Source organism: Phascolarctos cinereus, unplaced genomic scaffold (genome assembly GCF_003287225.1).
Source record: "Phascolarctos cinereus isolate Bilbo 61053 unplaced genomic scaffold, phaCin_HiC Scaffold_726;HRSCAF=1367, whole genome shotgun sequence".
Taxonomy (NCBI): domain Eukaryota; kingdom Metazoa; phylum Chordata; class Mammalia; order Diprotodontia; family Phascolarctidae; genus Phascolarctos; species Phascolarctos cinereus.
In genome coordinates this window covers 380,884,284-380,955,931 of record NW_027556098.1, presented here as the reverse complement: position 1 = coordinate 380,955,931, position 71,648 = coordinate 380,884,284, and the positions used below count along the sequence as shown (strand labels likewise).

General features: G+C 42.1%; 2 protein-coding genes and 1 pseudogene across 5 annotated transcripts in view; 1 reads left to right on the top strand and 2 right to left on the bottom strand.

Annotated features, from left to right (window-relative positions):
* The window catches only part of OTUD3 (OTU deubiquitinase 3), a 20,511-nt gene extending 17,398 nt beyond the window's left edge, over nucleotides 1–3,113 (top strand). For all 4 annotated transcript variants that reach the window (XM_020973161.2, XM_020973158.2, XM_020973160.2 and 1 more), the window contains exon 8: nucleotides 1–3,113. This exon is cut by the window's left edge and continues 2,397 nt beyond it. The gene's annotated coding sequence lies outside the window, so the exon portion shown is untranslated.
* A 15,857-nt stretch (nucleotides 3,114–18,970) lies between these two features.
* LOC110198744 (NADH dehydrogenase [ubiquinone] 1 alpha subcomplex subunit 5 pseudogene) lies at nucleotides 18,971–34,442 on the bottom strand (annotated as a pseudogene).
* A 1,347-nt stretch (nucleotides 34,443–35,789) lies between these two features.
* On the bottom strand, nucleotides 35,790–38,831 carry LOC110198734 (group IIE secretory phospholipase A2-like). The gene is made up of 4 exons (XM_020973194.2): nucleotides 38,010–38,831; nucleotides 36,620–36,761; nucleotides 36,292–36,398; nucleotides 35,790–36,119 (listed from the first exon to the last, which is right to left on the bottom strand). The coding sequence occupies exons 1-4, from the start codon at nucleotides 38,047–38,049 to the stop codon at nucleotides 35,977–35,979; spliced, it is 432 nt and encodes a 143-aa protein (XP_020828853.1). The 5' UTR covers nucleotides 38,050–38,831; the 3' UTR covers nucleotides 35,790–35,976.
* Between the last annotated feature and the right edge of the window lie 32,817 nt (nucleotides 38,832–71,648).

Sequence of the window (71,648 nt, the reverse complement as noted above, 5' to 3'; positions counted from 1 at the left end):
ACATTTATTTTGTCATATCTTCTTGTTTCTGGGATTGGGTAATTTATAATCCATAAAATTTCTGGGATTAAATGACAGTGGCTCAGTTCATCAACTAGCTGCTTCAGTGATTTGTTTTATTGTTTTCTCTCACTTCTTCAGTTGTAAATTGGTACTGTTTAAGTGCTAATTTTTAGGAATTGGGAATATGGATTTTTATCTTAGGCATCTTTTAGCTTAAGATTTGATTTAAGAATTTATTGCCTGAGTTTCCCATAAAGCAGGATAAATGGAATCTATGTATGTCTCTTGATAGGACCTTGACATTAGTATGCAGCCTCAATTTGGAAAGCTCTATATTTTGAATATCTGCTAAGACCACTTATTGGTGGCTGCCAGCCTAGCCAGGGTCACCCATTTGAATCATGATTAGAGATTGAATCTGTGCTTAACTTTCATGTCACTGGGAGATATTTAGTGTTCAGTGGAATTATCCCTGAATGCTCTTACTGCAGAGAAAAGAAGGGAGCCCTCAGAAGCTCTGTGGTAGTTTAGTTAGTAGCACTACATTTGTAAAAGTTTTAAAAGAATTTTTCATATTAGGGTGGGAGGGGAAAAATCCTCATTGGTGGCAGCTGAACCAGAGAGAAATGTGTGAGTCAGAGCAATTATATTTAGTACTCATAGAAGCTACCAGAATGGATTGTGGAATTCTATTTTCTCTCTGTGTGTGTGTGTGTGTGTGTGTGTGTGTGTGTGTAAGCATAATACTCTTTTGACACATTGAATCTATGCTTTCAGGTATGATCTCTGGGTGAGGAAGTTGTGGCAAAAATAAAACTCAAAACTGCTAGTTGAGGACCATCTAGAGTTTCTTCCATAAGCACAGAAAACATTTCCATAGCTCTCTTGGCATCAAAGGTTTGCATTGTGGGACCTCTCTTGTGGAGCAGCTAGACCTGGGCTCAGGAGAAGCCGGAATGTAGGTAATTTCTAATGCTCTGCTAATGATACTGTAGGGAAGGCTTTGCCTGTGAAAGTGCAATTGAACCTTTTGTGAATGAGTTAAATGGGCTGTGTTGGGCATTCAGCAAGCTCCCATTGTAAATATGCCCTGACATCCCTTTTCAACTAATCGTAGATCTTGATTCCACTGCTGCAGTTTTTCTAGTTTAGGGGAACCCTCCCTAGGCCTTGCCTGAGTTTTATTGGGTTGACAACAGTGATCTCAGTTTACTGTTCCTGAAATGCTCAATTCTAATGAAACTTTTGATCATTTTCAAAGCAGGAAGTAAAGAAATTCAGATGTGTGTTCTGGGGCAGAAACAACCTCAGAAAAGCATGCTTGCCAGCTAGATCCTTCTAGAGACAAATAGTGCAGTTCATTGCATATATAGTCTTAGTCTGTCCTCGTTTTGTGGAGTAGAAGTACAGGTATGCACATTTTGGCCTCAGGGCACTAGTCATTTCAAAGCTTTTAACTACAGAAACTATACAATTTGCCTGTATATTGTTGGTCTTAGTTATTTCCTAGTGTTATTCATCTCAGACTTCGGAGTAGATATTCAAAATCAGAGAGGTTCATACAGTTATGTTTATATGGATGGCATCATTGATTAATAGACATCACTTTTTATAGGGAGATGTCTTCCTACAAAGTTGAAAATACATTTTTTAAGTTGACTATTCTAAAATTTTAAGTTTTGTCCCCAAGTTGTGATGATAATAACTCACATTTACGTAATACTGTAACAAAGTAGTTTTCCCAAAGCAACCCTGTGAGATTGGTAGTGCAAGTGTTACCCCCATTTTATAGATGTGGAACCTGAGGCTTAGAAAAGGGAAGTGGCTTGCTCATGGTCACATAGCTGATAATTGTCAGAGGCAGGATTTGAACCCAGGTCTGTTGACTTCCAAACCAGCACTCTTTCTATAGCACCATGCTGCCTAATGCTGAAAATGATCAGAATCCCTTTAAAATCATGTTCAAATGAAAGATGGCAATTTTCTGAGAACATCATAATATTGACAGTAAGTCACAAAGTGTAAATACTGTTCTCTATCTCAAAATGTATATCTTGAGGAGAGAGCCATATGAGAGATGTATGCCGTGTCTGTTTCCTGGATGTTTCTGTTTAGATATTTAGTAGTGTGGGTACTAATTTTTGAAACTTATTTCCAAAAGCATAAATTTCTATACAGTAAATTTCTTTTAAGCCAGATACACCAGTGATGCAGAACCCCCCCCCCCCACCCCTTGCCCCCATTACCTGACTCTCATCAGGGTTGGTAGGAGTGCAAGGTAAGTTACCACTTAATGATGATTCTGTGGTCCACATGAAGTGGATTGGCAGGTGTGATGCCAGTCCTCGTTAGGGAATATGCGAAAGATTACTTGTCGGATTTCCTTACAATGATTTGAACTTGGACATGGAGACCGAACTACTGTTTGTTCCTCTGGCTGCTCTCTTTGTTAGAGCTTCTGACATGGAAGTGTTTGGGTATGACCCTTATGTTGTTCTGCCTTTACTTCCCCTTTTTCTGTGGATTAAAGGGCATCTGGTTTCCCTGGCTATCAATCTGGTATACTTCAACAGCCATATATTCACATAAAAGAAAGAAAGGAGAGAGGTGAATTGTCATGTCAAGCCTGCCTGCCCTTGAGTCTGCAGCTGCGGTGCTGGTATACTACCATGCCTTTTATGAAGGGTGTGAATGTGTGTCAATGTACGAGGGGCCTTCTCTTTTGTCAGATTGCACTACACTTGTTCTAGCTTCAGTTTGGAGATATTTAAGACCTCCATGGGGTCATGATCCATAGACTTAGCAAGTCTTGCCTTATCTATGGAAATTGATGATGAGAAATGTGTCCTAGAGTCTAATGTCTGTAGTTTATACCCCAAAGTGTTGTTTTTTTAAAAATTCTGTCAATATAAGTCTTTTTAATTTTTGATTTACCAAAGTACTGTACTTGGCTATTTGCAGTGTTTTCAAACCAAATGTTTCTGTTTTGTGTTCTTAATTTTAAATTCTTGGTGCAATAGAAGCTGCAAAGATGTGCCGCTTTATCTATGAAAATGGAGTTTTGTATTCTGATGAAATCTAGATTAAAAACCAACTTTAAAGTTGTTTTACCAATGTGTGACCACATTTTGTGAGTGAGTGAGACTGAGGATGGCTGGTGTGTGGCTGTTGGCACTCTTGGCTTTCTTTTCTTTTTTAAAAATACATTTTAATCACCTACACTTCCCAATATGCAAATAAAAAAACAAAAACAAAAGCAGTGCAGCAAAACCAACCAGTGTATGCAAAAAGTGTATGATCTTATATGTAGTATTCTGTACCACCCCATCGCTGTAAAGAATAGGGCCACAATGTTTGACTTTATTTTCACCAAACCAAAATCATATGTGAAAAATGGGTGCATATGCCATACTACTTTTGGGGTCCAACTCTGTATCCATTTGGAGAATGAACTTGAGACAACTTTTAACCTGGGCTAAAATAAATGGTTGTGGCAGTCAAATGACCTTCTTTCCTCCCTCCAAATAATCCTTAAGTTACTCAGAGTAGTGCTGCCAGTAAGTATGCAGATGTCCTTTTATGGTCAAGAACACAGAATTTATCACCTCTAGGTCTGAGATAATGCTTGTTCTGGGTGAGTAATTTGTGATGCTGCCAAAGATTAATATTCAAATGGAAAAAAGATGGAGTGCTTATATATCTCTCTCTTTCTAAGTTGCTAATGATTACCTTGGGAAAAAAAAAGGTGAAAATTCGAGTGTGAAGTCACTTCACAGAGTAATACAACCAGCACTCTTAGCCTTTCTTTCACTCCTAATGTAGGAGTTCCATGGTAAATTCTTATACATATAAAAACAATTTTGGCATTTTGGGGAATCTGCGGTTATACTTTGGTGTGGCTATTTCTTCCACTGATGCATGACTTCTTCAGTGTCTTTTTATTCTGCGCTGTTCTAGTCTGTATTACCTTTAAATCATACGTAAAGGGTTTATTGAACGTACCAGAGATTTTCCTTTTGTTCTCTTAAAATTTTGTGGAATTAGTGTACTGTTTTGGCTGTCCATCTGTTGTTTCATTCTTGTTATTGTGAACATCCTTAACCTTCTTTTCTGGTCATGTATGTCCTTTATAATATCTTTTTATACTTCTCACAATCATTAGTAACATGCTAGTTGCTTAATAATCATCATTAATCTTTCCATTGCCTTTTGGGTTGCCATTTTAATTCTTCTCAGTTCGTGGTGTTCCATGATTTGTAGCTGTGTGATACCATTGAAGGCCACTGGGAACAAGTACCAGAGGGGCTTTTTGCACCAGCAGGTAGTTTGGGATCATTGAAAGCAATGCACAGTTTCCTAGATACTATCGAATCCCGTCTCCTCCTACCTCCTCCTCCCTGATTCTGGGTCCAGCTCACTGTGCATCTGTAACACCTATCTAAGATGCATACGTTGAAGGATTCATTCAGTGGGTTGCCTGTCAAGCTGCATGTCACAGCTTTGACAATTTGTTTTTTTTGGTGTTGATTAAGTTGACCTCTTTAATGTTGCTGTGGACTTTTAAGCACTGATCAGGCTTGAATTAATTAAAATAGTGTAATCTGAAAATAGCATTTGGATTAACATCTCTATCAATTGGAAATTATTTTGTTTGAATTTTATGCAGATCCTGACACTGATGGACATCTATGTTGAGCGTATTTCCTGGTTAATACCTTTCTTAGTTTTAGCTCTTTTAGGAAGGTTGTCTTGTGGCAGGTCCACAAGAAGGTGCTGGAGATGCTCTTATTTGCCACTGATATTGTTCTGATTTCATCAAACCCCCAAAAGATTACAGGGCCATCTAGGGAATCCCGTAATTATCCACAGACATTGCTAGGAAGGATCACAGCTCTGGAGCTGAGAGGGACCTCACAGACCATTTTGTTCACAGCCTTCATTTTACATATGAAGAAACTGAGTCCCAGGGAGGTTAAGTGGTTTGCTAAAGATTGTATAGATGATGTGGCATTGGAACCCAGGTATTCCCACTCCAGAGCCAGCACTTTTCCACTGTGCCCTGCTACTCCCCCGAGAGCTCAGCTTACCACCAGTCAGGAAAAGGCAACTGGATGAAAAATTCCTATTGATCAGACTATGACATGGAGTTGGATGGCCAATCCATTGAGTTAATACATCGATTCCTATATCTTTGGGATACAGGCTGCAAATAGACAACGAGTCAGGCCTAGAATTGAATAGAAGGGATAATGCTGATGGTGGTTTGCATTTGGCATTAAGTGCATTAGAAGTCTCTTAATTTTCCCCAGTGGCTTAAGATGATACAAAACCCCATCTTTTTCAACACAAATGTTGTCCTGGTGATGCTCTATAGCTGAGCACCGTGGTACTACTGTCTCTAAGGAATCAGATTCTCAATCCAGTGCTCTTCTCAGTGTCACACTGTCTCTCATGTAGACAAATAAGGAAATACAAAACACAAAGGAAATGCAAAGTAAAAAGAAAATTTTTTAGTCGGGGGTGGGGAGCAGGGAAATGTTCCTCAGGACTTTTCTTGATATAAAAGTCTCATGTTGGAAGTGGCACTTAATTTGTGCTCTGAAGGGATCTAGTGGTTTCAAGAGTCAGAAGTGAGATGGGAAAGCATTCCAGGTATGGGGATCAGCCTAAGCAGAGACTCAGAGGAAGGAACAGTGAGTAGGCCATTTTGAATGGAATGCAGCATGTGTGAACGGTCTGGAAAGGTGGGTTGGGGTTCCAAATGGAGGAGGTTACATGTCATCCTTAGAGACAGTAGAGTGATTTGTGTTTAAAAAATGTTGAGTAGAACAGGACCAGGAGCACAATCCTGGCGTGGCAGTCTACTAAAGATGTGCGCAATGAATAACAGGTACCTGATCAAACGCTTTTTCATCTGGATTTAATGTGAAAAGTTAAAAAAAAAATTACAGGGCAGTCTATAGTAGGTGTCCTTAAGGAGCTCAAATATAGGAATCAGAAGAAGGAGGGTTAGGTGCTTTGTATGTTATCAGTCATGCCTGTCAGAAGAAACAGACGACATTCTATACTCTGCAGAATAACTCTGCAGCATTCAGTCGGGTTAGGGAGTCTCTACTGGCATAATGGAAACCACCACAAAGTTGACTCTGTCTCTGCCCCGTTAATCTGCCACTTCTCATCCCTCTCTAAACACTAATCCTGGATCTCTCTCGCGGTCTGCCTTCATGCTTGCTCGGTTGTTGCTGAATGCTCTTGGGGGGAATCGCACAGCTTATATTAACTGGGCTTTGCGACAGATGTGTTGTCCGTGTTTAACTGGGCTTTCCCTGCTTCACGACAATCCTCTCACCCTTCCCTGCTTGATCCTCGTACTACGCTTCCTCCTCATCAAAACTATGGTTTCGGGTGTCTCTTCTTAAACTGTCTGTAGCGGCCTCTCCTCTTTGTCTCTCAGCAAGATCACCTCGCCTCATACTTCACTGGGGCTGACCAACAGCCGATATCATATATTGTAATAAGCTCAGAATGGATGATACGGCCTGAATATGAAAGCTCATGCCACAAAAAAGAGATCAGGCACATTCACAGATGTGGTAGGGGTAGATTAACCCAACAAGGATTAGATAGAAAGGAAAAGTACGGGAATTGAATACCTTTAATGCAGCGAGGATAAGAAATGTTTGAATACAAAAAAAATTTGTATCAAATATCTCTGATAAGGGCCTCATCCAAGTTATATGAGCAGCTAACAAAGGATAGGAACAAAGTATCCTCAAAAGAATTGAAAAAAATTAACAAGCATATGAAATAATGCCCCGGATAATTATTAAGAGACACAAATCAACAATTCTAGACCTTTACCTCATATCCAACAAACTGACTTTAGATAGAAATGGTCAACGTATTAATGCACAGATAGTGGATCTGTGAATTGATTCAATCATACTGGAAAGCAGTTTGGAATATGTGAAGAAAATGACAAAAACATCCACCTCTTTGACCCAGAGAAACTATTGCCAAACATACTCCAAGAAGGTCAGTGACAAAGAGAAAGGGCCCCATTTACACCACAATATTTATAGCAGTACTTTTTGTAGTAGAAAAGAATGGGAAACAAAGTTGGTATCCCTCATTTGGGGAATGGCTAAACAAATAATGATGTATGAATGTAGTAGACTATTACTGTGCTGTAAAGCACAATATGAATGTAGAGAAGCATAGGAAGAGTTAAACATGAACTGATGCAAAGTGAAGTAAGCAAAACCAGAAAAATTGACACAATGACTTCAGCCACGTAAATGGAACAACCACCACTAAACAATTGAGATATGAGAGGCACCAGCCTAACCCCCATCTTTGTGGAGGGGGTACTGTTGCTATGGAACACTGCATATAATGTTAGACTTTTTTTTTTGATATATTGGCTAGTTCTATTGAACTGGTTTTCTCTCTCTCTCTCTCTCTCTCTCTCTCTCTTTTTTTTTTCCATTCTGTTAAGGAATGGCTCTAGAGAGGAAGAGGGGAGGAATATATTAAGAAATGTAGGTAATACAAAAGCAAAGGATCAATAAACATTTATTTTAAAAGTAAGTAAAAAATGAGGCTATTGTAAGCTTCCCTCATCCCCAGTTCCCCACCTCAAATTATCTCAGCATCATTCCCTATCCTATTCTTTACTTTTGAAGGATGAGTTGGCCCTTCTTCCCAACCTATCTACTTGTTCCTTCCATCCCGTCCTCTCCTTTCGCTTTTAGAGACTTGCCACTTAGATTGTCTCTCCGTCTCCCTTCTGATTTTCAACACCTCTTTATCTTTTGGCTCTTTGCCTGCTGCCTACAAACATGCTCAGATCTCCCTTATCTTTAAAAAGCCATCTCTTCAATCCGTCATTCTAGTTCTCTCTTCCTATTCATAGCCAAACTCCTAGAAAATGCTACTTACCATTCCTTATCTCTACCTCTCACTTTCTACTTACTTCTCAAACCCTTGCAGTCCAGCTTCTGTCCCCAATATTTGACTGAAATTCCTCTCTTCAAGATCACCAGTAGTCTTTTTATTGCTACGTCTAATTGTCTTTTCTCATTTCTGGTCTCGACCTTTCCTCAGTATTTTACACTGTTGATCCCTCCTTGATACTGTCTTGAGTTTTCATGACAGTGATCTTCATGGTTCTCTTTCTGCCTGTTGGACGGATTCTTCTTGGTCGTCTTTGTAGGTTCGTCATCCATGTCTTGCCTCCTAGGCGTTGGTGTACCTAGGGCTCCGTCCTGGGCCACCTTCTCTGTCTTTATATATTCTTTGTGATTTCATCAACTTGTATGGATTCAGCTATCACCTCTATGTAGATGACTCCCCAAGTTTCATGTCTAGCCCTCTTCTTTCTCCTGAATTCTGCTCCTGTGTCTCTTATCTATCTGCTCAAAAATGTTCAGCTTAAAGAACAGATGTCATCTTAGCCCCTAAACTCTCTCATTTCCTAACTTCCCCATTACTTTTGAGGCTGCCACCAATACTCGCAGTCGCTTAGGCTTGAAGCCTCGTGATTACTTTTGAGTCGGCACTCAATCATCCCCCTCCCCTCCCAAATCCAATTACTTGCCAAGTCTTGTTGATGTCATTTCTCAGTATCTCCTATTTGTCCCTTTCTCTCCATTCACCACAACCCTGTTATGTTAGCCCCTTCTCCCTTCTCACCTAGACTATTTCTGTAGCCTCCTAATTGGTCTCCCAGCATTCCAGTCTTTACCCTTTCTAATCCATCCTTCCTAGCTGCCAAATTGATATTCTTTTTTTTTAAAATTTTTTTCCAAATTGATGTTCTTAAAGCACAGTTCTGACCATGTCATTCCACTCTTCAAGAAGATTCAGTGGTTCCTCATTGCGTTTAGGATAAAAGATAGACACAAATGTATTTTAAAGCCTCTCACAGCCTAACTACAGCTTACCTTTCTAGACTCATTGCACACTACTTCCTCTCATGTCCTCTCCCCCTCAGTGTCAAACCTATGCCTCTCAAAACCTGTTTGATACTCAGTTTGGTTTGATGCTCAGTTCAAGTGGTACTTCCTTCCTTCAAGAGGCCTTTTCTGATTCTCAGAGTTGTTATTCCTTCTTGCCAAGTCATTGTGTATTTATTTAGTATATATCCTATATTTACTTCTCTGTGAATGCATATCTGTCTAGGAGAATGTAAACTGTTTGAGGGCAAGCACTCTCCCATTTTTGTACAGCTATGTCCATTTAGTGCATGTAATGAATTCCCCTAAATCACATTGCCTATTTCCATTGGACTAAAACCAATAACCCTATTTTACATAATTATAACTTTAATGTGATTTCACTTCAAGGGATTCCTTCTTCACACTACCTGGTGCCTAATTATATTTGTATCTCTAGTGCCTAGAACCTGACCTATAGTAGTAGGCTCTTGTTGACCGATTCCCTGGTTATCAAATCCATTGCCATGTCATGGATGAGAATTTTGTATGGAGCCATCCAGACAATCCTACTATTCTCTGCCCTTTTTAGCCTACGTCGAGAGTATCGCGGCTAGCTCTGGCTGCTGTGGTTTAGGAAAGATATTGGCAAACTGCTGGAGCATGTTGGAAAGAAGATGAACAGAGTGAGAGAATTGTAATTCACGGCACTTGAAGATCAGTTGAGGGCCTTCGAATGAGAACGTTTAGTCTGAAGATGAGAAGAGTCAAGGTGTGGGGTGGTAGACAAAGCAGAGTGATAGGATTTAGAGCTTACAGGGACCTTGTCCAATTCCTTCATTGGGAAATGGAAACCTGTGGAAATTGAGGTCCAGAGAGATCCGTCAGCAACCATTTACTCTGCTGGGCAGAGGGGATGTAGAGATAAAGTAAAATAATCTTTGCTCTCAAGGAACTCAAAAGGAAGGATTAGCCCAAGGTCACACAGCAAATGGCAGAGATGGACTTTGAATCTCAGTATTCTGACCTTCAAATCAAATGTTCTTTTCACCAGCAGAGGATTTCGGATTCATCTGAGGCAGCTAGGTGGCGCAATGGAGGGAGTGCTGGTCCGGGAGTAAGGAAGACTCATCTTCCTAAGTTCAAATTTGGCCTCAGTCACTTCACCTTGTTTGCCTCAGTTTCCTCATCTGTAAAATGAGCTGGAGAAGGAAATGGCAAACCACTCGAGGATCTTTGCCAAGAAAACTCCATGGATAGTACAGTTCTCAGGGACAACCACTAGGTGGTTCCATTGGCTCACTGTATTTTGGTTGCTGCCTGAAGCAGTTGTAGGGTGGCTGGGAGATAGATGGAGACAGTGTGTAGACCTTGTCCAAACTTAACGACCAACTGTCTATAATAAAGTGCCAGGACAGGAAAATCTAGTCATTTCCCTTGAAGGGTTGTTGAGGGCTTGGAATTCTGAGCCATAATATAGTTTGGGTTTCATTCAGTTAGCAATTAGGAACCCTTGTGAGTTCTTGAGCAAGGTAGTGACATGATGAAAGTGTTACGGCAGATAAAACAGAGAGGAGTCACAAATATACCTGCGTGGCGTTTCTGCTCTGCGTCCTCTCCCCTCCCTCCAAGAAGTGGTCCTTGCTTCTAGATGTAAGCATACGCAAACTCGCCTGGCTTGGTTTTTATACAGGAAGCTTCTGTAGGACCCTGGAGGGAGCATCAGGATTAACGTTCTCAAATGTTACATCTGCTCTTTGCCTTTGGCGTTAAATATCCAGTAGGAAAGGACCTTTGGAGTTATCTTAGCCAACCCTTTTATTTTACAGATGATGACATTGAGAACCAAAGAAATGATTGGTTCAAGGTGGCAGAACTAACTAGTATCAGAACCAACATGTTCTTTTAGTTGGGGATGTGGCTGAAGACCTGAATCAGTTAGAAGAACAAAAGTTAAATTTCTGAACATTTTATTCCATCACCAGTTGTTTATGGGAAGGACACAGCTTTTCTTTTTGTCATAAACCTTTTTAGTAGTCTGGTGAAGCCTTTTTAAAACAATTTCTTAAAATAATTGAAGGCGGTGCTAAATTTCAGTTAGAAGTTAGTGAAGATAAAGATGTAATTTTTTCCCCCCATCTAAGTTCGTGGACCCTCATAATCTAGGCACAGACCTCGAGGAGTACATGAATCCTGGCTTAAGAATCTCAGTTTTTAGGGGTGGTGACGGGCTGATGGGATCTTTTGTGGGAAGGAGTGGTTTGAATTGGGTAGTGAAGGGTACACTGATTGGGTGAAGCTTGACTTTCGGGGAATGCTGTTGTGAGCCCTTTTCACTCTCTGTTCTGATTGACAGCTACCTTCCCCTGAGAGTGAACTGAGCAAGTCTGGAGCAGGTATGAAGAATGCCTAGGTTAATAAGGGTCTGATGGAATGTGGTCATGTAAGAAAGGTGTGGAGGGATGCCCTTAGCAAGGAACTGTTTTAAAGCAAGGGCAGAGGGGTGGTTTGTAGGAAAAGGCAAGTAGGATTTTTGTCAGCATTAACTAGGGTGGTATCTTTGTGAGGAGGGGCCTAGCAGTATCATCAGCTGCCCTTCTTAGATGCTAGTGCCTACTTCACTGTTCTGGATAGTTGACCTGGGAATGAGTAGTAAAATCATTTAAACCAAGATAGTGGCAGATATGGTTCTGGCTCAACTCTCTTCCAAGCATTGTGAGGACAGTGGGATTGATGTGACTAGGAATGACAGAGGTGGAAGTGTTAGGATCTGCCGGGTATGTTAAATTGCTGTGATGAGAGGGTCGTAGGGAGGAGGCATCTCCAAGGTAACGAGCAGGTAAACTCAGGAGTGTGCATAGCGTGAGACCTCGAACGTAACAATGGCTTGATAAATGTTAATTGTCTGATTGGTTGGTCTGTGATTCGGCCGCCGTGGGTGTGCCTCCTGTGGACGTCAATCTCAATCCTGTTCGACTTTCAGTGGATTATTTTCATCATCCTCAGGCGAGCATGAACAATTCCACCTTTACATTTTCCTACTTTGCTTGGTGAGTTCATTCCTGAACCTCTATTTGAGGAAACGCTTGTGCCAGCTTTGCTTACTCCAGACCTGGTTCAGCCCTCACGTTCAGACACTCAGGCCTCCTAACCCTCCTCCCCAGTGGCCATCTTCATGCTAGTACCACTCCTACCTCTGCAGTCTCCTCCTCTGATTGGTGAGTTCATCTTCGAATCTCTCTGAGGAACAACTCACACCATCTGTGCTTACTCTGAACCTGGTCCAGCCCATGACTCCTCAGACTCCTTCTGAAACTTGCCCCTGTATGAATACCTCCTTCTACTCTGCCTCCCAGCCTTCATGCTTTTCAGCTCCTTTTGTGTGTTGTCTTTCCCCATTAGAATATAAGCTTCTTGAGGGCAGGAAATGTCTTGCTTTATACTCCTGGAGAATATGATGTCTTGAGGAAAGGGAATGTCTTGCTTGTATTTATACTCTTAGCATGTAGCCTGGCATGTAGTAAGTATTTAATAATACATGCTCTATCTGTCAATCTAGGATCATGGGCCTCTCTATTTAGCGCCGGAAGGGAACTTAGAGGTAATTTAGTCCATTCCTTTGGAAAATGAGTTCCAAAGCAGTTAAGCTCACAGTCACCCAAGTTGTAAGAGAGCCAGGATTTGTATTTATTTGTTCTCTTTTAAGTCAGGTTCTCTTGCTATTACTTAGGGAGGCTGGTCCTCACATGATGGACATAGAAGCCTTATTCAAAGCCTTTCTAGCCTGATAGAACCAGCCAGGGATTGTATTCGGCTGCATGGCCTTCATGCTGTGTTGGGACATTGGAGGAAGACTTTAGCAGAGGCTTACTAGCAAATGTAATATTTGTTTTCTGGGGTATTGTAATTTTTTTTTCATTGAGCTGAGGGCTTAGATGGGGATGGGGCATAGCATAGCCCACATTCCTCTGTAGTGTACAGAGCCCAAGAATCACCGACTAGCGATGATGTTTGAAGCATGAAGATGAGGTGCGTGGAGATGAGGTTCTCCGTTCCACAGAGGCAATTGCTGAAACTTCATCCTCTTCCTAGTGGGGCCAGAGCCAAAACTGGAGGTAGAACTGATGGGACTGAAGCGAGTCTCTCTCAGATTCTCCTTTGGGCAATTTATGGTGGATGCCCTGTTTCTTTTTCTTTTTTTTTTTAATTCATTTTGAAATGTGAAATGTGAAATAATTCATATTTCAGTACCAGTTGAAGGTTTTCAAAGTGCTTTCCTCAGTACTCTTTGAGGTATGTAGGGCAAATCTTATCATTATCATTCTTAATTTACACATGAGGAAACCTGGCCTCTGAAACATTAAATAACTTGTCTGTGTTCATAAAGCTAGTAAGTATCTGAGGCAGGATTTGAGCCCACGCTCCTGAATCCAAGTCCAGCATTTGATCCACTATACCACACTCCCTCTTAATTTTTATCTTACTTTACGCCTTCTAAAACATCCAGTGCCTACTGTATGAAATATAAACTCCTGACCCTGACCCATTGTAATTGAGCTCTAACCTAACTGTCCAGCCTTATCTAATATTGCTCTTTTCCGAGTAACTCAGTATTCCAATCTATCTCCTGTCTTTGTGTAGTAGCTTGTAATATCCACCATGCCTGGAATGGAGTCTTATCTCTCCTGTCCCCCATCTCCCTTCCTTCAGGGTCCAGTGCGGATGCCACTTTCTGCATTAAGCCTTCTCTGACACAAATACGCTGATTTAGATAGGTCACATTTTATCCTGTTATCATCACACCCCTAGCCCCAAAGCACACTGGCATGGGAGGCTCCTCTAGTTGGTAGAAGTCACTGCCCACATCTGAGTTAGTGAGGGTGGGAGAGAAGAGAGGTGTGGTCTCTGCGATCTTTTCAGGTTCATCTGGCTTCCATCATTGAGAGAGAAGAGTGGGATTCCAGCCTCTCTTCTGGGCTGTGAGGGGAGAAAGACTAGGAAGAAGGCAACCAGTAGAACTTGGATCATGTCCTTATTCCTTTGGGTGAGGTCTGGGATGCTCCCAGTGGGAGAGCTCCTTCACTCTGTATTGCCTGTGTATACCTTCTCACATGTCTGTTTGGCTATTGACTTGGATAAGTGGGCTTCTTTGCTACCTGCTATGTATGTTCGTTGTAAAACTGGCATTTAGTGGGAAGGGGGTCAAGCCTAGGATATAGAGCTTGGGGACCCCCTTTACTCTATTAAAGAATAGCGAGCAGAAGTTTAGCTTTAATTTTAAAGTTACTTCCCTTAGCCTGACAGTACTTAAGGGAGCAGAGATACTCCCTTTCTCTGAGGAAAGCAGAGGGGCCCCCCTCTGGCCCCAGTCTCCTGCTTTCCCCATTGGCAGGACTTAAAGTCTCCTTTGGAGAAGGTTGTAGAGAGGAGTCTGTAGACATGTATCTGTTCCTGCCTCCGTGTGAGCCGTGTGTGGCACCCCACATGTTACGTTTTGCTAATTTTTTTCCATATCATTCTTCCCTCGTTAGATTGTAAGCCTCACAAGGCCAGAAACTCTTACTTTTCATCTTTGTGTAATACATAGAAACAGCTAGGTGGTGCAGGGGCTACAGTACTCAACCTGGAGGCAGGAAGATCTGAGTTCAAATGTTACCTCAGATGCTAACTAGCTATGTAACCCTGGGCAAATCACCCAGAACCTCAGTTTTGCTCAATGGTAATATGGGGATAATAATAGCACCTTACTTCCAGGATTGTTGTGAGGTTAAAATGAGATAATATTTGTAAAGTACTTTGCAAATGTTAAAGTGCTAGTTGTTATAATTACCATTGTTACTGTTACCGTTATCATTATTATTGTCTTGCACATGGTAAGCACTTAATAAATGTTTGTTGAATTCTTCATAACCACCAGATATGCAGACACAAAGAAAACAATTCTGGTGAGGAAAAATGAGATTTATCTGAAGAGACTGATGATATACAGAGAAGTCACTAACCACCTTGCATTAAAAAAAAAAAAGAACAAAATTTGGAAGCAAGAAAAAGAAATGGAGAATGAATTCAAATACATGGTATCTTTTTTCAAGAAGAATGTCAGAAGATGAGGGGGTTAATGTTGAAGGGCTTGTGGGACAGGCACACTTACAGACTATTGGTGTGGCTGTGAATTGGTTCAGCCATTTTGAAAAGCAGTTTGGAATTATGCTATGAAAATGACTGGCACGCCCATACCCTTTGACTCTACCAGAGACCCTACTGCTAACCATCTGTTTTAAGGAGGTCCAAGATAGAAAGAAAGGTCCCATATACATATAATAATATTTTAGAATATTTATAGCAATTTTTTTGGTAATAGCGAAAAACTGTAAATAAAGTAGATGTCAGTTAATCGGGAATGGTTAAAACAAATTGTGATATGTGAATGTAATGGAATATCTTGAATATGAAGAATTCAGAGAAGCATGGGAAAGTTTCTTGAACTGATTGATGCAAAGTGAAGTAAGCAGAACCAAGAAAACAATGTACGTAATGACTACAGCCATGTAAATGCAAAGAACAAAAACCTCTAACTGAACACTGTAGTTCAGCCCCAGGGAGGAGAGGAGAAAATGTACCTGTCTTCCTTCTTCTTGGAGGTGGGAAATCTTCAATGCACTACCAGACTCAGCTGATGTGTTGATTAGTTTTGCTGAAACTGCTTTTTTCATTTTTTGTTTCCAGGTCTGGCTTTTGGAGTAGGGGAGAGAGATATTTGGAAGTAAAGGTGATGTAAAAACAGAAGATATAAATAAATAAAATCTTTTAAAATGAACAACATGTACATGCACGTATAGTCAAAACAATGATTGGAAAGCCAGACCTCAGAATGAATTTAGGTGAGCAAGGAAAGCCAAGGACAGAAGATTTAAAAAGTTTTTTTAAAGCTATACCGGGGCAAGGGAGGATTGAAGAAGGCATAGAACTGCTGTATGTGGATGGGACAGTGATAAATGACAACAGGGAGAGGGTATATATGCTAAATTCTTATTTTGTTTCTGTTCTCCCTGCAAAGGAAAGTGACCTTTGGATTGGAAGGGATTGTAAAGAACATCACAAAAATAATTAATAGGGAATTGATATCAAAAGTGAATACAGAGATGGTAAGAGAGCAGGCACTTGCCTCAATGAATGCTAGTCACCTGGCTCAGATCTATATATATGAGTATGTGTATATTTTTAATCTATATCCGCATATCCATATCTGTATATCTTTGAGTATTAAGTGAATTGGCAAATGTAATTGCTAAATCAATGTGAGTGATATTTGAAAGATCATAGAGAATTGGAGAAGTAGCACAGGATTGGAGAAAGGCAAATGTCCTACTTTTCAGAAAAGGGAAAAGAGCAGACTGTGCAAGCTATAGACTGCGAGCTTGACTTTGATTTCTGGCAAGATTTTAGAACAGATTACCAACAGAGTTGGTTAGTGACCATCTAGAAAAGGAAGACAATAATTACAGAGAACCAAGGCCTCCCCGAGGTACTGATCTGCACTGGTAGAGAAAATTCATCATTGGGAACTCCCTATACCAATGAAATCACAGGTCTGGTAGGAATAACAGAACCCCTACACTGATGGGTCACGGTCATGATAGAGAGCTTATTTATATTTTAACAAAGTTTGACAGAGTTTCTCTTACTGTTCTTGTAGAGAAGATGGAGAAAAGGGTACTAGATGATAATACAGTTAGGTGAATTCAGAGTTGTTTGAATAGCTGCACCCAAAGGGCAGTCAGTAAAGTTTTCATGTCAACTTGTAAGCAGGTCTCCAGTGGAATGCCTCATGGATAAAACTTTGTCCTGTGGCGTTTAATATTTTTATCAGCTATTTGGATAGATGGCATGTTTTTCTGATTTGCAGATGACACGTGGGATGATCGAGCCAGCATCTAAAAAGATCTTGATGGCCTAGAACGTTGGACTGTATTTAATAGATGAACTTTAATAGTGATAAATGTGATCTTAAACTCGACTTTAAAAAATCAGCGAGTGCTGGATGGGAGAGGCATGGTTAGATAGCAGTTTATACGAAAAAGATCTAGGGGTTTTGTTGGAATGCACTCTCAGTAGAAGTCGATAGAATACCCAAATACCAAAATGTATTTAATCTGGAGAAATGCAGATTGCAGCCTGTCCGTGCCTGCCCATCCACATTATGTTCTTAAGGCTTTCTTTTGTGTGTGTGTGAGGCCATGAGGGTTAAGTGACTTTCCCAGGGTCACACAGCTAGTAAGTGTCAGGTGTCTGAGGCTGGATTGGAGCTCTGATCCTCCTCACTCAGGACTGGTGCTCTATCTACTGTGCCACCTAGCTGTCCTCTTGAGGCTTTCTTAACACCAGTGGAGTATTTAAGTATTTTTCTAAATACCAGTGGAACACTTAAGCTTTCCGCCTTCAATGTCACCACTAAACCTCATCCCATCATCTCTTCCTGTCACACATTTCTGTGATGGTTGCTGTTCTTTAAAGTTCCTCATTACTTATATGTAGCAGCTTGTTCAGATGACCATGTGCTTCTTCATTGTCCTGTATAATACTCATTTTCACGTGAATAGTGGTGTTCTTTGTCTTATAGCCATTCAACAACTGTGGTAGAACACTGATATTTAAAGGACTGGCCTTTGTTTCTGGGAGAAGTTTGAGATCATCAAAGGTTATTTGAAATTTCCTGAAGGCAATTCAGCCTACTTTCCTTCTGTTTAATTCTGAGCCTGACTTGTCTAATTGGGGTTTTTAAAATTGCTTTTCTTGTTTTCTTAATTGCCTGCCCAGTTGTTTGATCTGCTGTTTATCCCTTTTGTTGATATAAGCATTTAGAGATATAAAATTTCCCCTAAGTACTGCTTTGGCAACATCCCACAAATTTTTGTCATTATCTTTAATGAAATTACTGATTGTTTCTATGATTTGTTCTTTGACTCACTCATTCTTTAGGATTAGGTTATTTAGTTTCCAATTAATTTCTAATCTATGCTTCCAAGACCCTTTATTGAATTTAATTTTTTTGCATTGTCCAAAAAAGGAACATTTTATATTTCTACTTTCCTGCATTTGTTTGTGAGGTTTTTATGTCTTAATGCATGGTTTGTTTTTGTGAAGGTGCCATACACAGCTGAGAAGTAGGTATACACCTTTTTGTTATCATTCAGTATTCCCCAGGGATCTGTCATATCTGACTTTTCTAAAATTATATTCATCTCCTTAACTTTCTTGTTTATTTTATGGTTAGATTTATTGAGGCCTGTAAGGGGCAAATTAAGGCCCCTACTATTATGGTCTTACTGTCTCTTTCCTCCTATAACTCATTTAACGTTTCCTTCACGGATTTGGATGCTATGCCATTTGTTGCATATATGTTCAGAATTGATGTTTTTTTTTTTTCCAGTAAACATTTCTGTTTAATAAGAACAAAATTGCACATACTAAATTTAGATTTTTCTTCATTAAATAATAAGTTTTAGAATCTTGGCTAATCAAATGCTTTCCATACAACAGTTCAACATTTTAAAAGTGTTCAATTAAAACTCAAGCATACCACCTTATTCAGTTCTTTCCTAGAAATTAACTCAGCACCAACTTTTAAACTAAATGTTGAAAAATACTAAAGGAAGTCTTCCATAAACTCTCTCCAGACTATACTTCAGTTTCTGATTGTTTCTCATGCCTTATATTATTAGTCTCTGTTGCTTTCTTTGTTCTTGGATTGAAGATTTTAAAAATAAGTTTCTGATTAGATTTTCCAAATTACAGTGCAGTCACTTCTTTAAGGGATTTTAAAATAATCTATTTAATGAATAAATGCTTTTCAGATTAAGATGACTGTGGTCCATCCCTATCATATATTAATCCTTCACTAATTTTTTGTCCCTAACTTCCTTGTTTCAGTTTTCCTGTTAATAAAGTTCCAATAATTTAAAAATGTTTTAAGAGTATTTAAACATGTTTAATGATTTAAAAAATTATACATCATAGATATTTGGCATTGATCATAATGGCTATTTCCACTGGTTGGCTGACGTTTCTTCCACTAAAGGCTCCCACGGTTTCTGTGGCAATATTTTTCTTGCCAATGATAATTCATTTTCAACCTCTTCCAGCTGGCCAACCTGAAGCTTATCCTCTAGTTTCTGAAGATCTGTTTTCTCTTTTACCATATTCAGCCTTTTCTTTGTAATCTGTTCTGTGTACTTTTTATATGCCGCATTTGAGGGCATAATAAACTCAAGAGCATCAAGAATCTTTGAATAAAATAATCTTAGCTCCTCCCATGAAATCTCACACACTGCTAGTCCAATGAGACCTGTGGTCTTCTTCAGCACCCTGGCCGTGACAACAAAGCCCAGAATTGATATTAATTCATTGTCTATGCTACTTTTTAGCAAAATGTAGTTTCCCTGATTATCTCTTCATTAGGTCTACTTTTGCTTTTGCTTTCTCTGAAATCATGATTCTTATATCTGCCTTTTTTTTTTAAAACTTCAACCGAAGCATAAGATTCTGCTCTAGCACCTTATTTTTAACTCTGTTGTATCTTTGTGTTTCAGATGTGTTTTTTTTTCAAGTGTATTTTTTGTGAGCCACATTTGTTAGATTCTGGTTTCTAATCCATTCTTCTATCCTCTGTTTTATGGGAGAGTTCGTCCTATTCATATTCACCATTATGGTTGCTAACTTTTTATTTCCCTCCATTTTGTTCTCTTCTATTTATTCTTCTCTTTTTTAACCCTGTCCTCTTCTCAGGAGTCTGTTTTGCTTTTAATCACTGCTTCCCTTACTCTATCCTTCTTTTTATCTCCTTCCTCACACCCTTTGTTAGGGCAGCTAGGTGGCAAAGTGGATAGAATGCTGGTCCTGGAGTCAGGAATACCTGAGTTCAAATCTGGCCTCAGGCATTTACTAGCTGTGTGACCCTGGGCAAGTCACTCAACTCTGTTTTCCTCAGTTTCTTCATTTGTGAAATGAGCTAGAGAAGGACATGGCAAACTACCCCAGTCTCTTTGCCGAGAAAACCCCAAATGGGGTCACAAAGAATCGGACGTGACTGAACAACAATGCCCTCTCCTGCCACCACTTTCTCTTAGTTCCTTTGCCTGCCACTTCCCTTTTGGGTAAGATGAACCACACTACATTTGTATGTATAGTCTTCCTTCCTTCAACCAGTTCATATGAGAGTGAAGTTCAAGTGTTGCTCACTCCCTATTCACTGTGCTCTGCCTTCCATTGTATAAAATGTTCTTCCTTGTGCACCTCATTTATGTGAGATAATTTGTGCTGTTCTTGCCTTTCTTTCCCCTTTTCCTGTGGCATACCTCTTTCCTACCCTTCCATTCTACTTTTGAGATCATCTCAACCTAATAGACTCACACCCATGCACTCTAAGTATGCCCCCTCTGACTGCTCTAGTAATGATAAAGTTCGTGATGATTACATGAGTTATTTTCCCATATAGGAAAGTAAACCGTTTAACTTGTTTAGACTCTTATGATTTCTCACTCATGTTTATTTTTTATACTTCCATTGAGTCTTGTGTTTGAATGTTGTATTTTCTGTTCATCTCTGGTATTTTCATCAGGAATGCTTGAAGGTCCTTTATTTCATTAAATATACATTTCCCCCCATAGAATTAACTCTGTTTTTCTGGGTAGGTTATTTTTGCTTGTAATCCTAGCTCCTTTGCCTTCTGGAATATCACGTTCCAGGCCTTCCACTACTTTGTACTGGTACTACTAAATCTTGCGTGATCCTGACTGTGGCTCTATAGTATTTCATTCTTTCTTGCTGTTTATAATAGTTTTTCCTTGACCTAGGAGCTCTGTATTTTGTTTTAAATATTCCTGGGAGTTTACATTTTGTGATTTCTTTCTGGAAGTGGCTAGTGGATTCTTTTACTTTCTACTTTGCCCTCTGGTTCTAAGATATCTGGGCAATTTTCCTTTGTGATTTCTTGAAATACAATGTCTAGGCTATTTTTTTATTCATAACTTTCAGGTAATCCAATATTCTTAAATTATCTCTCCTTTATCTATTTTCCAGGTCAGTTTTTTTCCTAGGAGAGATTTCACATTTTCTTCTGTTTCAGACTTTTGGTTTGTTTTATTGTTTCTTGATGTCTCATGGAATCATTTGCTTCCATTTGACCAATTCTTATTTTTAAAGAGTTCTTTTTCTTCAGTTCTTTTACCAAACTCTTAATTCTTTTTTTATAATTTTCTTGCAAATCTCTCATCCCCCCCCCCAAGTTTTTCCTCTGTAGCTCTTATTTGGTTTTTAAAATAACCCTTTTGCTTTTTTTAAAAAAAATTCTTTCTTTAGCTCTTCCAAGAGTTCTTGTTGGGTTTATGTCCACTCTGCATTTCTCTTTGAGGTGTTGCTTGTATGTTTTTTCAAGTCGTTGTCTTTTTCTTGAGCTCTCTTGAGTGTTTGTCTTGAACTTCCATATCACCATAGTAGCTCATTGTGGCTGGGTTCTTATTTTGTTTGCTCCTTCTTCTGGCCTATTTCTTGACTTTTCACTTTATGATAATGTTGGGCTCTACTCACACCTCGGTGTGGCGGGGGGGGGGTTTCCTTGTGCTGCTTTCACAGTTCAGTCTGGGGACCTGTAAATATATGGTGCTTCCCAAGTGGTTCAATCTAGGGAGAAGTCTAGTCATTGCCCTTCTGGTCTGTACTCTGGTTTATCAAGGTATGGTCCCTGCTTCCTCGTGACCACAGCCATTTCTCTCTGCCTTGGAACTGTAACCTGGACCTGGGTAATGGGAGGCAGAACTGCCAGATGGGACCTGTTCTTGCTCCCAGTGTTAGTACAAAGGTCCTGTGAGAACTCTTTCTGCCCATGTGTTCAGTCTCCTTACTGACCCTGGCTGCTGGGCTGCTCCTTGCCACTGCTACAGCTTCAACTGCTGTGTTCCTGGACAGCCCCCAACCCTGTGTCTTCTCTGTTTTCCTAAACTCCCCTAGGTTGGAAAAATGGCCTATTGTGATTTTTTTTGTTGGCTTTTCCACTAAGATGTCATTGTGGAAGTAGTTTTGGTGAAGCTGAAATGAAATTGTTGACCTCTCACTCTGCCATTTTGGCTCTGACCCACAACTTGTCCATTTGTACTATTTCTCAAGTTGTAAGGTTATAATCTGGGAAGTAATAGGCAGTCTTCCTCCACTTGGTCTTTCTTGTGTGGGTGATGAGGCCAAACTCTTGAGCAGTTACAGATGTTTTCTAAGGGGCTTTATGCAACCAGCGCAATGTCATCAATGTTTAGGAATACTTGGAGGACCTCTCCATCCACAGGGCATATCTTCAACTCCATCAACTATCAGTTGATTATACAGTCTCATATGTATACACACACACACACACACACACACACACACACACACACACACACACAATATAGTCAGATCACCAACATGTCAGAGCCAAGATAACAAATAGTAAAAGGTTAGAAAAACAATTTATTTTTATTGTACCTATGATTTTATCAGTATCAGGAGCATCCACTGAGGAACAATGCAGATGGGCACCTTCTCTATGTAGGCTGAGAAAGCTGCTTAGGGCAATGAGAGGTCCCTGGCAGCTATGATGAGCAGAGGTGGGGCTGGAACCCAGATCTTCTTGATTTCTGTCACTTTTTAAAGTTTTAATGATAGTTTTGTTTTTACATTGCAGACATTTATGGATTACTTCCATCCTGTGAAAAGTCTTTTGTAATAAAGTAAGACGATTAAGCAAAAACTAAAAATACAGTGATAATATCTGAAAGTTAAATAATGAGATAAAATTTTACTCCACTTACCTTTAACTTTTGTTCATTTAAAAATTTTTATGTTCTGTATTTTTCCTCATCTTCATTATTTATCTTTCCCTCCTGTCTATTTTAGACTTTCATTTTTTTAACTGGTGGCTTTATACCAATTTAATCCTTCTTTAGTCTCTTCCTCATGGAATTAAAGCTTCTAAGGTACCGATTTTGGGATCCTTCTTCTAAACAGTTTCCATGTTATTGTTCTGTGGATGTTGTCCCCTGGACTCTTTTTTTCTGTTGTGCCTCACTCTTAGGAAAAAACCAAACAATTCATGAAGGTGACAGAGAGGATATTGTCCCATGATAGGAATTTTCCTTAGTTGTGTAGTACATTATTAATTTTTGCCTTCCTCCTGGTCATTTTTTCCCATTTGCCTTGAAATTTCCTTTCTGGGTCCATATCCTCCCATTCTTTTGGGTGTCATTTAATCCCAGTTGCTCTGGTTTCCTTTTTCCTGAGTGGTTTCTCTGAGCACCAAATACTTGCAGATTGTAACATTCCCATATCCTTTATAGAATATCTCTTTTCTCCCCAGGGAGCATTGCTCAGTGGTACCCCCTCCCACCTCTGAATTAAGATTTTCCTCTTTCTTTCCCCCTTTCAGTCTCTCCCTTTGCATCTTTCTCCAGTATCCTGTAGGTTTTCTGTTTCCTGAGAGACTACAGGAGTTAATTTTTCCTTCATTGGTAACCTTTAACTTGGTTAGGATACATCATTTATTCCCCTCTGTCTTCTTCCTTCTCTCTTTCCTTTTATGTACCTTTCCACTTGGTAATTTAGTCCTGTAAAAAACATTCATTCACCTGTAGGTGAGGTTTAGTCCATGATGTTTCAGGCTTGTTTCTCAGCTATCACTTCTGTTTGACTTCTGCTTTTACAAAAGCTTGTCACCTCGTGTGTATTTAGAAAGAAATTTCTTAATGGTCTCTCTATTGTTACTTGGTTGCTGTTTTTCTTGGTTGCTGTATTTGTTTACCCTTCTTATGTTTCTGTTGTCTGAGTTGTTCGAGAAGAAAACAGTTTCTTCAGGTCTGCTTTTCTTTCTAGGAATGTTTTGAATGTCTCCTTTTTATTGAATGTCTTTTTTCCCCCGACCATTAATGTTGAGACGTAGATTTGCATGGTAAATCACCTTGGGTTTTATTTTAATCTCCTTTGCTTTTAGTAACACAGTCCATTCTCTCCTAGAATATGTGGTGGGTGCAGAATAATCTTGGATTATTCAGATTTCTTTTATTTTTGAAGGCTTTTCTCCTGGTCACTTGGAGAACTTGTTTTTCAGTAAAATTGTTAAATTTAGTCATTGTCTTGGAGTTTGCAAGTTGGGATTTCTTTTCTGTAGATGATTTATATATTCATTTGTTTTCTGTGTTTAGAAGTTATGGGTAGTCTTCTTGTATTATTTTTTACATTATGGTGTTCAGATTTTTTTGATTTGTCATGTTCTTTTTTGTTTTTTTCAACCAAAGGCAGAGTTTATTAGAATATCTGCCATATAGGCCAGACTCTTAAGGAATTTGAACGTTAGCGAGCTGTTGGCTAGATTAGAAGAATCTGAGCAGTGGCTAGATTTTAAGAATCTGAGTACTTTAATGGAGAGAAGATTTGGGGTGACTAGAGGAGAGGTCACAGGAAGATCTGGATGGGAGTGGCTGGTAAGCTGAGGCGAACAGAACGCCTGGGACCTGGACCATGTGGCCAAGGGAGAATGGAGTCTAGATAGGATTAAGGATGGGAAGTGGCTGGGGAGGGGGAAGGGGTACATCTGGAGGTAATAGACGATGGAGGGCTAGATAACAGAATTGGGAGATTGGGCATAGGTGATAATGAAAGGCCATTTGATAGGATTATAGCCTCAGGCAAATGCCAGAGATTTGGTCTTGTGGGAAAGTCCAGGGTTTTTCCTTTTTGGGGTCCAGAGCCCATCCTCATCATTGTCCCCTTAGACAAATGAGACCCAAATTCTTTTGGGGTAAGAGACAAAGGTCTTGACTTCTGAAACCGCTTCCTGCTGGCAAGGGGTGTAGAGCTGTCCCTGCCTCAAGGGGGTCCCAAAGAGGAGGTTGACTGGAACTGAGCACAGGCTGCATCCAAGAAATGATGGGGGGACATTGGCTGGTGCCTGCTGTTTGCTACCAACTGTAGGTGAATGGGTTGTAGTCTGAAAGGCACAAATCTGACAGGAAAGACTGTAGGGCCCAGATGTGACAGGATAAAACATCCTTAGCTCTGTTTGGATTCGGATAATTCAGTTTTCCAACCATGTAGTATCACATCTACCCCATAGCCAGGCTCAGGAATAGCCAGGATGGGTAATATTCCTTTTCAAAGGAAATTGGGGAAACTGAGCCAGGAGGATCCCATCTTAGACTGAGACTAAGATTATCCTCTCAGCTTTTCCTGATGCTGACTTCCCATCAGCCTCCCATTCTCTGAGTAGCTTGTGGCATTTCTCTCAGATGGTAGATTACTGATTATCAATGGATTATGATCCATCAGACAGCTCAAAATAAAATCCTAGGAGGTTTTACCTCAAACAGCAAGTTTCACTAATCACAGCTTAGGAGAAACTTTTTCAGGATTTATGCCTCAAATTTAAATTCGTCCTGGTGTAAAAAGCCAATTGTTAGAGATTATTTCTATACACTTGGAAATTCTCAGCACTACAAATCCCAAACAAGCTTTTTGGCAAGCTTACACATTAAAACAATAACCAACAATAATTATGAAAGGTTGCTTGACATAACTGATACAAAATGTTCACCAGTTTGAAACTTGAAACAAACCCATTACCCACCAGGCCGCTTCAGTTTTGTTAAATGCATTTCCAAATCACTTTACACGGAGATTCAACATCTCATCACTAACAGTTAAAACCACAACTTTAAAAGAGCGTGCTTACCCAAGTTCGGAGGCCAGCTTTTTTACCTTGAGCAGGATGTGTGGAGCCTGGGTGATGCTTCCAGGCAAAGGTTGCCCCAGGGCCCAAGGCCATTGCCAATGGGACCCAGGCTGTAGAAGGCGAATTCAGAAGTGCAGGGAGGAGGGAGTATGAAACTCTCTTCTATGAGAAGGATTAACAGATACCTTCTTGACTCAAGGGAAGGGAGTGGAAGAAGGGAAGTGACTAGGGTTGTAAGGAGGTGTTTTCAAAACTCCTTAATGACTGTCGATCACAAAACTTCCAGAATCTGCTAAGATATTTTTAGCTATTCTAACTTTTCCCTGTAACCTCCATGGAGGAGAATTCAGGGGTGTAGAGGGAAGGGAGTAAGTAAGCCTAAGGGACCAAAAAGTACCTGTAGTTTTCCCAATTCCCTAGCGCTGAGAGAATTGACAGAATTGGACATTCACTTCTGGATAGGGTGTCTGTCCTTGTCTTCTATGCTGCGGAAGGTGTACCCGGCCCATGCTCTTGAACCAAACCAGTGGACCGAGATCCTGAGAGCATCAGGTTGAGAGTGAGACAGTCTCATAACTGTCTGCTCGAAAAGTACCTCCAAGCCTTCCTAGGTGCTTGGAGAGTGACCCCCAATTGCAGGGCAGGAAAGAAGGGGGGGCTTACATACCTTCCAGTCTTGGCTGGAGAAGAACTTGAGGTTAGGCAGCTTCCCTGTATGGGCCACCAAAATATTGAGGTTTAGGGGTGCTGAGACCCCAAAATCATGACACATGGGTCCTGTCCGAATGAATTCGACCAAAGACAAGGTTGATTAGAACAACTGCCATATTGCCTAGACTCTTAAGGAATCGGAACATTACTGAGCTGTTGGCTAGATTATAAGAATCTGAGCCTGTCGTGTTCTTTTGGGAAACTTATATTCCTTAAATTGTCTCTGCACATCCTGTCTTCAAGGATATTTTACTTGTATAGGGATAATACTTTCTTTTAATGTTAGCTGCTTTTTCATTCTCTTTTTCCATATTGTCCTTCACTTTTGTGTATTTATATCTTCACTTAGTTATTTTCTCTTTTGTTGCTTTGGTGAGACTTGTGAATGTGGACATAAGTGTTTCTATTCTCCCAATTACTTCTGCTGTGTGGGCCACAAATTGTGCTTTTACAATTTTCATTCCTTGTTTAAAGCATTGAGGAACATCCTGCTATGATCCTCTTCTCTCTTCGGGAGTCCTCTCGCTCCTCTCCCTTGTTGCTAGCTGTTACAGTTGTGTCCAACTCTTTGTGACCCCATTTGGGGTTTTCTTGGCAAAGATACTGAAGAGAGTTGTCATTTCCTTCTTCAACTTGTTTTACAGATGAGAAACTGAGGCGAGTAGGGTTAAGTGACTTGCCTAGAATTACAAAACAAATGAGGCAAGTAGGGTTAAGTGATTTGCCCAGGGTTACCAAACTGCTTAGTGTCTGAGGCTGGATTTGAACTCAGGAAGATGAGTCTTCTGACTCCAGGCCTAGTGCTGTATGTACTGCAGCACACAGCTGCCCTCTCCGCTACCTTATGAAGTGTTGATTCTTACAATATTGGTTTGTAGGTGTTTGAACTTTTTACCTGATCCTTAGCCCATATTCCTTTCTGTTATTAATATTTTCCTTGTTGGCTTATCTGCTTATACTCAAGGTCTTTAATTGAATTTTCTCATTCCTAAGATTTTTGGTAATTTTAGTAATTTGGTAATTTTTTTTTCCTTATAGACTCCTCTTGCTCACTTATTCCCCTCTGAGTGTGCTTTTCCTAGGGATTAGACCTCAAGGCTATCTTGGCCTCCTCTCATGCCAGACAATTCACAGTTCACTGGCCTCGATTTCTGCCCCAAGTAACTTCTAGAGGGACAGAATTGGCTTTAGTTGCATGCTGGTCTCTTTCCTTCAGGCTTAGTGGAGTGCCACACCTGAGTTTTGCCCTAGTTCCTCTGCTCCTTAATTCCTTGACTGAGCTCTCGTATGATACTGGATTCTGTGATGCTGTTGTCCCAGTTGGAACAGGCTTCTTCTGCCTTTTGATTTTCTGAGGCTGGATGGAGAGAGTGAGAGGATAGAATTGGTCAGCTTGTGCAGCTCTGCTGCCAGGGCATGGTGGGCCATGGTGGGAGAGGGTGCTAAGTGAGCGCGTTGGGGGATTGTGATTAGCCTTCTCTGCTGTGGGTTTGTTGACTTGTGAGCTCTCTTGGTTTCTTGGTGTGCTAGGCAGTGGAGGCAGCTGAAATTGCTTTAACTGTTGTGCAGAAATCCTATTTTGGGGAGGTTTGGGAGGTCTTGAAGATCAGAAAAAATTTCTAGTCCCATTGCCCTGAAATGAAAGTGTATGCAACACTTGACATCTGTAGCATGACCCCCATTAAAAAATGATTCTTTTTTTAATGAACAGAAATCTGTTTTCTCTGCCTCCTATACCCTAGCCCGTTGAAAAATAAAATGAAAGTAATTCCTTGTAATAAATATTCATAGTCAAGAAAAACATTTTCCCTCATGTGAAAATATATTTGTCTCCTTTTGCCCCCTAAATCTGTCACTGCTCTGTAGATGGAGAGTATGTTTCATCATCAGTCTTTTGAAAACTTGGATAACTATCGTATCGATTAGAGTTGTTACAGCTTTCAAAGCTGCTTGTCTGTACAATGTTATTGCTAATGGTTCTTCTGGTTCTGCTCATTTCATTGTTCAGCAATTATAAAAGTCTTCAGAAATATTTGTTTTATAATGTTGATGTTATAGTAAAATTGTTCTGGTTCTGCTTACTTTACTCTTCATCAGTTCATATATGTCTTTCCGTATCTCATTGAAATTATCTATTTCTTCATTTCTGATAGCGCATCAACAGTATTCCATCCACTGTCACATACCACAGCTTATTGAGCCATTCCCCAATTGATGGACATCTCTTTAGTTTGAATTTTTTTTTTTGCCACCACCAAAAGAGATCTTTTTTCCTCTTTCTTTGCTCTCTTTTCATAGAGACCTAGCAGTGGTATAGCTGGGTCAAAGGGCATTCATAATTTAGTACCTTTTTGTGTAGTTCTAAGTTGTTTTCCAGAATAGGCCCATCGGTGTATCTGTCTTCCTACAGCCCCTCCAGCACCTACAATTTCCCTTTTTTGTCGTCTTTGCCATTATGAGTGGTGTGAGGTCGAATGTCAGAATGGCTTTAATTTACTTTTCTGTCACTAGTAGTGATTTGGAGCATTTTTTCATGGGGTTATAAATAGTTTGGGTTTCTTCCCTTGAGTACTGACTTTGTATCTTAGATGACTTATGAATTGGAGCATGGCTCTTCTTTTTATAAATTTGAATCTATTCCTTATTTGTCTTATGTAGCATTCCAGTCATTATGTCATATAACCTCTAGAAAAAATAAACAATCAAAATGAAAAAAAATGACATGTCAGGAAAAGCATTTATTTTATGTAGGCTAAAATGATTTCCCTTATAAAAAGGCTGTCCTTGGAATATGGTTGGGCCAGAGGTTTACAGACATAGAAAGGGCAATCTGTGGGGAATGGATATTCCTGAAGTTCCTAAAATCTGGGTGGCACAGCGGATAGACTGTTGAACTTAAGAACCAGGAAGAGCTGAGTTCAAATTCTGCTTTAGATACTTAGGATACCGTGTGCTGTCAGTACGAGTAATTTAACCTCTCTGAGCCTCAGTTTCCTCATTTGTAAAATGAGGATAATAATAACACCTACTTCACAGGTATGTTTTGAGGATTTAACGAGTTAACGTGTAAAGTGTTTTGCAAACCTTAAAGTGTCATATAAAATGTTCACTGTTGTTTTATGTGACACAGTCTTACTGTCCTGCAAGACATCTTTCTGACCCAGCATTGCTTCCCTGGAGAATGTAGAGGCAAAAAGTTGCAACCTTTGTTTTTAGTGACTTGTATCCTTTTAGTCCTATTTTAAGTAAAGTTATTTTTATTGAATCTTATGGTCTGTGAACGTTTTATTATGTTCTAATCTGCCTGAATCACTGACAAGCCTGAGTGAGAGAGCTGACCCAGAAAGCATTTGAAACAACTCAAGGCTGAACAAGTATTTTTAAACAAATAGAATGCAAAAGTGTGTTTAAGTATATTTTAAGCATAATGAAAAATGTACAACAGAAATGACATCATTATAATAATTGTTTTTACGAAAGTTTAACTGATATAAATCAGTTGCTATATAGAATGGGGACCACAAGAGCCTAAAAAATTCCTAGTTCAGCTTTCTAGGGGATGGGGTGTGTGTGTGTGTGTGTGTGTGTGTGTGTGTGTGTGTGTGTGTGTGAAATTTCTTGCCAGAAAACACAGATTTAGAATATGAACTCATTTGTAAACTCTTACAAAGAAGAATGATTGATGATTATGCTTTGCCTTAACAGAGAGAATTGGAGGAGGGCAGAACCAGTTTAAAGGAAGCTTGGCCAGAGCTCTATGTAATCAAGTTGTCCTGAGGGCCTTTAAGGGTGAAGATGGAAGGAAGAGAACAAGCAGAAGAACAATGGACAGTATCTGCAAAGATTTTTAAAACAAATGGTTTACCCTACGAAGGGCAGTAGAGCTGCTTCCCTTGGATTTTAGCATCGTCATCCTGGTTGTACTTATGGAGGAGGGGTGAACGGCACCAAAAGGAACCGAACCAAGAAAAGCCGACCAAGGTGGACCAATGTGCACGGAAGCTGTCCGTGCTGGAGGCGGCCCAGTGTGGAGAATGCCGAGGGATTGATTCACAAGGTGTCTGAAAGTGGGGAAGATACGAAAGGCATGGAAAAATTCTGAGGCATTGTTAATAATGAAGAATTGTGATTGAGAGAATATCAGCTGGTGCACTCTGCATGCCTACTCTGCTGATTATGGGGAATCGCTCTGAGAGTCATTTACACACCCACCAGGGGTGTCCTTGGTGAAAGTGTCAGTGGGGAGCCTGCAGGCCTTTATAAGCAGTCACAAAGCTCAAACTGGAGGAGACCTCAGAGGCCATCAGGACCAGTCTTCTCATTTTAACATGAGGAAACAGCTCAAGGAAATCAGGTGACACGTTCAGGTCAGAAAGGTAATAAGCCTCAATGATAGGATTTGGACCTAGGGGTCTGTGACTCCTGAGCCAGTGTTCTGTCACTGTACTGTGCTAGAAGAGAATAGTAGAACATCCTGGAAAGCTAATGTGATGTTGGCCTGCATTAAAAGAGAGTGTTCACATGTAGCCCGGAATTAGGAAGCGTAAACCTTTGGCTCTCTGCCCTGGTGGACCACCTCTGGAGCACTGTGTTCAGTTTTGGGCTCCATGTTTTAGGAACAATATTGATAAGCTGGAGAATGTCCAGAGGAGGGCGGCCAGGATGGTGAAAAGCCTAGAATTAGGCCCACATAAGGATCAATGGGGAATGTTTAGCCTGGAAAAGAGGAATTTTAAGAGGAGCAGGCTTGCCTTTGAAGGGCTCTTCTGTGGAGGAGGAATAAACCTCGTTCTGCTGAGTGCTGGAGGGCAGAACCAGGAGCCCCAGGGGGAAGCTACTAAGAGGTAAAATTAGTCTTGATATGAGGAAGAACTTGGTAGCTTTTAAACCTATCCACCAGTAGAATGGTCTGCTTTGGAAGGGGATGGGCTCCCCTTCCTTTGAGGTCTTCAAGCAGAGTCGTATGACTCACTAGGTACCTTGTATTGGGTTTGACCTGGACTGGTTGGCCTTGGACGTCCCTTCTAACTTGAAAATCCTGGAATTCTGGTTCTGGGATTCCCATGTGACTAATAAGGAACCAGTTTAGAGAAGTGAAGGGACTTGTCCACAGTCATGTGGCTACCCAGGTGTGGCCAGAACTGGAACCCAGGCGTTGGGACTCCCAAGTTCAGGTCTCTCCTATAAGCTGTGATATGCATAGTTGGGCAAAGGAAAGAATTGTTCCTGCCGTCTGTGCACCACCCTGACAGTTCTGGCAAAGCCCTGGAGCGAGAGGGGATGGGAGTGGATGGCAAGGCAGTGACACCTGGTTTGTCTCTGGGCAGGCTTCATGCAGTGTTAGTAGAGCTTAGTCCACTGACTGGGGATCTGCCTGAGGAGGACCCTCAAAGAGGCAGGGGGATGGTGGTCACATGACCGTTTTAGGGGTCTCCCAGGTACCCAGTGACTTCTTTTTGAGGATGGGACCCTAGGGATCACATTTTTACTTTGAGGCCCCAAATACGTATTTTCAGTGAGTGTGACAGTTTTTGTTGTTGTCCTCCTTACCCCCGAAGAGAAAAGTCAGCTAGAATTAAAGCCGGGGAGCATGTTCTCTGGCTTTTTCTTTTAGCCCAGTCAGTGAAAGGATGAATGAGGGCAAGGTGTACAGTCAATAGCTTGCAGTGATTTTTGCAAATCTGATTCCCTTCAAACTTTTGTCCGGACTGTCTGACTTTCCAGATAGATGGAGTGTGTGTGTGTGTGTGTGTGTGTGTGTGAGAAACTTGAAACCAGCAGTCAACTATACACATGGTTAGGCTAGCCCATAGAGAGTTTAGTTTCCAAACATGAGGAAAGAAGGAGCACCTGGTCCTGGTCCACAGCAGTGGTGACTTCAGTCCTTGGTTAGTCCTGAGAAGACACACATCCCACACACTCATCATTTCAGTGAAGAGAAAGGAAAGGGTGTCCATTATGTCCATCTGGGATTGAATCTAGCAGTAGATAGTGGAGAAGGCCTTGGACTGGGTACCAAGAGATGTAGAATTATTGGAGGCAGCGTGGTTCAGTGAGAAGAGGATTGTATTTGGAGTTAGAGGTTCTGCATTTGAATCCCACCGGTGCAACTTAACTACTCGTGTGACCCTGGAAAAGTCACTGTCCTGGGGCCTTCCTTTCTTCAGTTGTAAGGTGAGGGGACTGGTCTGTGTGTTCTCTTAGGGTTCCTTCCAGCTCCCGATGTAGTATCTTACAATGAGCTTTGTGCCTTTGGACCAGTACTTTGCTTCTTGGGCCTCGGTTTCTTTCTCTGTTACTCTCTTTCTGAGGTTGGCTTAGTTTTCAAGGTCTTCCACAGTCTGGCTCCATCCTCTCTTTGTGGCTGTATTTCATTTTTCCCTTTATGTAGTGTGGTGTAGAAAGAGTACTGGACTTGAAGTCAGCAGGGCCCGTGTCTGAATCCCCTTCAGTTGGTGATGGGCGAGACAACCTCTCTGAGCCTCTTTTTCCTCATCTGGAAAGTAGAGATGATAAGGGGCAGCTAGGTGACACAGTGGATAGAGTTTCGGCCTTGGAGTCAGAAGGACCCGAGTTCAAATTTGAACTTAGACACTTGACACTTACTGGCTGTGTGACCCTGGGCAAGTCACTGAACCCTAATCGCCTCACCAAAAAAAAAAAAAAAGAAAAGAAAATAGGGATGATAATACCATAGACTCACAGGGTTATCGTGAAGCTCAAATGTAATAACGTATATCGAGTGCTTGCAAAGTTTAAACTGCTACGTAAAAATTAGCCGTTAGCCCTTCCACAGTGTAACCAAACTACTACTCAGTATTGCTGGGTTCCATTTTTCCCCCTTCCTCTCCCCTGTTCCTTCATCTGACTGTTGAAATCCTGCTTTCCTTTAAGGTGGGTAGGCAGGTCACAAGCTTTCACTGAGGGCTTCCTGCGTATCAGGCACTGTGCTGAGTGATGGGGATGCAAAGACAAGGCAAAAGACAGTCCTTGCTCCAGGAGAGAAGATAGGTAAGGGGCAGGTAGGGATGAAGAGGCGTGAAGCATGGTGGCCCGAGGGGCTGCTCCCCACGTGGAGGTATCCAGGTGCTGAGGGAAGGTGCAGGTATGAAGGCGCCCGAGGGCTGGCCAAGCCAGAAAATCAGAAGCTTGGAGAGAGTGGGCTCGGATGAGGTGGTGTCTCCTCTATGTCAGCTCCTCGAGAAGGAAGGAGAGCTCTCCTGCAGCTCTTGGTTTCTCACTTTGATCCCTCTGTATGGACTGTGCTTGAACTTGGCTTAAGCTTATTTGCATACCTCTCTCACCCTGCTTACTAGACTGTGTGATCCTGGAGGGGTCAGAGCCAGGATTGAGCACATTTCTCTTTTTATCCTCAGCGTCTTGCACGAGAGTTTGCCCTTTGTGGTGTCCGTGATTTCCTTGGCATGGATACTCTGTTCACTGATGGCTAAAAAAAAAAAATTGAAAAAAATTTGCTAAGTATGGACCTAAGTATATGCTAAGTAAGTAAGATGTGTCTGATGCTCAAGGATTAGTCTGAGTTTGGGTGAAGCTTCGCATGCTGTTGGCTATAGAGCAATTACTTTTTGGGCAGTAGTAACTCCTGAAGACTGTCTACTGAGGCTTAGAGGGAACGCTCCTACTGATGAGCTGCAGATCCTTGGCGTATTGAGTACATTCATATGTTACATAAGGTATGAGGAGCTCCTATTCCCCCGAAGCCCTTTAAAATGAAGAGTGGATTGCTGGGACGCTGGGAAATGTTAGAATTTGGACTTGAGCTGGAGGAATCCTGGTAAATATTGAACATCTGGCTCTCTGAAGCTTACTGCACACAGGCTTAATTTGCATTTTAACATTTTCCTCTATCACTTAAGTCCAGATAAACAACAAAACAATAAATCAAGCCCTGGTTTGTATCTTCTGTGGGTTTCTGAGGCGTAAATGCTCACACTGAACATGTAACAGTAAGCTCCTGTGAGCCGGCCTGAGCTGGCTCCAGCACGTCTCTGACTTGAACTGAGGCCCTTCTGATGCTGCATCCGGAATACTGTCTATTTCTGCCATCTGGAGCATCAACACTTCTTATCCCATGTCATTCTTCTCTGTGGTAGGCCCTGAGGTAGCTGTTGAATTGGCCCTGTAAAATGAGGCTGGTCTTGATGATTACTGAGGCCCATTTTATCTGTATGATTCTGTAATGGTAGAGATTCTAGATTGTAGGTGGTGGGAAACACGTCTTTGGGCAGAGGGATTTTTCAGCACTACTCTTCTTATGTAACTAGCCAGTTCTCACCATGTTCTAGACTGCCGGTCTTTATCTCTAGTCCCTTAGATTAGGAGCCCTCAGGGTGAATTTCAGATCTGTGAGATTCCTTCCATGTCTTACATTCTCTGTTCTAAGACCACTTCCAGCCTGACGTTTGAGGGCATCTTGTTCAGTGCTGAGCTTGGGAGTTAGGAACTTCTGAGTTCAACTCTTGCCTCAGATACTTACTAGCTTTGTGGCCCTGAGCAAGTAACTTAACCTCTGTCTGCCTCAGTTTCCTTATCGTAGAGTGAGAACAATAGTACTTTACAGGGTCACTGTGAGGATAAAATGAGATAATATTTGTAAAGCATTTTATATCCTTAAAATGCTATAAATGTTAGCTCTCATTATTTCTAAAATGGAGCTCTGAACTTAGATTCTGGAAAAGTTGGGTTAGAATCCATCCTAAGACACTTATTAGCTGTGTGACCCTGGGCAAGTCACTAAGCCTCTCAGCTTCCATTTCCTGCTCTGTAAAGTGGAGCTAATAGCACTTACTCAGAATTGTTGTGAGGATCAATGATATAATGATATAATGCAAATGTTTTGCAAACCTAAAGCACTATATAAAGGTTAGTTATTATAATTGTTATTCACTCTAACAAAGTCCCTTCCAGCTGTGACCTTCTATGCCTTAAATGTTTTTTCTAATTCAGACAGAATTAGAGGCAGCTAGGTAGTACAGTGGTTACAACACTAAGCCTGGAGAAAGGAAGATCTGAATTCAAATCTGACCTCAGACATTCACTAGCTGTGTGACTCTGGGCAAGTCACTTAATCGCTATTTGCCTCAGTTCCTTCATCTATAAAATGGGGATAAAAATAGCACCTACCTCCTAGCTTTGTTAGAGATAATAATTGTAAAGTGCTCAGCACAGTTCCTGGCACATTGTAAGCATTATTTAAATGTTAGCTACTATTTCTATTAAATATTCTATTAGTCTGAGCTAAAAGGAACTGATTAGTTTGATGATTTGGCTGATACCTCAAAGAAACAAGGGAGTGTTACCAAAAGGAAGATGTGGGCCAGAACAACTGATATTTATTAATAAAGCCATGGTCCAAAAACTTCCTCAAAGGTAAGCTAATACAGGGAAAGGAAGACTGCCGAGATAGCCAAATAAGTATTTATTGAGTGTTTGAGAGGAAATTCTGGTCCTGGGTCCCTTGAAAGGCTAGAGGGACAGGAGGAGGATTTTGTGGGAAGACAGCGGAGGCTGGGAAGGCGGAAGTGGCTTGCACTCTGCTGGCGGCTGCCCAGGGTTTCAGCATGGTGGAGTGGGGCCTGTGCAGAGCTTGTTGGGGTAGTGAGCATACTTGTGGTTGTAGGTGCTGAGGTTGTCTCTGAAGCACAGCGTGGCATTCTTGTCACACTCACAAGTCAGCCTTTGGCAAGAAGTTCTGCCCCCTGAAAGGGGAAGGGAAACAGAAAGGAGGGAAGACTTAATGCCCTTGGGCTCTGACCTTCCCAAGCAATTATAAGAGGCGTCTGCTCGCTGTTGTAGAAGGCTTTCATCTGCCACTTCTGTCTCATGGCAATCCCCCATGACTCCCTGCCCTTCTCCCCCTCCTTCACCTACCGCAGATGATGCCGTTCTCTGTGATAGTAAAGTTGTACTTTTCCATTTTGGGGTCACAGCCTAGCTTATTCATCCTTCCATAGCAGCAGTCATGGGCATGGCAGCACCTGGTGGGGATAGCAGCAACCTAGGTGGAGTGTGTAAGGACTAGGGGGAGAGGAGTCTGGGTGCAGGGATCTTCTCAAGGGACACTGGCTTACAGAAACTCTCATTTCCTGAGAGGTCCTTTAGGGAAGGCAGTGGCTAATTGTAGGAGTTGAAGGGATTCTGGTAAAAAGGGGGAAATCTAGTTTCTTCTTCCCAGACCTCCTCATGCCTGGGTCCTTACCAATCTGTCTCATCCACAGGCCATTTGGAACCACCGATGCCACAGTAGCAGCCGTAGTCATTGTACTCCAGAGCTGACTTCCCCGTCAGCCTCTCGATCATGAGCCCAAACTGTAGTAGGTTCCCACTGGACAGGGGCACCGCTAAAGAGGGAAAGCTGAGGACAGCTGAACCTGCCACAGGTCCCCAGCCAGCTGCCCTGCTGGAGGGGCCCCAGCCCGTGGCCTGGCCCTCCTTATTCTTATAAGCAGGGCCATGCATCTGAATTTTGTTGGGCACATCTCCTTAATATCACCCCAGTCACTCCCACATTTCATTAATTGTCTCTCCAAGTGTGACCCCATGTGTCTTTTCAAATATCACCCCTCATCATCTCTCCGCAGATACCACCGCCATCTTCATGGAGTGTATTCATGATCATTTCCTTGGTTGTTATCCCTAAATCTCCCCTGAAAAGCTCTTCAGAGTCAGTTGCCACCCTAGCATGTCTCTAATCACCTCATCGAGTACCGTCCCCAAGTCTGTCGTTTCCCCAAACCTTTTCAATTGTTTACCCTACCACCTTCCATTCTCTCCTCAAACTGCTTTTTGTGTACTTCCCCAAATGCAGTGGTCACTAATGATGGGGGTGAATCTTTTTTAGGGCAGAAGGTGGAGGTCCATGAAGCAAAAAGGGATGTTAGCATTCCATGGCAGAACCCACCCACAGGGATGGAGACTACTTTGTCTTCCCAGATTAATATGACTTTCCCTGCTGGCACAGGGGAGCAGAGCCACTGATGCAGGGTCCTGGTCTTGGGCTACTTCCCACCTCTGATGATTTAGTCCAAGCCTATGAGGAGTGGCCTCAGACCTCAGGAAGAAAAGATGCTTTTGGGAGGTCTTTCGACTCTCCCTGGTGGGGCAGTGTGTGTGGAGGTTCTCCTCACCTGTCTTTTTTACATCCTGGCTCATAGATTAAAAGGAGTTAGAATTGCAGGGAGCCTTAGAGATCATTTCGTTAAGAGCGTTAGTTAGTGATCTTAGACAAAGAATGTTCAACCTTGAAGAGGGACCATAGACTTAGACTGTCAGGACCAGAACATCGTCTAGTACAAGTCCCTCATTTTATAGATTGGAAGAAGACCCAAAGAAGTAACATGTATTGTTCAAAATTACACAGCCGGTTAGTTGGAGACCTAACATTAGAATCCAGGTCCCTGACTGAGTGTAAGACTGTGTGGCACACTAAGCTAGTTCCTTCCTGCTCACTCCCTGGTGCAGTGGCTGAGCCCACAAGGGCAGGACTTCCCTTTGGTGAACATGGAGGGAGTGCTGGGTTCTCCAGGGGGATTGAAGGAAGTTGAGAAAACCACCACTCCAAGGGGTTTGGGGAAGAGAGAGTCACTTACCTAGGAGGCAAAGGAAGAGCAGAATGGGTGGAGGCCTCATCCTGGTGGCAAGAGTGAAGATGAGAGGAAGGGGAACCAAACAGGAGAAGGAAAGTGTTAGTCTCAGATCTGGAACCTTTCCTCTGCTGTCTCAGGCTCCTCTCTGATTAGTTAAGTACCCAGATCCAGTCCACTCCCTGTCATTAATCTCCAGGTCCTGAGTGATGCAATAATCCTTCCAGCTCTTACGCCTGGGAGTCAGGCCTGTTATCAGAGGGGAGTCAGGGTGTGGTCAGGGGCCCTGTGGCGCTCTGCTTTCCATCTGCAAATTTTCTCCGTTTACTGAACATTTTCGTCCTGGACGCCATCACCCCTACTCCAATGTACTAGAAATTCTCTCTGCTCTATTTCCATTCATGAATCATAAGCTCTCCAAGGTACTGATTGGGAATTGAATGAAAAGGTTGTGTGATGTGGCCCAGGTTCACCAGTTCAGCTGGGTCAGCTCAGTGTTGGTCTTGCTACAGTTCCAACTTCCCTAGCCGATGTGAGGTGAAGGCTCTGAGCTTGGCCTGATGAGTTTCTTTATTGCTCTCTTCCGAACACATTCTTTAGCCTAACAGCAATGCAGTCTGAAGGCCCCAAGGTGTTACACAGGGGATGATCTCCAAATGTCCATGTGGTTTAGCTTCCTCAGAAATGCTGCCTGCCCCCTGTGTTGGCTAGCACGCTCTCCTGGGCCAGAAGTGGTAGTGTCCATCTTGTTGCTCTTTGCCCTGGGTGATATGAAGTATGGGAATATTGGCAGAGAAACCTCCTGCCTGGATGCCACGTGGAGGAGGACCATTGCGTAGGCTTCTTGGTTTGTCATATTTCTCTCCCTATTTTACCTTCCCCTAAACTCAAACATGGACAGAATAAAGGGGACATTGTGAGGACGACCAGCAGTAGTGATTGTGACCAGGCTGACGGTCTTGTCCACTCTTGCTCTGCTTGGGGCCTCTTTCTCCTTCCTCTGACCTCCAGGCCAAGACCCTATTCCATCCAATTCACTCTATTTTACAGCAGTCTGGAATCAAAGTACAAATATAGTCATAAGCATATTAAGCTTACAGAGTGTCTTTTCCATCTAGAGGCCAGAGAGATGATTTAGTGTAGGGATGGCTTGCTTTTTCACCATTCACATTCTCCTACCTTGGCCTTGGGATTCAGGAACACAGGAGGAATAGGTTGAGGCCAGCTAGGTCTATGCATGGAAACATTTTCAAGGACAGACAATTGGATCGGACTTGTCAGAGAAGATGAATTCTCTAAATTCTATTCAACCTAGTGGACTAGTATCATTCCTAATCAGATTTGGGCCTTGGAAGGAGCTGCTGAAGACTATTTTGCTCAGCTAAGTAGTACAGGCCATATGGAAGCCATTTAGGGTTAATGGTTTGAATCCAATACTGTATCCTCAGCAAAGCATTGACGCATAGTCTGGAGCCCTCCCACATCTTGCTCATAATGATGCCTCATGGTCTTGGATCCCCTTTTATCTCAGTCACTTCATTTTATAGGTGAGAGGAACAGGGGTCGAAAGGGGCTAAGCCGCCTTCTAGAGATCACACAGCCGGAGACTCTGAGTCAGACTCTGGAGCTGGGCTGTAGCTATTGCTTACCATTTGCTTTTTAATTTTAATGAGGGCACCTCACCCTGTACTTGGCTACAAACAAGGGATAACCATGGCCCAAACTGTGAATCATTCAGGAAATATCTTCTTAACAATTTGCTACCCTTGAAGCTCAGCCTCCCACTGGGGGGTTTTCATCCAGTGCTGCTGCATAGCTAAAGCTTCACTGAGTCCTCAGGCCTGAGCTAAGATGGTGGAGCGGGGGAATATATTTCTCTGAATCACAGTGTTGGGTGCATGGGTGGGCGTGGCTTATCTCTTTAGTTTTAGGAGCATATAAAAGTTTTCCATCAAACACGAAGGCCATGAGCATTCCAGGGATGCAGGGGAGTAGAGAGACCAGAGCCAGGTAAGATGAATCAAGGCAGACTTCTCAGAAGATGTTTTGAGGTGGATTTTGGAGGAGAGGAGCGAGCTGACACAGTAAAGAGCAGAGCAGTGCAGTGCATCATGCTTAGTGCCAAGATAGTCTCCTGGCTCGGGTGAGAGTCAGGGACATGATGGAAATACAGCTGGGAGAGGAGACAGGATGCTTTATGCCCTGCTGAACTGTTGTCAACAGGTTAGAGGGACCTAGGTTGAAATCTTGACTCTGCAATTTATTGTCTGTGTGATGTTGGGTAATTTTTCTGGGCTTCCCTCTCCTCTTCTGTAAAATGAGAGAGGTTTGGATTAGATGCCCTTTAAGGTTCTTCTGAATCTGTGATCACATGATCATTTTCTGGCCTGTGAAATGAGAGGATTGGGCTAGATAATCTTCAGCTTGCTTTCCAGGCTCTACATCCTGTGACTTTTGGACTTTTCCTAAGACTGATGCACACTAGCAACTGGAAAATAGGGGTTCAGGAGGAGCTAAGGTGATAATGTCAAAGGCAGAGAGGGGGAGTGGTCAGGGGAGAACGTTGTTGCTATGTGAGGGATGGACATGGTTGAGGGAAGGGGTAGCTATGGCAGGGTCCCCTGCCTCTTTTTATTTCTAGGTCTTGTCAAAATCAGTCCATTGAATTGGCAAATCCTTCAGCCAGGAGGAATCCTTGCAGGGGTCATTCAGTCTGTTTTCAAACTATTTTCCACCCATTTAATGTCTAGTGGATAGAGGGTCTTAACTTCTTTTAGGGAAGTTAATCCAGGAGGTTAGTAGATTTTTTTTTTAAAATCTCTTCCTCTCCTTAGCACCTCAACTAATAACTAGATAATAACCCTAGCCTTCAGCACACACCCTCACCTGCCAGTAACTATCCCTGGATGGGAGCACCGACGATGGGTTGGAAAAATAGATAGGGATATATCATTGAATGATACCATTTTATACCTAATGCCTGACTTTATCAAACACTAGAATTCTGTTCTCCCCCTACTTAGCCAGAGTCCCTGGGCAGAGCCTTGCCCGAGGTACTTATTGTAGCGCTTGACACCAGGATCACAGGATTATAAAACTCCAGCTGGAAGGGATGTCAGAGGTCATTGAGTCTAACTACCTTAATTTACAGGTGAGGAAACTCTGGTGCAGGAAGGCAATTGACTTGTCTAAGGTCACAGAGGTAAGTAAGCAGCAAGAGGTAGATTTTAAACCTAGTTTTCTAGACTAATAATTTTTTCATTTCTTAGGGTCTGAGTGGCAACTATTTTGGACATGGCATCACTTGGGCAAGAATGACAGGTATAGACTCCAGGGACAAGACATAGAACATAGCAGTGACATGTGATCAGTTTTTTTCTAAGACGGGCCAATTGGGAAGCAAAAGGATGTTGGTGATTTGATAGAAAACGAGAACGTCAGCACTGGAGGGGACCTCAAAAGTCTTCTTGTCCACTTTCTAACTGAACCAGGAAGTAGTATGCTAATGTTCCTCAATATTAACTTAAGCTTGGGCAAAATACTTTTTTTTTTTTATTATGCATGGTAAAGTCTGGGATAGATAAAATATAAACTCTCCCACCTTAAAATTAAGTAATTGTGTTAAAAATGATCAAAAATGATAAAAACAGAGAAATACAGTTCTGTGGACTATCAGAAATGCTTTGTGTCTCAGGAATCTCAGGTTGTCATCTGTCCTAAGCTGTAACTTCTCCCACTTTTTCACAACTCCTACTGGGTGCTCACTTTCCCTGGGGGAAGAAAAACCAAACTTGAGTAGTTTACTGGCTGCTTATATATTCTAACTGGTTCCTCTTTCTGAATAAATTTACCCATCTGGAGAACACTCTGGACCTCAGACTCTCATGTACGTTGTGAGGTAGGGGGATGAATACTTGACTAGGAGACTTGAGACTTAGGTTCTAGTTCTAATTGAAACTAACTAGCTCTGTGACCTTAGGCAAATTGCTTTACCTTTCAGAGCTTCTGTTTTCTCATCTGTGTTGTACTACTTCCCCAACTCCCAGTCACACTGGTGGTGAGACTATTGAAAGAGTAGTTGACTACTTCTCTCCTTAGGATTTTAGGGGTAGGCTTGGAGGCTTGGAATTTCTGGTATTGTTACTCGTGAGCCTCCACCACTGTGCTTTCCATTGATAATCCGTCAGACTTAATAAGCTTTTAGAAAGCGTATCTAATAAGCAGGTATAACAAGAACAATTGTTACAAAAGCACTCCTCTCCCTCACTCTCCCCCCCTCCCCACTCTTACCCCACTCTAGTGGCACACTTTCCTTTTGCACACACAAGATCCCTAGGAGGAAGGGCTCAAACTTATAATAAAATGGTTGTAAGACACATATATAGAGAACACATATGGTGAAGGGTTCACAGCTCCTGTTTACTGGGAGTCCTTTTTTCCTTTTTTAGAATACTGATGAAATTCTCCTCTACTGGGTTGTGAAGTCCTGAAGCTGCCTCTCCTCAGTGGGCCTAGTTTGTCTTCAAACAAGCAACTGATGTTGCTACTGACTTGGGTGGTTACTGCTATTGATACCAGAGGGATTTCCAGGTCTTTTTTTTTTTTTTAGTTTTGTTTTGTTTTTGCTTTTTGGTGAGGCAGTCAGTGTTAAATGACTTGTTTGCACATAGGATGTCTGTCCCCACTCCCAGCTGGGGGCATGTTTCCTATTAGCCTGGTCTCTCTGGTCAGTGGAGAGTGGGGGGAGGAAGAAGGAGACATTCTCTCATCATCTGTCTCCACCAAGGTGTTTCTCAGGGGCCTGAAATTCTTAAGTCCCAAATTCAGAGTCTTCCTCCACTTGACTAACTGATTCTGAACTAGCTTGCTGTGTTTATATGTATTCTAAGAGGAGTGACTGGGTCTTCTCAACCAGTCACAAGATTCTTTCTTTCCTACAATGACCCCAATGTCTTTTAATCCTTTCCAATTGATTAAGGACTTATTCACACTCTGTTTATACTTTTGATTAACTGATTCAAACAAGATGTCTATATCTAATATAAGTAAAATATTAAATACAAATAAAAATTATAAAATAATAATACAATTAATATGATCTCTAAGATGGAAAGGCTGGGCTAGATGGAATGATGATTTTCTGTCCTGCTCACATAAATCTTTTAGTTAGCTATTTATGCCTCTTTCCATAGCACCTACGTTGAATCCTTTTGGCCTCTACTTATTAAAGGCAAAGTCACCATGCTTAGGCAAACTATGACTCGTGTCCACTTGTTCCTGGCAGTGCCATCGTGGCATCAAAATAGAAGTTATGAACAACTACATGAGGTGAGATCAGAACCAGACTCTTCCAGGGGCTTCCAGGAGAACAGTTGAGCAACCATATTGACAGTACCCATGTACTGAAAGTACATGTACAAAGAAATGCCTTCTTAGGGGCATTTGGGACACTCTGCTAATTTATGTATGTATGTATGTGTGTGTGTGTGTGTGTGTGTGCGTTTTTGTATGTATATGGGAAGCTATGGTGGGGAGGATAAAACTTGTACACAAAATAAGTGTGATAAAAGATAAAACATAACAAGGACAATGTGCTATAAGAAATATGAAAGGGGAAAGGTCATTTTTAGCTGGAAAGAGTTACTGAGAACAGCTTCCCAAACTAGGAGCACACTTTCCACTCAGTCCCTGGGCTCAGACTCAGAGTGGTGGTCACAAACATTCTCCCCGCCAAGATAACCTCCGTGTGCCATAGCTGTAGATGAGCTGCTCCCTTTCAGGACATGGTATCTCGGTTGCTGGGTTGGGATTTTGGGCTGAGACATGAAGGACTCTGCTCAGGAGGTCTCTCTTGATGAGGGTTGGCTGCTGGAGGTATGGACGGACTTTGCTATGGACTCTGGTTGCTGGAGCTCTGATGGCTTTTCTGCCTTTTCAAAGCTCACAGGGTGGTAACCTGGTCCCTTCTCTATCTAATACTCATTCACCTAAGATCAGACAATAATAGTCCCAAAAGAGACAGCAAGAGAGGTATCGTGTGTTCACTGGCTACATGTTAGCTGGGTGAGAGAGAGGGGCTGAGTCTCTGCTCTACCCAGATGTGCACTGCATTCTTACCACCAGAAAAAGAGAGATTTCATCTGTTATAGCCTTTTGTATGCACACTCAGTTCCAGCTCAGTCGCCGGGTTAAAAGGCTTTTTCATCATCACTTAATGAGTTGATAAGAAACAACTCAGTATATGTTCTCACTTTATGCAGGAGGGCCATTTGGCAGACTTCTATGTAAAATAATTTTTACATAATGTGAATTTAACTGCTGACATGGGGAAGTGAGGGAGGGAGGCAAAAAGGGGCCTGCATATCTGTGAAGGGAGGAGGCCAGCACAGGGTTCAAGGACATGTGGGAGCCTCTGATGGGAAGGAACATGTGGGGTTGGGGCCAGCTATAGTGGGGCCTGGAAGGAACCAAGAAGAAAAACATGCAGGAGTCATATATGTTGGGGCTGAACACAGGAGAGGACAGGTAACACATGGGGCCAAGGATAGACACATGTCCCTGAGCATGAACAGATCAAAGATGGACCCACAGGAGCAGAGCAGGGCAAAGGTCTGCTCTCTCAGTGCTGGAAGTCTCAAACTCAACCCCTGTTCTGGAAGTGGTGGTGGTGGTCTCTTTACCAGTACTTTCTGCTTTCCCTTGGAGGGTTTTTTTTTTTGGAGGAAGGGGAGTTTTGGGGGGCTGTGGAGCATCAAGCTGAGCTGCACGAGCAGAGAGAGAGCACAGTATTGTAAAATTAACATTGGCTTTTTTTTTGAATGTGGATTTCTTTCAGCATTCTTTATGTAAAGTTAAACTTGCATAATACAAATTTACATAAAGCAGAACTGTCAGTACTTAGGCATGCTTGGTGTGAGAGAGGGTAGGGGCCTTTTCCATTGTGAATTTCCAGAAGCAAGTTCAACAAAGCCTCCAAATGGATTGGCTGCAGGCAGATATTACATATTCTCTAAAGACTTAATCCTTATTGGCCAGTTCATTCATTCCATAAAAATAAGTTCAAAGTAATTTCAGAGATTCTGCTTCAGGGAGCCAAGATGGTGGAGTAAGAAGGAAGTTGCTGTCACCCTCCCTTGTTGACTTCTGAAAGCCCAGAAAATATTGCCCCAGGAAAAACCCTGGAACAGATGAACCAGCAGAAAGATGTGGCCCAGGAAGCTTGGGGATTAATGAGAAAGGCCCTCTTGCCCTGGGGGAGGAGGAGCAGTACAGAATGGGAGGTGTCCCAGCAAGCCAGTGGAAAGTCCCACCTCAGCATACCATGGGGAGATCCTGAATCCCAGCGTGATGGAGCAGGCCAGCACCAACACCAGGACCTCTGAGTGCCTCAGTACGGGCAGGGGAACTGGTGGAAACTGGCTCAGAAAACCACCACATGCCACAGCATTCCCCCACAGCCAAGTCTCCCAGTGCCTCAGCAAAACTTTGGGAAACACAACTCCAAAAGGTAAAGCTCCAGCTGAGAGACATCCTGCAGCAGCGAAACATCCCTGTGTAAGGCCTGGGTGAGCAGAAGCCAAAGAAAGGAGTGCAAGGCCTGGGTGAGCAGGCACCCTCCAGGGGCCAGATTCCCCATTCCTACCCCTAGAGCTCCAGTGTTACTGATTCCAGCCCAGAACCCTACAGCCTTCAGCTGCCAGCACCTGAGGCCCCAGCACACAAAGCCAATGATCAGGCCCCAGACTCCGCACGAGAAGCTTGGCTCAGTGCCTTCTACTCTCCAGTAGGAGAGCCCAGTTTTTTAAAAAGTCAGGAAATAAGCAAACACCATGAGCAAAAAGAAATACAATGACCATAGATTCTTATTATGGGGACAGGGAAGATCAAGGCAGAAATTGCGAAGAGGGCAACATTGTCAATATACCCACGTCTGAAACCTCAAAAGGGAATATGAACTGGTCTGAAGCCCAAAAAGCCTTCTTGGAAGAGCTCAAGAAGGATTTTAAAAGTCAGAGAAATAGAAGAAAAATTGGGAAAAGAAATGAGAAGTATGCGAGAGTCAATATCTTGGAAAAGGAAGGACAAAAATTAATTGTAGAAAACAAGTCCTTAAAAAATACAGTTGGCCAACTGAAGAAAGTACACTGAAGAAAACAAGTAATTTCAGAGAGGGCTGGAGAGCAGTAACAGCTTGGGGGATCAGGAAAGGTCTCTCATGGAATGTGGCATTTGAGCTGAACCACGAAGGGAGGTGGAGGTTCATAGAGGCACTGATGAGGGAGAACCTTCCAGGTTTGGGGGACAGCCTATACAAAGACATGGAGACAGAAGATGGAATGCCATACACAGTGGTGCAGCTAGGTGGTGCTATAGGTCATAGAGGGTCTGAAGTCAGGAAGAGTTCAAATCTAGCCTCAGACACTTACTAGCTGTGTGACCCTGGGCAAGTCGCTTAACCCTGTTTACCTCAGTTTCCTCATCTGAAAAATGAGCTGGAGAAGGAAATGACCAACCACTCCAGCATCTGCCAAGAAAGCCCCACATGTGGTTGTGAAGAAAGAGTCAGACACGACTAAGATGACTGAATAACAACAGCAAAAGCACTGTGAACAGCAAGTAGCCCCTTTTAGTTCAAAAGTGAGATTCGTGGTGGGGAGCGCTGTGAAATCCGCCTGGAAAGACAGGCCGGGGTCGTGCTGTGAGGAGCTTCTGTTTATCCTGAATCTTTAGCTCCTGGCTGGCAGGCAGTAGGTCCTTTTGTGTCCTGCCGGGAGCTCCTTAGCTGTGGAAGGTAAAACTAGAGGTTCACTGTGACTGAGTCTGATTGAGGTAGTGACATGTACCATGCTAAGTACCATTTTGGACAGAAACGGGCTCAAGGCAAAGAAAACCAATGTACTCCTGAACCGTTCTCATTTTGGTCTCAGTGAAGTAAAGGAAATAATCAGTTTTCTTGCTCTAGAGATCTTCAAGCAGAGCTTAAATGACCACCTGTAAAGGATGTCATAGAAGGAATTTCTACTCAGAAGTTGGGTTAGATGACCTGACCTGATCTTTCACCTCTAATTCTTTGATTCTTTCTCTTGCTATTATGTCAGAACCTTCTAGAAATGACTGTTTACACTAGTCAGATATGGGAGCCACTAAAGGGAAGAGAAGAATATATATTTTTGGGGGCATCAGGGTTAAGTGACTTGTCCAGGGTCACACAGTTAGAAAGTCTCTATGGCTGGGTTTGAACTCACACCCCCCTGACTCCAGGGCTGGTGCTCTATCCTCTGTGCTACCTAGCTGCCCAGAGAAGACTGCTCACTAATTGTTAGGGTACCCTAAAGTCTGCCCCAAAGCAGAAATGGATTGATCTAGGTATCTACCTTTTAACTGTTGATAAGATTAGTTCTAAGGAGCTTTTCCTACTTACAGAAAGTTGACAGGTGTATTTCACTACCCAATGGTATATAGGGAAACCAGTAATTCATCTCTCTTGACCAAGAGGGCTGAACACAAGACAGTGTGGACAGCTGATCCCAAGTCTGTAGAGGAAATATCTAATTAGAGATCTGTTTCCTAAAGCTGTGACTTTCAAGACTTGCATCCATTAGAGCCATTGGATAGGACTTACCTAGTACAGAAGGAAGCTTTGGATAAATTATTACAAATAAGAATTCTGGGGAGGTCTCACCCCTGGCCAGTGGCATTAACTGAATGAAATTTCTTTTTGTGCTTTGGAGTCAAGAATGAGGTGTAGTTCAGCCATAGGCATACCCCAAATCTTCCTCTGTCTCCACAGTCAGAGGGCGGAGATGCAGACTTATGTGCCCCTCGCCTGGCCATATCATTTCTCACGTCTGTTCATTTCCATGATCCTCTGCTCATTCCTGCAATGAACTCCTCACCCCTAGCTCTCAGAATTCTCTCAGCTCACATCATCTCTTTCCTGATTCCCTTAGTTATTAGTGATTGATTTCCCCTTACTTTTCGTTGTACTACCTTATCTGTGTACATGTTGTACCTCTTGAGTGCAAGGATTATTTCAGTATCTTTGTATCCCCAGATCCTTGATAAATTTTTGCTGAATTCAGTTTGTTGAATTGAAAAGAATACCAGGACATGTCACTTTGTTGAATTGAAAAGAATGCCAAGACATGGTACTAAACCCAGTTGTTCCTGTTGGTAAGGAGAGTACTTGGGGAGCAAACTTGCACCTGGGCCTAGAATTCATCCCAGTAATTATGTTAATTAGGTTTCTAGCCAGTGAGAGGAAAGGGTGAAAACACCCACTAATAATAAAGGAGGTGCCGCTAAGTCCTGGTCTTTCCTGTCCCACCTGGCACCACCCTGGGTTAGGTCAGGGGAACTGGCAGCTCTTCGTGGCAGGGTCTGCCTCAAGATGGATGATGAGAGGGGCAGAGTGAAAGAAGATTTAGGAAGTTGTTTGGTAGAGCAGAAACAGTCCTGGATGTGGAGCCAGAGAAGCAAGGTTCAGATCCTGGCTCTCATCACTTACAACCTCTCTTCCCCGTGGCAAGTCAGTTTGCCTTTTTAGGCCTCAGTTTCCTCATTTATGATGTGAAGGAATTGGATTAAATGACTTCCATACTCCCTTCTAGATTCAGATCTATGAGGTTATGACTTTTCTTTATCCAGAGCTAGGGTCACACCCACCGTAAATCAGCCAACATCCTAAGGACTTGCCTGTTAGATCTGAGGCAGCCAACAAATCTGCCTTGTGTGGGCTAAATAAAAGCCAAGTGCCAAGCACTTTGAGCTCAGTGCCACTTCATGTAGACAGAAAACCTTTCCTGGCCTCCCAGCTGCTAGTGTTTCCGCCGTCTCCTTTCTCTATGACAATATGTTGTTTTCTTCAGCTAGACTGTGAGTTCCTCGAGGGCAGAGAATGTTTAATTCTTATTTTTGTGTTCCCAGTACCGAATCTAGTGCCTGGCATTGGTTGATTGGTTGGTTGATTGATCAAGACGATCCCAAGTGAGGATCACCAGCTTCCTTGGCCACTGGGCACTGTCACTTATCTCCTTGGCTGACCTCGTTACTTTCATGAGTTAGAAGCATGGCACTAGCTATGGCTTCCTCGTCACGTGGGAGCTGGAGCCATCACTTATTCTGAGAGTGTCAGACAGACAAGGTTCTCTCTACCCCAGATAGAAGAGCTTGAGATGAGGGGTGGTGTAATAGCCTACTCAGCGGCTTATTCCTGCCTCCACAGTTCTCTCGGCGTACGTATGAATGAAAGTATATACACATGATGAAAAAATGCATACAGAAAAGGTGGACTAGAAAGCCAGGGTTAAAAATATACCAGTGTTTATAACCTTGACCTTGCTGTCAGGAGATCCGCGTTCACATCTTAGCTCTGCCATTTTTGTTGTTCAATTGTATCTGACTTTTCGTGACCCCTTTGGGGTTTTCTTGGCAAAGATACTGGAGTGGTTTGGCCATTTCCTTTTCTAGCTCATTCTTCAAAATAGTATTTAATTTTTTTTCCCAATTACAGTATTTTCAATGTTTAACTTTTATAGGATTTTGAGTTCCAAACTTTTTCTTCCTTCCCTCCCTTCCCTTCCCCCTCCTCAACGTGGCAAGCAATCTGATATAGGTAATACACGTATAATCATATTAAATGTATTTTTATGTTAGTCCTGTTGTGAAAGAAGAATCAGAAGCAAAGGGAAAAACCAAGAGAAAGAAAAAAAACAAGGAAAAAAGTTGAAAATAGTATACTTTGATCTGCATTCAGACTCCATAGTTCTTTCTCTGGATGTAGATAGCATCTTCCATCATGAGTCTTTTGGAATTGTCTTAGATGATTGCATTGCTGAGAAGAGTTAAGTCTATGAAAGTTGGTCATCACACAATGTTGCTGTTACCGTGTACAATGTTCTCCTGGTTCTGCTCCCTTCACTCAGCATCAGTTCACATAAGTCTTCCCAGGTTTTTCTGAAATCTGCCTGCTCATCATTTCTTATAGCACAATAGTATTCCATTACATTCATATACCACAACTTGTTCAGCCATTCCCAAATTGATGGGCATCCCCTCAATCTCCAACTCTTTGCCACCACAAAAAGAGCTGCTACAATTCTTTTGTGGTGAGGCAATTGGGGTAAGGTGAACAGAGTGAAGTGACTTGCCCAGAGTCACACAGCTAGTGAGTGTTATGTGTTTGAGGCCAGATATGAACTCAGGTCCTCCTGACTCCAACGCTGGTGCTCTATCCATTGTGCCACCTAGCTGCCCCCACAAATATTTTTGTGCATGTGGGTCCCTTTCTCCTTTCTGTGATCTTCTTGGAATACAGACCCAGTAGTTCTCCAGCCCATTTTACATGTGAGGAAACTGAGGCAAACAGGGTTAAATGACTTGCCCAGGGTTACACAGGCAGTAAGTGTCTGAGGCTAGATTTGAACTCAGGAAGATGAATCTTCCAGGAAGACCTGAGTTCAGATCCAGCCTGAGACACTGCCTGTGTGACCCTGGGCAAGTCACTTCACTCTGTTTGACTCAATTTCCTCATCTGTAAAATGAGCTAGAGGAGGAAATGGCAAACTACTCCAGTATCTTTGCCAAGAAAATCCTAAATGGGGTCACAAAGAGTCAGATATGACTGAAACAATGGAACAACAACTTCCTGACTCCAGGCCTGGCACTGTATCCCCTGTGCCACCTAGCTGCCCTTACTGTCCTAGCTGCTGCTTCCTGTTGGTATATAGTTAGGATCTCAGGCTCGTGTGGAGACAGCATTCAGTCTTATCCTCTGGTGCATCAAACAGAAGTAACAGAGAAGCAGCACAATTTCATGTTTTGAGGGAAACTTATTCTTAAGATCACTCTAAGGAAGTCTGATTTACATGTTGGCTAAGATCTTTGCAAAAGATTTAGAAGAATTTGATTTTAAGGTGGAGTCTTACTAAGACAAAGGGGGATGAAGTATGGAGGAAAGAACGAGGGAATACTGGGAGCAGCTTAGTATTATATAAGTTGTTTCAAGAACAAAGTAAGTTGGGTTTGGAGGCCCTGACACTCTTGAAGAGGTACATCCTGAGTGGTAAATAAAATTATGCCAAAAACTTACATCACGAAGGGCTCAAATCACAGCGTACCCCTAGGTGTTACAATAGAGAAGGAGTGAGAGGAAAGCAGTTAATGAGTGCCAGATGTAGCACAAGCAGTGGCCATACCTCAGTAGAATCATTTTGGCAGAGAGGCTAAATCAAGTCACCAACAGGCCACAAACCTGTTGGTGAGTTAGGAGGATGTCTACCCTAAGCATGTGAAGAGTGGGTGGATGAGAGCAGTTTGTTGCAATGGCCATGCAGGTGGCTGAAGCAGGCACTGTGGAGTGCTCAGAGCTTGGTCAGACATTGAAGACACCAAGGTCATCTACTACTTCCCGGGTCATTGCCAATTGCCTTGACTTTTGTCCTGCCACTAGACTTCAGTGACTCTGGAAGAGAGTGTGAGGCTGATGACTTTGGGCAGCTCTGCCTCACTTAAATCGCTTGCAAATCAGGACGTTGTCTGTAATGTCACTGGTCCCCTTAAAACGAAGGATGAACAACAATATTAAGGGCCAGCTGCTGTCAAGTTCTGGAGATGAAAAGACAAAAATTGAACTTGCAAAGAGCTTTCTTTTTAACAGAGGAGGCAACACGAACATATTTTAAGTATATCCAAAGTATCTACATTATTAAGCCATTTAATCCCTCTATCCTTGAAGCTCTTCATCTGTAAAATGAAAGGATTAGATGATCTCCAGTGTGCTTTCTAGATCTAAATCCTGTGATTCTGTGAATCACCACTGTTCAGGGAAAAGAGTCCTCTGACTGACTGCCAAGAGTATTCCAGTCTACTTGGCAGGACTGTCCTTGTAGTAGAGGTGGATATATCAGATGTCATGGCCTGATTGCCCTGGCCATTAAGATTTTCCACCTTGCCTTACTCTGACTTTCATTAGGCTTTTCATTGTTACTAATCTTTGAAAGATCATGGAGAATTGGAGAGGTAATGATGGTTGGAGGAAGGCAAATGTCTTTGGTTTTTTAAAAGAGGAAAGAAAAAAGGAGCCACAAAACCTAGGCAAAAACTATAGGCTAGTGAATTTGGCTCGTGTTGCTTCCAAAACTCTAGGATGTATTATCGAAGGGATGGTTAGTGAACAAATAGAAAAGGAAGCAATGATCAAGATTGAATTATGACCAGGCAAACCTTATTTGATAGGGAGCAATGTATCTATCTATCTACACATATATGTACATATATGTAGATCTATGTACATATATGTGTGTAAATAGATAAATTGCTAGATACATATATGTAGGGGAGTGCTGTAGATATATTTTTCCTGGACTTGAGCAAAGCGTTTGACAAAATCTTCCATGCTCTTGTGGAAAATATGGAAAGATGTGAGCTAGACAACAGTATAACAGTATAATCAGTTCAGAACTAGTTGAATGGCTGGACCCAAAGCATAGTCATTATGGTTTTATTTCATTTTGGAAGGACATCTCCAGAAGATTGTCTTATTTATTGAGAAACATTTCCAAAGTGCCTCTTGGATACTGGGCACTGAGAGGCTCTGGGGATACAAAGGAAAACAAAATGAAACAGTACCTGCTGCCAAGGAGCTTACATTCTATTGGGGGAAATATGCATATAGGTATGTATAGTATAAGTAAATACAAAATATATTTTAAATGGATGCAGGGTAATTGAGGGTGGAGGCACTAGCAAATGAGGAAACAGGAAATCCTTTCTGTGGGAGGTGGCACATGAGTGGAGCTTTGAAGGAAACTCGGGATTCTAGGAGGCAGAGATGAGGAACGAGGGCATGTGGAGAATGGTGATGGTGACAGTCATGGAGAAGGCATGGAGATGAAGTGTATAAGGAGGAATGTTGAGTTCGTGAATGGGGTGATGTGTAATAAGCCTAAGAAAGTAGTGTGGAGCCGTGCCATGGAGGCTTTTAAATGCCAGAGAAGTTTGTAGATTATCCAACAGGCAATAGGGAGCCTCTGGAGCTTTTGGAACAGGGGAGTGACAGGATTAGGGCAGCTAGGTGGCACCATAGTGCACAGGGCCTGGGCTTGGAATCAGGAAGACTTTTTTTTAAAATGAATAAATTTGATTACATTGAATTAAAAAGGTTTGCACAAACAAAACCAATACAACCAAGATTAGAAGGAAAACAGAAAGCTGGGAAACAATTTTCATATCACGTGTTTCTGATAAAAGTTTCATTTCTCAACTTTACAGAGAAATGAGTCAAATTTATAAGAATATAAATCCTCCAATTGATAAATGGTCGAAGGATATGAGCAATTTTCAGATGAGGAAATCAAAGCTATCTATAGTTATATGAAAAAAGTTCTAAATCACTATTGATTAGAGAAATGTAAATGAAAACAATTCTCAGGTAACACCTCACACTTACTAGATTGGCTGATATGACAGCAAAGGAAAATGATAAAGGGTAGAGAGGTTGTGGGAAAGCTGGGACACATGCACTGTTGGTGAATTTGTGAACTGATTTAACCAAGGAAGACTCATTTTCATGAGTTCAAATCAGGTCTCAGACATTTATCAGCTATGTAACCCTGAACAAGTCACTCAACTCAATTTACCTCTGATCTTCATCTATAAAATGAGCTGGAGAATGAGATAGCAAACTGTTCCAGTGTCTTTGCCAAAGAAACTCCAAATGGGGTCGTGAAGAGCTGGACACAGCTGCAATGACTCAACAACAACAGGAGAGACTTGGGAAAGGGGGATCAATTAAGGGGCGATGTTACAGGAATTGATGAGTTGATGGGGGCCTGAACGAGGGTGATGTCTGTGAGTGTAGAGACAATCACATAGGCAAAAGACGTGGAGATAGAAATAGAGTTACTAAAAGGCTGGATGTGTAGGGTGAGTGTGAGTAAGGAGTCAAGGATGTCACTAAGGTGGTGAACTTGAGTGACTAGAAGTGTGGTGGAGCCATTGATAATAGGGAAGTTTGGGAAAAGGGTGGGTTTTAAGGAAAAGATAGTGAATCCTGTCTTGGGCATGGTGAGTTTGAGTTGCCTATAGGATTTCCTGTTTGGAATGCCTAATAGGTAGTTTGAGATACAGGTCTGGAAGCTGGGAGAGAATAGTGCTGGATAATTAGATCTGGCAGTCATCTGCATTGAAATGATAACTGAACTGGTTAGGAGCTAATGATGTCATCAAATGAGAGAGTGTAAAGAGAAAAGAGGAGAGGAACCAGGACAGAGTTTTGAGGGGCACTCACGGGGGTATGAGATGTATGATAAAAAAGCAAAAGAAATAGGAGAGGTCAAACAGGTCGAAGGAGAAACAAGAGAGGGAAGCATCATGAACACCCAGTGAAAAGATATAAGGAGAGGGTGGTCAATAGTATCCGGTGCTGATAGAACAGAAAAGCCAAGATAGTTTGAGTATCGAGGAAAAAACCCAAGAGATGTGGCACTTAAGAGATCATTGGTAACTTTGGAGAGAGCTGGTTCCTTTGAATGATGGGATCAGAAGTCAAGTTGCCTCAGATTTAGAGAATGAGAATGAAGGAAGTGGAGACACTGGGTGTAGAGGGTGTTTTCAAGCAGCTTGGCTCAAAAGGGGAGGAAAAATATTGAATGATAGGTAGTAAAGATGATAGAAGCTAGTGAGTGCCTGTTAAGGTTAGGGAAGATTTGGGAATGTTTGTAGATCGCAGAGAAGGAACTGGTAGGTAGAGACTGAAGATTATAGAGAGGGGATGATAGTGAGGGAAATATTCTGGAGAAGTGAGGAGGAGATAGGATCAAGGGTCCACATGTATTTGGGATGGGCAAAGGTCACCTCTTTGTTAGATACTGCTAGAGTGAAGGAGGCAGTAGTGCAGGATGATGTCGGAGGAGTGTGGGAACCAGGGAGAGGGACAAGAGGGAACTTGAGATGAGTGACTTAGATTTACTTGGTAAAGTGTAAAGTTAAATCCTCATCAGAGAAAGGGCGAAGGAAAGGAGTGCTGTGGGGGGCGTGAGAAGAGGATAAAGGTTTGGAACAGCCAATGTGGTGAGAGAGAGACTAAGTTAGGGAGCACTGAAGGATCACCCTGATGTAGTAAGGGCCCAGTTCAGATAGTAAATTTGAGGTGGGCCCAATCAGTATGGTTGTGTTACCTCTTCGAGCTCTGTTTGGAAACATGCAAGTAGGAGCAAAGGATTCAGGTACTGCAAATAATTCACCAGTGATGGGTTGGGGCTTGCCAAGTGGTGAGTGGCTTGAGAGGTCAAGGGAGCAAAGGAACTGGCTCATTAAAGAGTCAAGATCAGGAAGGAAGGAAGGAGAGCATAGCCAGAGAAGGAGTGATATAGCTAGAGAAAGTACTAAAGAGGGGAGGGACTGGAAGTCAAATTGAGCATGAAGCAAGTGTGTGGGATGAAAGGAACACGAGAGGGAGAGGGTTAAAATGAAAGCTGCTTAAGTGTATAGTGAGAGTTTCAGAGGGCCCAGTAGAAGGAATGGGTAGATCTTGAGTTAGTGGGGTAGAGCTGAGGTGGATGGGAATAAGGAGGTAGATAGCAAGAATTAGGGAGGGGTATTTGTTCTTCAGAAGCTGAGGATGCAATATCACTGGGATTGAAGGAGTGCAAGTGGGTGGCAATTGGCACAGCATTTGTAGTTAGAAGGAGCTCTACTGATGAAGGCAGGTGAGTAAAAATTTCAGGGTCTTGGCATGGCTCTTGATTGACTGAGCTGACAGCCTGTTGGCATCATGTCCCTGGCGGTGTCCAGTGGGGCTTGTGGTCTCATGTTGAAGTTATAAGAAAATTACAAGGAATAGTAAGGCAAAATTTCCCACCAGTTAGAGCTATTCAGGAATATAATGTATGGCTTCCCAAGATAGTGAGTTCCCCCTAGCTAGAGAGCTTCATTCACACAAAGGTAGGATGGCTGGAGGGATTCTTGTTCGAGTATGGGTTGGGTTATAGTGCCTCTGAGAGCCCTCCAACCCTGGGAGTTTGTGATTAGGTGTGACTAACATGTTCCTTTCATCTTCAAGGTAGATGTTCCTACTGGGAAGAATATGTACCGACCAACACAAGAATTCTGGTCTTGTCAGAACTTAGTTTCTCAGTATAAATCAATACTTTGGGTTTATCAGTGAAGCAGGGTGTCCTCTGACACAAGACTGGAATCAGTATAGAAAGATACACTCGGGGACAACTGCACTAACCCCATTGTGTCATCTCCTTGGAGATGGTGAGATACAGGTAAAGATTTCTTGGAATTGGCCAAAGCTGACATTTCCTTGAGGAACTTGCTTTTTAAGCCTCTACCTCAGTCAGAATCGATCCTGATAGGGAATGAGAAATGCTTTCCCCCCAGTGCTTTAGTGACTGTGGAAACTTTCTGTTTCCTTTTTGGGTACGCCTTTGCATGTTTGGGGAAATGACTGGTCACCACTGATATTCACCAGCTCATGTTCCTGCTGTCTCCTCCCAGAGATGAGTCCGTGCCTACAAGTTCCAGATGTTTGCTGGTACTTACGTTGTCCCTATATATAACATGAGTTGCTAGTATTTTTCTTGCTACTTTTTTTGGCTTCTGACACTTACTGGCTATGTGACCCTGGATAAATCACTTAACCTCTGTTTGCCTCAGTTTCTTCATATCTAAAATGTTGTGAGGGTCAAATGAGACATTTGTGGAGCACTTAGCACAATGCCTGGCACTAGTGTTGTCTTGTCTAAAGTTAACCTTTTATCTGCTGTGTATGTGAAGAAGGTGCCGGGAGTGTGGGTTGGGGATTGTAGGTAGTGCCTCAGTGAGACTTTGAAAGGCTGAAAGTCTTCAGAGGCTAAAGGCCAGAGACATTATAAGGTAAAGATACAAAAATAGACATTTCTCACCCTAGTAGGGGTGGCTGCTTAAATAGTTTAGAGGTTCCCAAACTGTGCTCTGCTGATGCCGTGAGAACTACTGGAGAGATGTGGTTCGCAGTTTCAACATTAGATCAGCTGCATTCCTTTCCATGACACTTTGGAATAGACGAGATACATTTTTGTTCACTTGTACTTTCTGCTATGCCAGCAACTTCTTGAACTTTCTCGTTTTTGAGGTCACATCTTTGCAAAGCTGGGTTTTTGGCACTTGCTGTAATAAAAACTAAGTGGGAAAATCAGTGTGGAACAAGAAATGAGATTGGTGATGTCCAAGGTCGGAGAAGTGCAATGCCCAGTAGATGTTCACATTCCATTAGTAAGTAGCTGTAAGAGTGGAATAAGAGTATTATTTTATACATATGTACATATATATATATATATATATATATATATATATATATGTATTTTTCAAATGACCACTAAGTTGTTAGGACACAAATATTTATTTAGTTATTTAGGCTTAACTGTAATGCTTGATAAATAGAACTTTTAGGTATTTCTTTTGATCTAGTTATGCTGTGAAAAATGACTGATAACTACCAGCAAAGTTAGGGAACCTCTGCTTATCTCTATTTCTGGATGCTTGGCCCTTGAAATTCAGGCTCTCGCATACCCATTGTGTGTTCTTCTTTTGGGTCAGGCATCACTGCAGGCCACAGTCATAGCAGGTGATAGTTCTAGGGCAGACCTGTTCTAAAAGAAATAAAATAACCACAGAAAGAAAAATAAAAGGAAAATTTAATAAATTCAGAAATATTCACAGGTAGCAGCTGTCACATGAAGTGGGGTTTGTGTCTTTGTATGGAGCTGTATTGTGTGATGCTAGTCTAGAAGTAATACCAAAAGGTGCACTCAGGGACAACTGCAGCATCCCCCAGGCTTATTTCCATAAGAATTTTTTTGGTTCAAATGCAGCCAATCATGTGACTGAAAAGCAAGCCTGTGGGTATGCTCTGGAATACAATCAAAAGTCACCACAAAATTCAGAACTCAAATCTTTCTAAATTCTCTCAGTTCCCTACTTCTCACCATAGGTTGGGGACTCCCCCAAACTCATAGAATTAGACAGATCATATTATTAGCTATGTAATTTATTGGCAGTGTCAGATAGCAGAAAATGCAAACACAAAAGTAAGACAATATATACTTTTCCTTTTTTCCCCACCTATCCTCCCTGGTTGGAGGGGGAAAGGGAAAGAAGGTGACTGTGCAGCTAAATGGAGTGGGAGCTTCCCCAGTGCCACTTCCATACTCTACCACCACTATTTGGTAACCGTTTCTTCTTTGAAGCTCACTTACTCCATGTTATTAATCACTCAATCAAGATTCTGGTAGGTATTATCTACCAACCTCCAGGACACACACTCTCCTTCCTAGATAGCACAGTGGCCAGGCCTGGAATCAGGAAGACAAGAGTTCAAATCTAGCCTCAGACACTTCCTAGCTATGTGACCCTAGGCCAGTTATTTAACCTCTGTTTGCCTCAGTTTCCTCAGTGATAAAATGGGGATAATAATAGCACCTACCTACTAGAGTTTTTATGAGGATCAAATGAGATATTTGTTTAAAAAAAAGTGATTAGCACAGTGCCTGGCCCATAGTATGTGCTATATAAATGCTGGCAATTATATTACTCTTTCTTTAATGAGTTTAGTGGCTGGCTCACAGGTTTTTTTCTCAACTCCTCATATATTAGGGGACTTCAACATACCGATTGACACTTCCTTAAACACCCTAACTTCCTAGTTCCTCATTTTACTCATTTCTCATGACTTGCTCCTTCACCCCACCTTAGCTACACACAGAGATTGTCATAACATTGATCATGCCATCACCCACAAGTGTTCCATGTTCATGAACTTTGTAATTCCTTTGTCTGATCATGATCCTTTATTATTTCTTATTTCCCTTTGCCTTACAATCTTCAACCCTATTATTTGTCCTCAACATGAGCCCCAGACCCCTCACGCCTTAGTTCTTTCCTAGGCCATCACCTTTGTACTGGTTACACACTCCTTCCTTTCTCATTTTGATCCCTTAGTGAACCAGTTCAACTCTGTCCTGTCCTCGTCTTTCAATTTATATTATTCTCTTAAGTCCTTTGTCCGCTGATCCTGTTACTGATCTTGTCATACCAAGCCCCAGCCTTGGGTTACTCTTGCCACCTTCTTCCTTTCCTTGTATACCTGTGCTACTGAATGAAAGTAGAGAAAATCTGACTTTATCATTCAACCGAAACTGCTCTCTCTAAAGTTACTTGTCATTTCTTAATTGCCAAATCCAATGGCCACTTCTCAGTCTTCACCTTTCTTGACCTCTTGACCTCTGTAGCCTTTAGCATTGTCAATGCATCTAATGCCTACTATTTGGGTAGCATCATTCAGCCAATTTCCAATTCATCTAACTGTACCATCATCTGTCTGATATCTTTCCATCTTATCCATAAGTATAGCATGAACATTTTTGTCAAATGCTTTGCTGAAACGTAAGCAAACCTTTGTCTGCAGCATTCCCCAGATCAACCAGTCTAGTAACCTTGTGAAAAAGAGAAAATGAAGTTATTCTTTTATGACCTGTTTTTTTGCTCACAAATCATCTTTTTAATAATATATTGTAGAATTTTGCCAATAATTAAAGACATTCTCAAAGACCCGTAGTTGATGAACTCCACCCTCCTCCTTTCTTTAAAATTGATATTTGGTCTTCTCCATTCTTATGACTCTTTATCCGTCCTTTTTGTATTTTTAATTTTTTTCTTATTCCGAACATGACACACATCAACAAAATGGAACATTTCAATATATAAAGAAAATCAGAAAGAATATTATATATGAAACTATAAATATCATTGTATGTAATTTGTTTTTTTAAAGTATATACTAAATTCATCAGTTACAAAAACCATCCTACTTTGTTTCCTTAGAAACCCTCTGCTATTCTCTTCTGTGCAATTTAAAAGTGTTTCATTGATGAATTCTCTCTCTCTCTCTCTCTCTCTCTCTCTCTCTCTCTCTCTCTCTCTCTCTCTCTCTCTCTCTCTCTCTCTCTCTCTCTCTCTCTCTCTTCTTCTCTTCCTCCTCCCTCCCTCAATTTTCTCTCCCCTCCAGTTAAAAAAGCAGACAAACCAAAACCTCCCCCTTGCATCACGTTGGCATAGTCACCCATATTAGAGCCACGTATTGACCCTGCTTGAATGTGTAGATCTCATTCTTCACACAGCCTATTTGTGCCCGACCTGTGGTGGAGCATTCTGAGCTCGTATTGGTCTGATCAGCCACAGTCAGACACACTGTACCTTGACTCTAGCATAGTGATGTCATTTTGGTCCTCTTCCAGCACCAAGGACAGCAACCAACCAACTATTCTGCACCCCTGGTTCACTAACTCTTTGTCAAGAAGTGGGAAGCGTCCTTACCCTTAGTCCTCTGGAAATAAGACTGGTCATTGATGAGAGCTCTTAAGACTTTCAGAGTTGTCTGTCTTTACAAGGTTGTAGTCATTGTAAAAATTGTTCTTCCATTCTGTTCACTTCAACCTGCATTAGTTCATATAAGTCTTCTCAGGTTTCTCTGAATCTATCTCTTTCATCATATCTTATGTTGCAATAATATTCCATTGCAGTCATATACCATGATATGTTTGGCTGTTACCCAGTTGATGCACACTCCCTTAGTTTCCAGTTTTTTTCCTACAACAAAGAATGCTGCTGTGCACATTTTTGTACGTATGGATTTTTTCCTTCTTTCTTGACATCTTTGGAATATAAATCTATATCTGTATAGATATAGGAAGTGTATTGCTGAATTGAAGGATATTCACAATTTAGTGACCTTTGGGGTATAATTCCAAATTGCTTTCCACCATGGCAATATAAATTCCAATTTAAGTTCCACCAACAGAGTATTACTGGCCTGTCCCAGCACATTTCCTCCAACAATTGTAGTTTTTCTTTTTTATTGATTTTGTAGATCTGATGGATGTGAAATGAAATGTCAGGTTTGTTTAAATTTATGTGTCTCTAACTATTAGTGGTTCATAGCATTTTTTTCATGTGGTTATTGCTTCTGTTGAGAACTGCCTGTTCATATTTGTTGACTATTTATTTATTGGAGAATGACATTTGTTCTTATCTATTTGAATCAGTTCCTTATATATCTTAGATATTAGGGCCTTGTCAGAGAAGCTTTTGAACATTTTTCTCGTTAACTAGTTTTCTTCTATTTTAGCTGTATTGATTTTGTATAAAAGCATTTCAATTTTATGGAATCAACATTGTCCATTTTATCTCCTGTGGCCCTCTTTGTCCCTTGTTTGGTCGAGAAATATCATTTTGTCCATAGTTGTAACAGGTATCTCCTTTCATGCTCTTCTAATTTATAATATGACCTCTCACATCTAGTTCATGTATCCATATGGAGCTTACTGTGTGAGATGTATACATTGTGAGATGCTGGGCTAAACCTAATTTCTTCCAGATTGCTTTCTTGTTTTTCTCTTTACTTATTCTTCACAATCTTTCAAAGATCACTGACATTGGCTCAGCAATCACATTTACAAGCGGTGTTAGTTCCCTGGGATAGAGCTCATCCAGGCTTGGTGACAAACTCATTTGAGGGTGTTTAGATGCTTCTCACTATCTCATCTTGGATTTCAACTCCCTTTTAACAATCTTTGTTATGGCCTTCCCAGTAAAAAAAAATATACTACATATCAAGAAAAGAGAAATAAAAGTGGAGTAGACATTTCTGCATTTTATTATCATCCTGTACATGGCATACTGGTAGGAACACCAGTAGTTCTACCCCTTTATTGATCTTCCTCTTGTCTCCAACATTTTTTTTTTGAAAGCTCTTATTGTCTTTAGCATTTAAGGATATCTGGTCAGTCTTAGATCCTTGATACTCCAGACTGACCTCTTCCAGAAGTCTTACCAGAGTAAGCCAACCCAACTCTTCTTTTTTTTTTTAAACCCAACTCTCCTAATATCTCTCTATCCCTCCCTCTTGTATCTATGTACCCAAAAGTGTTTATGTGAAAAGTATGCATTAAAAATTTTTGTTAGTCAAATAATAGTTTCCATGCAAAGAGGAGTTCTTTCTGCACAGAACTATTTGTAAAATTAAGAATCATTTTGTCAAAAAGATTTTTTAATCTATTTTGTAATTTCTAGCTTTTAAAACTAGTACTTTTTCTTAAAGGAGAGCCCACATGCATAAAAGGCCCTCTCTACTTGTGATGTGTTACATGCTTTGAGTGTTGAATTTTAAAATTCTGTTTCTTTGGGCATATGTTTCATGTGTGGAATATATCTTCCCCATCAGACTGAAGACTTCCCTAAAGTAGGAGCAGTGTTGGCCCTCCTTGTTTAGCTACTCCATGTATATGAGACATGTAATTTAATCCAATAATCTGTCTTCTGTGGTCAACGTTCACACTTTGTTGCAATACTGTGTGACTCACATACTTGACAGAGGCTCTAAAAAATGGAAACTTGTCAATTGAAAGCTTTAGGCCATTGTCCATTCCAGTCAAGCCAATAAACATTTATTAAGTGCCTACTGTGTACCACTGGGGATACAGTTAATAAACAGAAAGACAGCCCCTGCCCTCAAGAGCTTACAGTCTAATAGAACAGTTCTTCCAACTCCTTTCACCATCAGTCTTTGGAAAGTGGTGGGTGCTCCAGAGATGCCTTAGAATATTCACTCAAACTGGTAAAATCCATCTGGGCAAATAATTGACCTATAATAGTCAATTGATGATTGACATTTACCCCTTTTTTCCTCTCACTGTAAGGATCTATTAATAGGCACCATGACAGTTCAATCCTAAGAAGCACTGGCTGCTTAGACAATCCAACGTTTGCTCTCCATGGTGATGCTATATAGTCTTTGAGTTCATCCATCAATAGACAAAGAGATTTTTCTAGAAATGGATTCTGCAATTCTGCAGGAGAAAAATGAGATTGCATGTCAAGAATTGAAGAAATTGAAGGAAAAACTACAGTAAAATAAAATTGAAATTAAGAAGAAAATTCACTCTGTAACAATTTCTTCAAATATAGCCAATGATGGGTCTTTAAACTCAAGATGTAGGGAAAAAAATGAATTTATATGAAATGGAAACAAAATTAAAATTTACAAGGAATTAAAATTCTTAGAGTAGAAATATATTAAATGCATGGACCAATAATGCAAGGAACTACTTTAAAAGAAACAAAATGAAGAATTATGGTAATATTTAAGCTTTTGAGCGGAAAAATAAAAACAAATATAAAAAACCACACAAATCTCAGGATTAGATTTTCATTTGCAACCAGCAGGTGTCACTGTGGAGTGCAATTTGACCGAAATGGGAGCTGATCCTCTCAGAACATGCCTCTTTCTTCCCAGTGGACCCACTCTGGGGCTTGCCCTTACTTTTGCTCTCTGCCTCCTGCACTGCTTCCTTCTGTTCAGTGCTGGAGGTTTTGTCTGAGCCTTCCCTCCCACCTTGTACAATAAGTTAGGAGCTCAAGGTTTTTGCCTAGGGCTTTTGTTGTTGAGGCATTTCAGTCACCTCTGATACCTGGTGACCCTATTTGGGCTTTCATTGACAAAGATCCTGGAGTGCTTTGCTGTATCTTTCTCCAGCCCATTTTGCAGATGAGGAAACTGAGGCAAACAGGGTTAAGTGACTTGCCCAGGGTCACACAGCTACCAAGCATGTGAGACCATATTTGAACTCAGGGAGATGAGTCTTCCTTACTCCAGGCCTGGTGCTCTATGCACTGTGGCGCCCCCTAGCGGCTCAAGGCAGGGGTGTAGAATAGACGCCCATGGATCACCTCCTCTTAAGGCTGGATCCAGATTGCCTGTGGTGCAATGAGTCTATGGACTTTTTAGCTTAGGGATTATGGCCCTTAGTTCCATGGGGATCCCTTTCTTTGGGCTTTTCAGAGTTTAAGAATTCAGGTTTTAAATAATCCTCACCATAGCATGTTCTCTCATCCACCTAGCTCATTCAGTCCTCAGGGAAGTTCCTAACATTTGGCCAGGGAAGTAGAACTTTGACCATTTAAATTGTGCATATTCAAACTAGCCCTTCATGTCCCTCTCCGTTTCTACTCGCTATGTGCAATTAGACATTCGTGACTCAAAAAATTAAGCCTGATCTTATTTTTAATCTAGAAATATCTGGTGTTAAAGTACTATTGAAGACAGCAAATGCCCAGCTGAAATAGCACACATTGAATATTAAAATGAGCTCTGCTTTCTGATAGAGGCAGAAGGAGGAAAGAGAGGAGAGTTTCTTGACCACCAGCTACTGGAAGAAAGTTTGCAGATAGATGATGTGGACCCTCTGTTCGGCACTGTCTTGATCACCCCCAGGGCATGGAAGTGCTCCCTGTGCTGGTGGAGCCTGGGCACACTCAACACCATTCTTTTCCATCTTTGCCCTCCTCCCTTGTGTGTTGTGACAGCAATTCTAAAACTCCTGCTGTGGAGATGCAGGGTGTGTTCAGGGAATACTGGTACCTATGGGGTGAGGGTTGCTTCCACTGTTGCTGTCTGCCTGTTCCACCAACCTCTCACCTTTGGCTCTGGGAAGCTGTAGCATGCACAGCAGCCACACCCCAGTAAACTGTTTCCACAGATGGGCTAGACCACATTGAGGTTAACTGAGGGGTCTCAAACCCATTGGTGAGTTAGGGGAGTGTCTACACAGATTATGTGAAGACTTCCATTGGTGGAATGGGCAGATGAGAATCATTTGTTCCAAAGTCCACGAAGGCAGCCGAAGCACACGTTGGTTAGACATTACAAGGACCAGTGTCATCCGCTAAATGATCTTCAGTCATCTTGCCTTTGTCCTACTACTAGACTGTGATGACTCTGGAGGTGAGAGTGAGGCTGATGACTTTGTGCTACTCTGCCTCACTCAAGTCCAATTTAAGCACAAATCAAAAGATATCACCCATACCATTATACCCTTTTTACCTATCTGAAAGTCTTGTGGGGACAGGCAGAGAGCTGTAGTCACAACCCTGCACATAGGCAGCCCAGGCCTTAGGGTCGTCTTACTGGAAGCAGCAATGGGATTCACCAGCCCCCTGGGTGTCTGAGCAGCCTTTTAAGGATCACACTGCTCACCTCCCGGTGTGAGGAAGGGGCTAGAAAAAGTGTCCTAAAATTGTCTGCTTACATAACCCTGGCCTGATTCCTGCAGCAGGTGGGGATCTCACCTGTGATCGAAACACACACACAAAAATACAAAAACTTCTGCAAAGATGATTGCACTCACCATTGGTACATGGAATATGTGCACACTTATAGACAACACAAAATCCAGTAGACCTGAAAGACGAACAGCTCTTATTGTGACAGAACTCAGCAGGTATCATGTCTAAATAGCAGCCCTGAGTGAAACAAGCCTGGCAGATGAAGGCCAGCTTACTGAAGTTGGAGCTAGATACTTGTTTTTCTGGAGTGGCCACAGTGAAGGGGAGTTCCCTGAAGCTGGAGGAGGTTTTGCAATCAAAACTGTGAGAGATGATCTCTCAGAAGTGAAGCCTCCTCAGGGGATCAATGGCTCTTGTTAATATTTCTTGATTGTTGCTTTCAAAACCCATACCCCTGTTTTTTTAAATGCTTAGCAGAAAGAATAAGCCCTGCCCCCAACCTGAACTGTTTGCCCTTGCATAAACTTCCCCTCCTTTCTTGTCTCTGGGCAAACTTGTGTAACTACCTTTGTTCTAGATTTCCGTGAAAAAATTGTGTGTCCCCCACCCCCCCCCCACCCAAAACCCAGCCAGTGGGATAAGGGGAAGAGGGTTAGGGAGGAGGAGCTCACATTAGGGTACAAATAAGCCTTTACTTCTGTAAGGAACTCATACTCTCCTGGCCCACAATGGCAACTAAGGGGGTACCCTTTCTCATGAGAAAGCAATGAACTCCTTTTTACTTTCAAGGTATCTAAGTCTTTGTTTTTATTTTTGAGTAAGTAGTCTCTGTCCCACACAAAGCTAATCTTGTCAACAAGCTTGTATGCCTACCAAAAGGAATGAATGACAGACTCCTGACAATGCATTGGCCACTTGCAGGAAAATGCCATACCACCATCATCAGTGCCTCTGCTTTCACTGTAATGCAGAACATTATTTTGCCATTCAGGTAGTAGGGCCCTTTAAGCCACGGAAAGCAGAAATTACTGCTTAATCTTGCCCCAGACCTCTTTCCTCCTAAATCTAAACAATAGTGAAATGTACTCTTGCATAGCTCAGCACAGCCCATACCTCCAACGCAAATGGATAAAAAAGCTTGCAATAGAATTGCGTTAGATACTTATGTTTATACCAGAGACCAGGACACCCGGTCTGGTTTGTGTGATCTCTGACCTGTAATGATGGGGTGCTCGGTGCTTGTACTTGTGCCCCAATTTCTCCCTAGTCTCAGAAACACTGTCTCTGACAACGACTCCCCAGCCCAAGGACACTGTGCCTAGCAGTTATTCATGCATGGGCCCTCAGCACGACCCTTATCTCTCTCCCTGGTACAGCTACACAGAGCTGGGCTGCTCAGGCCCCAGCCCTCAGATCATGTCTTTGGAAGCCTCCCAATTCCTTAGTAAGTTCCTGTCTTGTGAGAAAGCTTTCGCTTGTTGCAGAGCATTTCTCATCAAGACAGAGGGAGAGGGGTGTCCTTGGCCAGCCCAAGGACTCTTCCTCCTGCCAGACTCCAAAGATCCATCCCCCTCCCCGTCCGGTATACTCCCTGTACTTTCCCATCCATAGCCCCCAAAGACACCTGCACCTTTGGATTACCTCATCAGTGTTCCTGGCATTTCTTTCCCATGCTCTTTTCCATATAAACCCTAGCTCGACCCCTGATTGGGGCTGCTTGATTTGGATATGCATACCCCTTGCAGCTGCGCACTAATAAATCCACATTTTAAATTACGTCTGGGTCTTGCTCGCTGATTTCTCGGTACAACATCACCATGACAAACCCTGATGAAGTCAAAGAAAAATTTTATGAAGACCTGGAGACTCTTGTGCCAAAAGAGGACAAGCTTGTAATTCTGGGTAACTTTAGTGCTAGAATAGGCTCAGACTACCAGACATGGCAGGGAGTGCTTGGGAGGAATGGAGTTGGAAATAGCAACAGCAATGGTCTCTTACTTCTGAAGACTTGTGCATCTCATGACCTTCTCATCACCAACCCTGTCTTCCATTTACCTAATGCAACAAAACTTCATGGATGCACCCTTGCAGCAAACATTGGCATTTAATAGACTGCGTGATTGTAAGCACCTGGTGCTGATTCTATTCCAGGTGAGATTTACAAAGTGGGGGTTCTATTGCTCATACAAATGCTGACTGAAACTTTCTGAGTTATATGGCAAGAGGATGTTATCCCCCAGGAGTTCAAGAATGCCTCCAGTGTCCATCTCTATAAAGGTAAAGGGAATTGGTTGTCCTGTGACAATCACAGAGGGGTCTCTTTCTTAGTCATTGCTGGCAAGATTCTTGCCAGAGTCTTCCTTAGTAGGCTGATCCTTCACCTGGAAGATGGTCATCTACCTGAGAGCCAGTGTGGCCTCAGAAAGAGTTGAGGAACAGTAAATATGGTGTTTGCTGCCTGGCAATTGCAGGAGAAGTTCCAAGAGCAGAACAGAGGTCTGTACATAACATGTGTAGATCTGATCAAGGCCTTTGATGCTGTCAGCAGTGAGGGCTTATGGAAAATGATGTCAAAATTTGGTTGCCTGGAGAAGGTCGTCAGCATTGAATGTCAATTTCACTGTGGCCTGCTTGCCCAGGTTCTGGATAATGGACAATGTTCTCGAGAGTTCTTAGTCACCAATGGAGTGAAGCAAGACTGTGCTTGCTCCTGTGCTTTTTATTTATTTTTATATTTTTCAGCCAAAGGCAAGGTTTATTAGTACATCCATCCAAGATATTGAGCAGACTCTTAAGGAGTCCAAACATTAGTAAGCTATTGGCTAGATTTTAAGAATCTGAGCTGTGACGGGGGCAGTTAGGTGGTGCAGTGGATAGAGCACCGGCCCTGGATTCAGGAGGACCTGAGTTCAAATCCGGCCACAGACACATAACACTTACTAGCTGTGTGACCCTGGGCAAGTCACTTAACCCCACTGTCTTACCAAAACAAAACAAAACAAAAAAAGAATCTGAGCTGTGTCTAGATTTTAAGAATCAGAGCATCTTAATGGAGATGAGATGGACCTTACATACAGAAAGACTGTGGGAGGGATCTAGGAGTGGCCAAGTAGTCTATGATGTAATAGAATTCCAGGGAAATGGAGCCTAGGTAGGACCAAGGGTGGGAAGTGGCCTGGGACCATAGGGAGGCAAGACAATGAAGGGCCAGGCTAGGTCAAGGATAATAGAATTGGGGGATTGGGTGTAGCCAAAAGAAAGGCCAATTGATGGAATCATGGCCTCAGGCTCCCGTGCTTTTTAGCATGATGTTTTCACCCAAGTTGTCAGATGCCTTTAATGAGGACAAATTCAGCATCAAGGTCACCTACCTAACTGATGGTAAATTCTTCCACTTGAAAAGGCTACAAGCCATGATCAAAGTGAAGGGAGTATTGGTGCATGATTTTTTTTGTTTGCAGATAATTGTGCACTCAATGGAGCTCTGAAACTGAGATGCAATACAGTATAGATCAATTTTCTGCTGCTTGTGCTAATTTTGGTCTGATGATGAACACCAAGAAAACACAGGTGCTCCATCAGCCAGCACCACACCATCCATGTGTGGATGTTATAGCAAATGAAGAAGTTTTGAATGCTTTGGATAAGATCACTTACCCTGGCAGTAGACTTTTTTTTGGCTAGGCAATGAGGGTAAGTGACTTGCCCAGGGTCACACAGTTAGCAAATGTCAGGTGTCTGAAGCTGTATTTGAACTCAGGTCTGCTGACTCCAGGGCCAGTGCTCTATCCACTGTACCACCTAGCTGTCCCAGCAGTATACTTTCTGGAGATGTACACATTGATAACAGGTAGACACATGCATTGCCACAGTTAGCTCAGTGTTTGGGAGGCTCTGAAGGTAAGTGTGGGATAGAAGAAGTATTAGACTGACTGCCACACTGAAGGTCTACAGAGCTGTTGTGCTGACTTCATTGTTGTATGTCTATGAAACCTGGACAGTCTACCAGCACCATGCCAGGAAACTGAATCACTTCTATTTGAATTGTCTTAGGAAGCTTCTGGAGATCATCTGGCAGGATAAGGTACCAGACACTGAGGTCCTTTCTTGAACTAAATTGCCAAGCATTCAACTCTGCTTCAGAGAGCACAACTCTGATGGACTGGCCATGTTGTTCAAATGCAAAAAGTACACTTGTTAAAAAGACTATTTTGTGGAGAACTCACACAGGGTAAGTGCTCACATGGTGGGCAGAAAAAGTAATACAAGGACACTCTCATGGTCTCTCTTAAGGACTTTGGAATTGATTGGGCGACATGGGAGATACTTGCATAGGAACAGCCCTCATTAGAGAAGTTGCAGTCCTCCATGAGCAAAGCAGAATTAAAGTAGCTCAAAAGAAATGTGATATGCACCAATTTAGAGGTTCCACCCCAAATGTTCACATGCACTATTTGTGCCTGACCTGTGGTAGAGCAGCCTGAGCTTGCATTGGTCTGATCAGTTGGATGCACTGTAACTTGACTCTAACATTTTGGGCCTCTTTGAGAATGAAGGACAACAAACACCAAAGAGAAGAGGACCATTAACAGTGTCAGAGGCAGCAGAGAGGTCAAGAAGGATGAGGAATGAGAAGGGGCCATTGGATCTGACAACTAAGAGATCACTGGTAATTTTGGTGAGAGTAGTTTTGATCAAGTCATAAAGTCAGAAGCTGGATTGTAGAAAGTCCAGAAGAGAGTGAGAGGAAAGGAAGTGGAGGCACCTATTGTGGCCTCTTCAAGTAGTTTAAACACAAAAGGAAAGAAAGAGATGAAATAATAGTTACTGGAGATAGATGGATAAAAATGAGGGTATTTTGAAGATGGGGGACATGGACCTCTCTCCTTAATTAGGCTAATCTTCAGATAAAACACATACCTGTCGTTGGTGGTCTGAGCTTGAAGCCTACCTGGTAGGGTCTCAAATGCCCAGACCCACCTCTGCACCACATCAAGGAGTCATTGGGAGATTTTAGTGGAGGATGTCCTGGATTTTCTAGGGTAGTCTCAATTTCACGAACAGAGAGCGCGTACTTTTAAAAAAGGTTTTCATAAGGAATAGCCTTCATTCATCTTAGTTTGGTGTTCAGAACGTATTTAACAAGAGAACCTGTCCTTTCCTCCAATCTGTGCACAGTGTCCACCCTTCTTATTGTCTACCACCTCATGTCTGGGAAGCTTCATTAACAAGAGAAATGGAATTTTTAGACCAAATGTGTTACCAGTCACAAAAGGTGATTGTTGTTCGTCTTTCATTTTTAAAGAGGGCCAGTAAGGTCATGGGGTGATGTCTTGACTTACATGTGAGTTGGATTTAAGGGAGACAGAGGTGCACAGAGTTGTCAGCCTCACTCTCTCTTCCAGAGTCATCAAAGTCCAGTGGCAGAAAAAAAAATCGAGATGCCTGGTGATGGCTCAGGATGCAGTGGATGACCTTGGAGTCTTCGATATTTGATTGAGCTCTAAACACTCCATAGGACCTGCTTCAGCTTCCTTCGTGGTTGTTGGAACAAATTGTTTTCATCCACCCATTTAGCTGGAGGAAGTCCTCATATGCTTGGTGTAGAACCCCCCCAACTGGCTGATGGGTTTGAGACCTGTCAGTTACCCTCAACCTGGTTTAGCCCATCTGCCTGGATGGTTTTTTTGGGCTGTGGCCATTGCACATGCTGCAGCTTCTTGGAGTCACAGATGAGAATTGGGTGAAATATGGGCACCAAAGGTGGATGAGCAGCCCTGACAATGGCTCAGCGGCCCTCACATCAAAGGAGCTAGTCCTCTTTTAATACCCTATACACCACCTTAGTAAATACCTATTTCTAAAAGCTAATGATATCTGGCTGGCTAATTCACATTAACTGATACTTTGGAAGCCCACTGGTAGGGGCTTGGGAGTTACAGAAACAGCTTCCTCAAGACCTCAGGCTTATGTCTAGAACTCTGAGAGGAGGAATAGCCAGTCACTCCCTAGCTTCCCTACCTGGTCATACTAGTGGGAGCTGGAAGGCTCAGCAAGATTCTATGACTTGCCCATGATCACAAAGCTAGTTAGTGCCAGGGGTAGGATTTGAACCCAAGTTTTCTGGATTATAAAAATGGTACACTGCATTTCATGGCTTGTCTGTCTTTTGTACCAGAGGTCCATTGCACTGGGTGTCCTCTCTTTCTACCCCTACCCCTTCTAAGTCCTCCTTTACCTGATGCCAGAATTATCTTCCTCCTTCCTTGATTTGCTCATGTTGCTCTTCTATTAAAAACCTCCAGGTTTTCTTAGTTCAGATATTTATCTCAGACAGTCAAGACCTGGAATCCATCACTATCCTACTTTGCCAGTCTTGTCTCATGTGAATCCCTTTTGTGCTGCAGCCAAACCGGACAACTCACTGTCCCCTGAAACATGGCCTGTATTTTCCCATCTCCGCTCCTTTACTCATGACATTCTCTATGCCCAGAATGTCCTTCCTTCTCTTTGCCTGTTGAATCCCTCTCTGGTATGGAT

What these genes read in the sequence shown, in the direction of transcription:
- LOC110198734 (XM_020973194.2), bottom strand. Translation starts at nt 38,049, where the DNA reads ATGAGGCCTCCACCCATTCTGCTCTTCCTTTGCCTCCTAG. An exon ending in GCTCTTCCTTTGCCTCCTAG is followed by an intron (nt 36,762 to 38,009) that starts GTAAGTGACTCT and finishes TTCCCTCTTTAG; the next exon opens with CGGTGCCCCTGTCCAGTGGG. An exon ending in AGAGAACGGCATCATCTGCG is followed by an intron (nt 36,120 to 36,291) that starts GTAGGTGAAGGA and finishes TTCCCCTTTCAG; the next exon opens with GGGGCAGAACTTCTTGCCAA.